We start from the raw sequence: 72089 nt of genomic DNA, 5'->3' as shown, positions 1-72089 counted from the left end.
GGAACATGTTAAGAATAACTTGGGGAAAATTGCATAAAATGAGAAATACATATACTTGATAAATTTTCCACCACTGAAATGCTACTTGACAGTCTGTGCTGCAGCGTTGATGTGCCTGGCTTTACTGGTACACTGCTGAGACCAGTGATTGTCTGCAGCGGTTATGTGGGTCTCTTTACATATTTTATGCAATTTACCCTAAAGTTGGAAGTCCCCTTTAATGTTCGTGGATTTTGGTAGAAAATATTAAGTAAACACCAATAACTATAAAGTTAATGGAAAATTCCATGCAGCTTTCACCAATGTGTTTGCAATCTTCTGCCCTACTCACTTACCTACTGAAGGCTTCTTTTTTGATCTTTTTTTTTGTTTTTTTCATTTTAGCTTTGGTATTAATTCCAATGGAGCTTTAGGCTGGCTTTGGGGATGTCATGCTGTAACCCCCTCACACTCTTGTTAGGCCTGGTTCATAGGGCTGTTGTAATAATTGGTTTCCGTGTGCAGATCTGTGCACTCTCCCGCATTGCAGACAGATGTCAGAGCTGCCGGCAACCATTGCATTATTCTGCTCTGTAGAACCAAGCTTCTTGCTATTACATGTATTGTTCTTTACTGTAAAAAGCATCAGAATAATGCAGGCGGCGATTTTATTTTCTGATGGAAGGTCGTTCATTTACACAAGTACAATTAGTCCATTGTGCACTTCTATATTTGGTTATGTAGTACACATTAGTTTTTATGCATTTTAGCTTTAATAGGACACATGGGAAATAAAACTGTTGTCAGTGCAAGATAAACGCGTAAATATGAAGTAATAAGTTGACATAATTTTTATAGATGTCAATTGCAAAGATAATGTTTTTTTTCTTTTTTTGTAGTACATTTGTCCTCGCCAGCATCTGTTACATCATATCGATGCTCCCCTCAGCGTCCAGAAAGCTTCTTATTCCGGGCCGCTGTTCGAGAAGAAGTCAAGAGAAGTGAGAGCTCATTTTACTTCTATAGCTATCAGTCTCCAGTAGGCATATATACAGCAGAAAATGATGCCCAACAGACCAGCACTGTGACTCTGTCTGCATCATTATAGTCAATGGCCCCATTGGCGCATACTCCCAAATCACCTTGTGGGGGGAGGGGTTGGAGGTCAGACGTAAGGAAGAAATGCACAACAGAGCACACGGTGACCCCGTCTTCATTGTTATTGTCAATGGCCCCATAGGCATATACACCCAAATCCCGCTGTGTGTCTCTGTGTGCAGGGTTTGGAAGAGTCAGAGGTCAGATGTAAGGAAAAAAAATTAATGTGAAAATGCCTTAGTCTTTAAGGTTGCAGTTCTGAATCAGCATTAATGTGCTAAAGCATCTAAAAGCAGATAAAAGAGGAAACAAAAAAAAATTCCTAACATCTATACATTTTAAGGCTGTGTGCCCACGTAGCGTTTTTCAAGCGTTTATGATGCGGAATTTCCGCAGCGGAAACGCTTGTAAAACGCTTGGTAACCCGCACCCCATGGTCCCCAATGGGATTCCGCAAGTTCTATGCACATGCTGCGGATTTTTCTGCAGCGTTTATGCTGCGTTCAAAAATCTGCAGCATGTCAATTAATTTTGCGTTTCCGCAAGCAGAATTGCCTTTGTCCAATGCATAAAAAACGCAAGGCAATTCCGCATGTGGAAAACGCGTGATAAACGCGCGATAAACGCGTGCGGAATTCCGCATGCGTTTTTCCGGGAGAGGACTTGCAGAAATTTTCTGCTTCATTTATGCAACGTGGGCACATAGCCTAAAACACAACATTTAAATTTCATTTTTACATATTTTGTATTTATTTGTGCAGCATCAAACTTTTGCCATTGTGCTGTGGAAAAAGCACATTGAAGTTCTGCCAGATGGCTATTTGTTTTGATGATGGTAATCCGATACATCAGATTGTAGTAGTGAATTGTAGTGACTTCTACTTTGTCTTCTGTTAACAGGTAACACCCCTCCTCCTGCTTCTAGTGATCGTACAAGCTCCAAAATTAGGCTAGAGGAATTGGACGTCTCAGATCAACTCAGAAAGGTTTGGAGATTCAATAAAAGATGCAGAGCAAAGACTGCAATAACAGCCATTCTTTTATGAAGAAGCCCTCCAGTGATCTAGATGCTATCAGTAGCTACAGACCTGCCTTAGGCTATGTGCCCACGATGCAGAAATGCTCCGGATTTTTTACTGAGCGTTTCTGCATCTCCCTGGCAGAAAAAACGCATGCGGATTGTACATGCGTTTTTCCTGCCAGGGACATGTGGAAGTGAAGTGTTCTTCACATGTATTTCTGCATGCGGGTTGTCAAGCGCTTTCCAAGCGATTTTAGCATCACTTGGAAAGTGCTTGACAACTTGGTCACACTGTATAAATCCATGCAAACGACATGGATTTATATAGTGCGACCGTAAAGAATGTTAAAACATAAAAAAAAATAAATCTATACTTACCTTCTGATGGCCCCCGGAGTCTTGATTCGATGCGTCTCGGCTTGCCGGCAGCTCGCGGTGCACTGAAGGACCTGCCGACGTCAGCGTCGCGTGACCCGTCACATGACTAAATGACGTCAGCGCAGGTCCTTCAGTCCACCGCGATCTACCGGAAAGCCAAGACACGCACACCGGGGGCCATCAGAAGGCAAATATAATATTTATTTTTTAGTTTTTTTTTTTTTTTTTACAGGTTCTATGGTACCCGGGTCCAGAGGAGAGTCTCCTGTCCTCCACACCCGGGTACCATCCACACATTGAAACGCTTGGATTCCACATGTACAGATGCAGTGATTCGGAATCCATGCGTTCCAATGCAGGTCAATGGCAGCGAAAACGCAGCGCTTCCGCAAAATAATTGGTAGTGCTGCGTTTTTTTCCGTAATGATAACCCGTAGCGGAAATTTCCACAGCATGTGCACAGCACATGCGGATTATCATTGGGTAACATGGCAGACCTTCTACCAAGCGTTTTTTAGGCGTTTCTGCAGCAGAATTGCCGCTGCGGAAACGCTTAAAACCGCATAGTGGGCACACAGCCTAACTAGGAAAAGTTAAGGAAAGAGCTATTATCAAACTAGATGCCATCAGCTTATTGCATTTATGATCCTCTGCAATGTGGGTTCATAAATAAATCTAAAAAAGCCGAGCACTGTTCTCATCAGCTCCATGGGGAATTAATGGAGTGTCAGTTAAGCATTCCACTCTACTGGGCATAAAAGTTCCCCATTCTGCTGATCGTTGCAGGTCCCTGTAGTTGTACCCCCATCAGTCAATAAATGAAATGTTAACTCCTTTAAAATGCTCTGTGCAATTGATGGCACAGTTCTTCAGCAGTTTAGCTCCTTTCTAACTGGCAGAGCACTTCATTGGCTTATCATCCTACTGCTTACCTGAGCTACTGAAAAAATGTCCGCAGACTAAAACTGTACCTTGACAAAACTGAAGTTCTCTTGGTCGGATGTGAGCATCTAACAGCACAATGTTAACTAACATACTCCACAGACTTATCCCTAGGGAACACAATCCTTCAAAGCTAAGCACATGTGGACACTTTGCGTGTCATTAGTCTCCAGAACCAGATCTCTGCCATTATACACTGCTCATGCACACTCGTGGTAGCATGAGACAGACTCTACAACCCACAGAAGTTGCTCAGGTAGTGCAGCTCATCCAGGATGGCACATCAATGCGAGCTGTGGCAAGAAGGTTTGCTGTGTCTGTCAGCGTAGTGTCCAGAGGCTGGAAGTGCTACCAGGAGACAGACCAGTACACCAGGAGACGTGGAGGAGGCCGTAGGAGGGCAACAACCCAGCAGCAGGACCGCTACCTCCGCCTTTGTGCGAGGAGGAACAGGAGGAGCACTGCCAGAGCCCTGCAAAATGACCTCCAGCATGCCACAAATGTGCATGTGTCTGCACAAACGGTTAGAAACCGACTCCATGAGGTTGGTATGAGGGCCCGACGTCCACAGATGGGGGTTGTGCTCACAACCCAACACCGTGCAGGACGCTTGGCATTTGCCACAGAACACCAGGATTGGCAAAGTCGCTACTGGCGCCCTGTGCTCTTCACAGATGAAAGCAGGTTCACACTGAGCACTTGTGACAGAGTCTGGAGACGCCGTGGAGAGCGATCTGCTGCCTGCAACATCCTTCAGCATGACCGGTTTGGCAGTGGGTCAGTAATAGTGTGGGGTGGCATTTCTTTAGAGGGCCGCACAGCCCTCCATGTGCTCGCCAGAGGTAGCCTGACTGCCATTAGGTACCGAGATGAGATTCTCAGACCCCTTGTGAGACCATATGCTGGTGCGGTTGGCCCTGGGTTCCCCCTAATGCAGGACAATGCCAGACCTCATGTGGCTGGAGTGTGTCAGCAGTTCATGCAAGATGAAGGCATTGAAGCTATGGACTGGCCCGCCCGTTCCCCAGACCTGAATCCGATTGAGCACATCTGGGACATCATGTCTTGCTCCATCCACCAACGTCACGTTGCACCACAGACTGTCCAGGAGTTGGCGGATGCTTTAGTCCAGGTCTGGGAGGAGATCCCACAGGAGACCATCTGCAACCTCATCAGGAGCATGCCCAGGCGTTGTAGGGAGGTCATATAGGCACGTGGAGGCCACACACAATACTGAGCCTCATTTTGACTTGTTTTAAGGACATTACATCAAAGTTGGATCAGCCTGTAGTGTGTTTTTCCATTTTAATTTTGGGGGTGACTCCAAATCCAGGCCTCCATTGGTTAATACATTTGATTTCCATTGATGATTTGTGTGTGATTTTGTTGTCAGCACATTCAACTTTGTTACACAGCAAAGTATTCAATGAGAATATTTCATTCATTCAGATCTAGGATGTGTTATTTGAGTGTTCCCTTTATTTTTGTTGAGCAGTGTAATATCCTGATACTTCCACGTGTCAAACATTGCAAGAATTAAACACTTTATTTCACCAGAAGATCTATAAACACAGCTAATTCCTTCATAACTTTGCTGCTGGACTGCTGTAATACCCTATATGTAGGCCTCCGAGACAGAAATTACCACCTTCACTTAGTTCAAAATGATAGTTTTTTTGCTTAGTAATCTATTGTGCTCCCAGTCTTTCACATCTGACGCTGGCTATCCATAATGGTGCATAACTTTTAAAATGCCATGTAAAGACACAAAGAATTCGTGCTCTAGCACCTTGAAAAATCTCCTAAGCCCTACACACCTCTTGTCCTCTCAGATCATTAGGCAGGAATAGGTGATAAGTATATGATTGCTAGCAGGGGTTTGTACACTGGGTCACTTACCGATTAGGTTGCTTTCACATTGCATTCTGGCAACCGTTCGGTGGCCCTGTCTGGGCTTATGTCTGAACTCCCCCCCACAAACGGAATTCGGACGTATGCGCTGACAGGGCCACAGACTATAATAGTGCTGGCAGAGCGAACGTGCGCTCTGCCATGCATCATTTACGAATGTACATGCCTACTGCAGGCGGACACCCGGGCACAGTCTACTACATCTGAGTGTCCTCCTCCAGTAGGCGTATAGGCCCAAAAATGATGCACAGCAGAGCGCTTTATAGTCTATTGTCCCGTCAGCGCATACCTCCAAATCCCGTTTTGCGGGGGGTTCAGATGTAAGCCTTGATGGGGCCACTGAGCGGGTGCCGGAACGCAGTGTGAAAGAACCCTAAGAAGAATGGATCCCAAAGTCCACCGTGTGACTGAAGCGGTAGTGAGCAAGTCCATCACTGCACTATGTTGCACATGCTCACTATCGCTCCATTCATACAGGGGACTTCAGGCACCCCCCTGCTTAGGAACTATAATTTTGTTACCAGTCAGACCTACTACAGCAATTATACATTTTTTGTCTATGCTTTGGATAGCTGATAAATGTTGTTTTTAAGACTCGCTCTTAGGCCACAGCCCCACTATCAGCATTCGGTCAGTATTTTTTCTCAGGAGTGGCAGCCAAAACCAGGTGAGGAACAATCAGAGAAAAGGTATAATAGAAACAAGTCACCAATTCTGCATTTATCACCCACTCCTGGTTTTGGTTCCCACTCCTGAGGAAAAAATACTGACCGAATACTGACCAAATACTGATAGTGGGGCCGTAGCCTTAAAGAAAGACTGTCAGTTTGACATTTGATTGCAAATAACACACTTTCAAAATGGGATATAGCAAAGTGACTGCAGTTAGTTCCTTATGAGAAAAGCCCATTACAAATGGTGGTGGTTGTTGACAGACACCCAGTGGCCCATAGAGATACTACTAGATGGGGAACATTTTTTTTTTTTTTCTAAAGACTACACCATTTTTTTTTTTCATTGCTTTATTTCAATAAAGAATAATGGAGTGTTCACTTGAACATATTGTGACTGTATTTAATTCCAGTTATAGTTACATCCACTATTCGGGCTTGGAACTATTTTTCTTAATGCAGACAGAAAAATACAGCTAGAATGCAGTCGGGTGAACCCTCCATAAGGAAGACAATATCATTTAGTGGTCTCCAACTTGTCATTCCAACTAATGTGAACTATATAAAAGCTCAGACATAACTGGTTTAATTTTAAAGTTTTCTTCCTTTTTTTTTTACTTAGAATATTGAATCACGGTTAAAGGTATCACTTCCCACTGACATAGGAGCGGCTCTCACAGATGGCGTGGTGTTATGTCATTTAGCCAATCATGTTCGGCCAAGATCCGTGCCGAGTATACATGTTCCCTCACCTGCTGTTGTAAGTATGCTGCTATTTATCTTCCAATTTTTATCATATAGAATAAAACCATGTTGTGCTTTCACCAGTAACAGTCATTGTCTGTCTTCCATAGCCTAAGCTCAAAATGGCAAAATGCAGGAGAAATGTTGAAAACTTCTTGGAAGCCTGCAAAAAAATTGGCGTTCCGCAGGTAAGAAAACGCTGCCATTATTACTGTATGAGAACACAATATTCACTTTTTGTGTTATTTTGAAAGCACACATCATGCTTATTACTATTTTTTTTTGCAGCTATTTTTTTTGTCTGCCTGTTGCAGTCAATCTTGAAATCCATGAATAAATAAGGACAACTTTACTCTTTCTTCTCACATTCTAGCTTGTGTTATAACTTTCTTTTTTCATTGCAACATCTTTCCATTTCTTTTTTTTTCATGTGTTTTAAATCTGCCATAGTGAGTTAACTTTGCCCTTTACTACCCCAATTGTTATACATACATGTTATACATACATGTTCAGGTGTAGATTTAGCCCTAACTGCAAATGTAAGTTGTAATCGAGCTTCATTTCTGTAACAGATAAGTTGCCACCAGAAGTATCTGCAGCAGTTTATGCTTCTTTAACCATTGAATTAAAGATGCCATTCTAATGGTGGAGTTGTAGAGTCAGCTCTAGAACATAATGGGTCATTGCATCTGCGCCACATATGGCTTTAGTGATCTCAAGCTCCCTGTGGCTTTCCAGAAAATATTTCTGCCCATCTACAGCCTGCTCCTTGATTTGTAGTCTCCTGCAGGGTGATTGGTACAAAACTGGAGCAAGACCGGCAGGATAGATTATCTGTCCAGCCTGGATAATGTGGAGAACAAGCTGAAAAGTCAGTTTGGAGCGTTGTAATCCAGTTTATACCTAATTGTGTTTGGAGCATGGCATGGACTTACCTGTGAAATATCTAGATACTTCTGATGTCTGAAAGGACATTTGTTATACTCCTTAGTAAAGGTCTAAGGAATAGTTATCAGGATTATAGGTCTTAAAATATCAAATCTCTTCTCTAACACCAATGTTTCCATATGGGATACATACGGGGAGCGAAGAACATTAACTGCTTCGTTATGTCAGTTTTCTACCCTTCCCCTTGTCTCGTACTCTTGCCAGCAGGCAAATGTCTAACTGCATGATGGTGTTTGCATGACTGACTCTGCTTTCTGTTTTTCCCTTCCTGCTGACCCCACTCTGGACAGGACAAAGTTTGTCTCCCTTCAGACATTCTCCAGCTAAACCTATGCAGCGTTAAGGGGACTCTGGACAGTCTCCTCTCCTTTGGAGAAGGCTCACGGGCACCTGCTCTTTCCTCCCACCCCCTGGGCTTTGGGGTTTTCTACTGCACCCTTATGCTTCTCCTCTTCATGCTCTATCGCTGGTTTCTTACCTTCTGGACCCAGGCGTGAAGAGGCAGGGGTGATCAGTTTTCTCACTCTTGGTGGGGGTGGGTCATTTTCTCCATCCTGCAACTATGAAGTCTTCTACAAACCTCTTTCTGAAGCACAACGGCAATGTTAACCCTTTACTGTGAAGTAGTTCAGAACTCTAATCCAGGGCCAATGCACATGATTACCCACGGATGCACATGCTACAACCTCTATGCTGCACAGTCAGCTTTAACCAATAGTCAATGCTTTGATACCAATAAGAAATAATGACTGACCGATGTTACCTTTGACCAATAGACAGTTTGAGGCACTTGCGATGCTTTACATTTAGGACAAAGAAATGCTCTTCACTTCCTACACAGGAGAGCAGATGGACAGAAGGTATCTGGTTCACCGCTGACTTCTCAGAGCTGACTGCACCCTTCATGTGCCTTCATGTCAATGTTGCTAGAAGTTGTTTTCCAAGTTTGATGAATGCATTCAGAGGACACATAGGAATATCTTATACCAAAGGCTCACTAGTCTGACTGAAATGAAGACTAGCAAAAAAGGGGCTGAATTTTATAAGTACATTTGCTTCAACCTGTTTAAGCAAATAACAACAGGACTCAAGTCATATTAACGGAGCACTACATTTAAAGGACCCTCTCTAAGAGCCAGAAATGTGAGGTGCACTATAGGAGCAGATGATAAGTACTGGCCCATCCATTCATTACTTCGTCTGGCATGTTATGTGCTATTTTCCTCAGAAAGACTACTACAGGGAAAATGTATGGTCACACCCGGCTTACCCCGTCAGTACCAGCTGAGCTTCCATGAGACTGCACTTTTATCTTGTGGAGAGACAATAGATTTAAAGGGATTGTCTGGGCTAATGATATTGATGGCCTATCTACAGAATGGGTCATCAGTATCCGATCGTTTGTTGGGGAAAGGAGTAACATCCAACACAGCCGACAGCTCATATCTCCATCAGTGGTCCAATGTAAACAGTGAATGGAGCGCAACAGCGCAGCTTCCTTCAGTGTGAGAATAAGTGCTATTCAGCTCCATTCACTGATTACATCCAGCCGCCATCAAAGCTGACAGATAACCAATATCAACAGCCGAGACGGCCTACTTACATAAATGGTTAGGAGAACAAGTTTACAGCTCCATTACTCATATAGGAAGGCAATGCTTTGTATCATAAAAAGTACATTAATGTAAAAGGAAGTTATAATCAGAAAATGGCCTATTGATTTCTTGTTGTGTTCATTTTTTTTTTTTTTTAACATAGCACCGTCTGTATTAAAAATAAATCGAAATCTTGCAGATTTCAAACTGGCCACGGAACGTTTTTTTGTTTGTTTTTTTGCCCACATTTCCTTTGTTTCAGGAACACATGTACATAGCCACAAAGATCAGATGCCAACTCTAGTCTTTTATATTGAGGTGTCTATTGAGCGTGGACTAAGGTCATTGATTGTGAAGGGAGGGGACACAGGTTTATTGTGATAGCTGTGTATAGAGGTGTTACCCGTTGTGTAATCCTGCCTCTACTCATATGAAAAGTCCTGTAAACTCACTCTGAAAGGACAGGAATTTAGAGTCTAAAAGAGACCCAGTGACCAGTGTGAAGATTGCAGGATTACTAATTTTAGTTTCTTAATAAAGATTGTAATATGGAAAAAAAGCATTTTTTTAAATACATGTAACAAAAAAAACTGATTTTAAAAATGTAATTTTCTGATGATGGCTTCCCTTTAAGTTTCAAGAGAGCCACTGACTACCAGGACTTTGCTCCTGCATGTCAGTCCCTATAATCCTTTTCAATATTTTAGTTGTGTGGTATTTATAGATATTTGGTGGATCCTGCTATTTTCAGCAACAATGTAATGCATAGGCAAATACCTTTTTTGACGTTTCTTTTCTAGGAATTAAAGGGAATCTGTCACCAGGTTTTTTCTACCTCATTTGCAAGCAGCATGATGTAGTCAGAGACCCTGATTCCAGTGATGTCACTTATTGGGCTGGTTACTGAGGTTTTTATATTACTTTTTTATCAGCTGGAGATTATCACTAGATGACCTGTAAATCTGCTGCCATGTAGTCCTCCATATTCATGAGCGGACTATAACCCAGTCACCACCACTGATTGGCAGCTTTCTGCGTACACTGTGCATAGGCAGCAAGCTGCTGATCTGTGGTGGGGGCGGGGTTATACAGAGCTCATGAATATAGAGGGCCACTTAGCAGCAGATTTACTAGTCCTCTAGTAACAATCTCCCACTGATAAGTGATTTTATGAAAATTGCAGTAAGCAGCCCAGTAAGTGACACACACTGCTTAAATCAGGGTCTCCGTCTCTACATTGATTACACAGATTAGGTAGCAAAAATCTGGTGACAGATTCTCTTTACGTGTGGGACAGATTAGATTTTAGCCTGTCTGATCCTTTGTGTCTCTAAGGGGTAAGCCAGAGGTGACTGCATTTCTCAGCTCATTCTTCCCTGTTTATTGCAGTAGCATGCATGCTCATCTCAGCCGAATGGCCATGATTATTGGAGAATGTTCTAGCCGGCAAATTTCTTTTTTGTTTAGAAGCAGTAAATGCAACTAAAATGCTGAGTGAGAGGACCATTACTAAATAGGCCTGTACTACAGCTTCACTTACAGCTTGAGGTTTAAGCATTCATTCTAACTTTACAGTGTTTTCCAGGACAATTGTATTACTGAGAATATGTTGTGCCTTGTTTCTTCTTAAAGCTCCAGAATTAACATGCTGATCTTAATATGATGTGACAGGCATTCACATGGGTTCTGCAATTACTTTGGAGGATAACATTCTAGCAGAAGATGTTCACAAATAAGATATTGCATCTACCTGAAAGAACAACAGAAAATATACTTTATAGAGTATCAGTTAGATTGTAGGGCTCAACTGAACACTGGTAAGTTTCAATAAATCAGGCTCTAGATGAGGAAGATGGCCTAGAGGTAGACAGGAGCCCTCATCCAGCCCTGTGTACTGCATATAACTGACCTCCCTATTTCTATTTAATTTTTCTGTTCTAACAGATTTCCAAATGCAGGTGTGAATGTAGCCTTATTGTGACATGAACACCTCCACCTGATGCATGTGTGCTTCAACAATTCTGATGATGCTCCATTGTGATGTTCACAATAAAAAGCAATTGTTGGAGGCACTAATAAACCGCGCTGTAGCATACTTATTTACCAGCATGACGAATATCCTCCAGCTTGTGAAGATCTTATATGACCTATTCATTTTATAAGCATAAAGCCAAACCACCATAGTGCAACATGCCCAACTAACGTTAAGAATGACGCATATGACCAGTGGAAAATGCATAGGTCCCTCCATGATAAAATCCAATCAAATTACGGTAACCATTTTCAACCCAATAACAGTGGGGATTACTAAGCTGTTGTTGATATTTTGTTGGTGTGCAAACACGAGTAATCAGAATATCACTTTTTTGTGTATATACAGATGAACTGTACAGCTACATACTATGCTGTACCTACTGGGCTGTGCACATAGATAATATACAGTAAAACCAAAGAAAAGAACTGGAGCCCATGTTGGTAGAAGTGCAATGTGTAGGTGCACATTCACACTGTGGCCATTAACAAGCATAGCCTGGGATAAAAACAAAATGAGCAAATACCCTGCAGTAAGTAAATAGTAATAGTACATGTAAATAATATAGGGTACTTGGTTATCAACTAAGTACTCTATTTACATGTACTATTACTGTTTACTTACTGCAGGATATTTGCTCATTTTGTTCTTATCCTAGGTTGCATACTATGCTGTGTCTACTGCACTATGCAGCTAAGACACTATGCCGTGCCTGCGGGGCCGCGCAGCTACATACTATGCCGTGCCTGCGGGGCCGCGCAGCTACACACTATGCCATGCCTGCGGGGCCGCGCAGCTACACACTATGCCGTGCCTGCGGGGCCGCGCAGCTACATACTATGCCGTGCCTGCGGGGCCGCGCAGCTACATACTATGCCGTGCCTGCGGGGCCGCGCAGCTACATACTATGCCGTGCCTGCGGGGCCGCGCAGCTACATACTATGCCGTGCCTGCGGGGCCGCGCAGCTACATACTATGCCGTGCCTGCGGGGCCGCGCAGCTACATACTATGCCGTGCCTGCGGGGCCGCGCAGCTACATACTATGCCGTGCCTGCGGGGCCGCGCAGCTACACACTATGCCGTGTCTACTGCACTATGCAGCTAAGACACTATGCCGTGCCTGCGAGGCCGCGCAGCTACATACTATGCCGGTGCCTGCGGGGCCGCGCAGCTACATACTATGCCGTGCCTGCGGGGCCGCGCAGCTACATACTATGCCGTGCCTGCGGGGCCGCGCAGCTACATACTATGCCGTGTCTACTGCACTATGCAGCTAAGACACTATGCCGTGCCTGCGAGGCCGCGCAGCTACATACTATGCCGGTGCCTGCGGGGCCGCGCAGCTACATACTATGCCGTGCCTGCGGGGCCGCGCAGCTACATACTATGCCGGTGCCTGCGGGGCCGCGCAGCTACATACTATGCCGTGCCTGCGGGGCCGCGCAGCTACATACTATGCCGTGCCTGCGGGGCCGCGCAGCTACACACTATGCCGTGTCTACTGCACTATGCAGCTAAGACACTATGCCGTGCCTGCGAGGCCGCGCAGCTACATACTATGCCGGTGCCTGCGGGGCCGCGCAGCTACATACTATGCCGTGCCTGCGGGGCCGCGCAGCTACATACTATGCCGTGCCTGCGGGGCCGCGCAGCTACATACTATGCCGTGCCTGCGGGGCCGCGCAGCTACATACTATGCCGTGCCTGCGGGGCCGCGCAGCTACATACTATGCCGTGCCTGCGGGGCCGCGCAGCTACACACTATGCCGTGCCTGCGGGGCCGCGCAGCTACATACTATGCCGTGCCTGCGGGGCCGCGCAGCTACATACTATGCCGTGCCTGCGGGGCCGCGCAGCTACATACTATGCCGTGCCTTTGGGGCCGCGCAGCTACATACTATGCCGTGCCTGCGGGGCCGCGCAGCTACATACTAGGGTGGTGCCTGCGGGGCCGCGCAGCTACATACTAGGGTGGTGCCTGCGGGGCCGCGCAGCTACATACTATGCCGTGCCTGCGGGGCCGCGCAGCTACATACTATGCCGTGCCTGCGGGGCCGCGCAGCTACATACTATGCCGTGCCTGCGGGGCCGCGCAGCTACACACTATGCCGTGCCTGCGGGGCCGCGCAGCTACACACTATGCCGTGCCTGCGGGGCCGCGCAGCTACACACTATGCCGTGCCTGCGGGGCCGCGCAGCTACACACTATGCCGTGCCTGCGGGGCCGCGCAGCTACACACTATGCCGTGCCTGCGGGGCCGCGCAGCTACACACTATGCCGTGCCTGCGGGGCCGCGCAGCTACACACTATGCCGTGCCTGCGGGGCCGCGCAGCTACACACTATGCCGTGCCTGCGGGGCCGCGCAGCTACACACTATGCCGTGCCTGCGGGGCCGCGCAGCTACACACTATGCCGTGCCTGCGGGGCCGCGCAGCTACACACTATGCCGTGCCTGCGGGGCCGCGCAGCTACACACTATGCCGTGCCTGCGGGGCCGCGCAGCTACATACTATGCCGTGCCTGCGGGGCCGCGCAGCTACACACTATGCCGTGTCTACTGCACTATGCAGCTAAGACACTATGCCGTGCCTGCGAGGCCGCGCAGCTACATACTATGCCGGTGCCTGCGAGGCCGCGCAGCTACATACTATGCCGGTGCCTGCGGGGCCGCGCAGCTACATACTATGCCGTGCCTGCGGGGCCGCGCAGCTACATACTATGCCGTGCCTGCGGGGCCGCGCAGCTACATACTATGCCGTGCCTGCGGGGCCGCGCAGCTACATACTATGCCGTGCCTGCGGGGCCGCGCAGCTACATACTATGCCGTGCCTGCGGGGCCGCGCAGCTACATACTATGCCGTGCCTGCGGGGCCGCGCAGCTACATACTATGCCGTGCCTGCGGGGCCGCGCAGCTACATACTATGCCGTGCCTGCGGGGCCGCGCAGCTACATACTATGCCGTGCCTGCGGGGCCGCGCAGCTACACACTATGCCGTGTCTACTGCACTATGCAGCTAAGACACTATGCCGTGCCTGCGAGGCCGCGCAGCTACATACTATGCCGGTGCCTGCGGGGCCGCGCAGCTACATACTATGCCGTGCCTGCGGGGCCGCGCAGCTACATACTATGCCGTGCCTGCGGGGCCGCGCAGCTACATACTATGCCGTGCCTGCGGGGCCGCGCAGCTACATACTATGCCGTGCCTGCGGGGCCGCGCAGCTACACACTATGCCGTGCCTGCGGGGCCGCGCAGCTACACACTATGCCGTGCCTGCGGGGCCGCGCAGCTACATACTATGCCGTGCCTGCGGGGCCGCGCAGCTACATACTATGCCGTGCCTGCGGGGCCGCGCAGCTACATACTATGCCGTGCCTTTGGGGCCGCGCAGCTACATACTATGCCGTGCCTGCGGGGCTGCGCAGCTACATACTAGGGTGGTGCCTGCGGGGCCGCGCAGCTACATACTAGGGTGGTGCCTGCGGGGCCGCGCAGCTACATACTATGCCGTGCCTGCGGGGCCGCGCAGCTACACACTATGCCGTGCCTGCGGGGCCGCGCAGCTACATACTATGCCGTGCCTGCGGGGCCGCGCAGCTACACACTATGCCGTGTCTACTGCACTATGCAGCTAAGACACTATGCCGTGCCTGCGAGGCCGCGCAGCTACATACTATGCCGGTGCCTGCGGGGCCGCGCAGCTACATACTATGCCGTGCCTGCGGGGCCGCGCAGCTACATACTATGCCGTGCCTGCGGGGCCGCGCAGCTACATACTATGCCGTGCCTGCGGGGCCGCGCAGCTACATACTATGCCGTGCCTGCGGGGCCGCGCAGCTACATACTATGCCGTGCCTGCGGGGCCGCGCCGCTACATACTATGCCGTGTCTACTGCACTATGCAGCTAAGACACTATGCCGTGCCTGCGGGGCCGCGCAGCTACATACTATGCCGTGCCTGCGGGGCCGCGCCACTACATACTATGCCGTGTCTACTGCACTATGCAGCTAAGACACTATGCCGTGCCTGCGAGGCCGCGCAGCTACATACTATGCCGGTGCCTGCGGGGCCGCGCAGCTACATACTATGCCGTGCCTGCGGGGCCGCGCAGCTACATACTGTGCCGTGCCGCTACATACTATGCCGTGCCTGCGGGGCCGCGCAGCTACATACTATGCCGTGCCTGCGGGGCCGCGCAGCTACATACTATGCCGTGCCTGCGGGGCCGCGCAGCTACATACTATGCCGTGCCTGCGGGGCCGCGCAGCTACATACTAGGCCGTGCCTGCGGGGCCGCGCAGCTATATACTAGGCCGTGCCTGCGGGGCCGCGCAGCTACACACTATGCCGTGCCTGCGGGGCCGCGCAGCTACACACTATGCCGGTGCCTGCGGGGCCGCGCAGCTAGATACTATGCCGTGCCTGCGGGGCCGCGCTGCTACATACTATGCCGTGCCTGCGGGGCCGCGCAGCTACATACTATGCCGTGCCTGCTGGGCCGCGCAGCTACACACTATGCCGTGCCTGCTGGGCCGCGCAGCTACACACTATGCCGTGCCTGCGGGGCCGCGCAACTACATACTATGCCGGGCCTGCGGGGCCACGCAGCTACATACTAGGCTGGTGCCTGCGGGGCCGTGCAGCTACATACTATGCCGTGCCTGCGGGGCCGCGCAGCTACATACTATGCCGTGCCTGCGGGGCCGCGCAGCTACATACTATGCCGTGCCTGCGGGGCCGCGCAGCTACATACTATGCCGTGCCTGCGGGGCCGCGCAGCTACATACTATGCCGTGCCTGCGGGGCCGCGCAGCTACATACTATGCCGTGCCTGCGGGGCCGCGCAGCTACACACTATGCCGTGTCTACTGCACTATGCAGCTAAGACACTATGCCGTGCCTGCGAGGCCGCGCAGCTACATACTATGCCGGTGCCTGCGGGGCCGCGCAGCTACATACTATGCCGTGCCTGCGGGGCCGCGCAGCTACATACTATGCCGTGCCTGCGGGGCCGCGCAGCTACATACTATGCCGTGCCTGCGGGGCCGCGCAGCTACATACTATGCCGTGCCTGCGGGGCCGCGCAGCTACACACTATGCCGTGCCTGCGGGGCCGCGCAGCTACACACTATGCCGTGCCTGCGGGGCCGCGCAGCTACATACTATGCCGTGCCTGCGGGGCCGCGCAGCTACATACTATGCCGTGCCTGCGGGGCCGCGCAGCTACATACTATGCCGTGCCTTTGGGGCCGCGCAGCTACATACTATGCTGTGCCTTTGGGGCCGCGCAGCTACATACTATGCCGTGCCTGCGGGGCTGCGCAGCTACATACTAGGGTGGTGCCTGCGGGGCCGCGCAGCTACATACTAGGGTGGTGCCTGCGGGGCCGCGCAGCTACATACTATGCCGTGCCTGCGGGGCCGCGCAGCTACATACTATGCCGTGCCTGCGGGGCCGCGCAGCTACACACTATGCCGTGCCTGCGGGGCCGCGCAGCTACACACTATGCCGTGCCTGCGGGGCCGCGCAGCTACACACTATGCCGTGCCTGCGGGGCCGCGCAGCTACACACTATGCCGTGCCTGCGGGGCCGCGCAGCTACACACTATGCCGTGCCTGCGGGGCCGCGCAGCTACACACTATGCCGTGCCTGCGGGGCCGCGCAGCTACACACTATGCCGTGCCTGCGGGGCCGCGCAGCTACAGACTATGCCGTGCCTGCGGGGCCGCGCAGCTACACACTATGCCGTGCCTGCGGGGCCGCGCAGCTACACACTATGCCGTGCCTGCGGGGCCGCGCAGCTACACACTATGCCGTGCCTGCGGGGCCGCGCAGCTACATACTATGCCGTGCCTGCGGGGCCGCGCAGCTACATACTATGCCGTGCCTGCGGGGCCGCGCAGCTACATACTATGCCGTGCCTGCGGGGCCGCGCAGCTACATACTATGCTGTAAAAATAGGAACTACCAGTTCTCTCCTGTTATATGACTCAGATCCTCGGCACGAGGGAAGCCACTCCTGCTAGACTCAGCGCTGTATAGTTCCAATAGAAAAAACTTCAGCCCAAAATCCAGGTATAAAATAAAACTTTATTCCAGTGCGATTAAAAAATGAATGACATCTTCAATTTCATCCAGCAATGTAATATAAATCTCCTATGCATTTCTGACTGAAAACCAGTCCTTAATCATGGTTACACCAACAGCATTTTTCTGGTGCAAAAATGCATCAGATACTGTTTTTTTTTTTTTTTATGTTAGTGTTACAATAAACAAAATTCTAGAAGAAAAAAGGGTAGTAGATCGGCACGTCCATCCAGAGAATAAATGTAACTAATAAAACATCAATTTTTCATGATTAAAAACTTTAAAACCGAAGCCTCAGTCCTGATGCGTTTCTGGTGCAGAACGCACCCTTATTAATAGGATAATATGAGCAAAAAGGAAGTCTCATATTTATACACACATCATTCAACAGTTAACGTAATCAATTGCATTAGAAAAAATACTTGTCTTATTAGTGGTCCTTTTGTCTACCTCTTCGCTATCTTCTAGCGTTATAGAGTCTGATGTAGGTAGAGTTTCCAAGGTTGAGTTGAGGCCCAGAGTTTTAGTTGGTAATAAATTGTGTATTTTTAAGTGTTATTTTGGCAGATCCAGGCCCTGAATTGACATGGACTAAACATTTATAGTACAAGTGTCCGTGTGCATAATCCATATTTTAGCAAACAGCAGTCTTGTGTAGCCTGATGCCTCTAATGCTCTGGCCTAATCTCCATGCAGATTATCCAGTTTAGTTTTTGAGGACACTGTGCAGTGAGCTCCACCTAATATCATGTTTTGACAGCAAGGGTTTATGATAAGAGTATTTTCCTCACTGGTGTTACTTCAAATATTGTATTACCTTGACCTAAATAGACCTCATTGACACTGAAGCCAAAGTAGCACCTTTCCTGATTTCACACTAGTCTCCTGTACGTGTGATCTTATTAACCAATGCTTGTTCCTCTGATACACTGGACTTTTTATGTATATATTAAAGCAATAGAAACTTCCCATGAAATGCGTTATGCAGAAAACCACAGCCTGCAGTGTAGGCCATATATTACCAGGCTTTATGCATCACACTCTACCTCAACTGAGGATTGATGTCAAGCACAGCGTGGCTATATTGTTCTATGCAGCTAGCCAAACCTACAGCCTTGCAAATAGATAACTATACAGAAGCAGGAATGTTTTGCTAAAGACAAGGCAAACATAATGAAGACTAGATTTACATGCTATAAATGACTCCTTGTAATAGACTTGTACTCATGATCATTGCCATCATGATTAAAATGAAAGTGACCAGTTAAAAAATGGCAGGTCAGATTTTACAAAATTTATAGCATGTAAACCTATGTTATTTGCTTGCAGTTAGTCATTTGATTTGTGTCTATGATATGAACAGATGGACCCAGAAATGTGGTTTTCTGACCAATTGCAGCAACACAAAGACCACATTGAGAGGCTTATGTGCCTTAGTCCAACCACATAAATGTGCAAGGGGCCCTGTCTTGGTAGCATGAAAACTGAAGTTTTTGGCTGAGGCTACACTGCAAGTATCACAAGCTTTACTGAACTCGCTGGAAAGTTTTGCGATAATAGCAAGGTGGCTTGCGACTTTTTTTTCCATAGGGAATTCCTGTGCGACTTTTAGTTGCTGTGCAGCCCCAGCCGACTTCACAAGCATAATGCATGGTATAATAGACTGTTAGAAACGAGAAGAAATGCAAAGTCCTGATGTATATTGGTTTCTTCTGCAGCTCCTGATCAATTGCACTTTGTTTTTTGCTGAATTTTGTTAATAAATTTTGCTACTGAGATAATTGTCTACATTCCTGTTTTTCCTGCTTTCTTCTCTTTTGGCTGTAAAAATGACATTTTCTTTAATTTTTCCATACACAACACATACATGTCCCTCATAAATATTCTTCATAGTCTATTATTTTAGAAGGTAAATCTTTTTCCACTGGCCTAGACCTCTGCTAAATGATACGTTCACTGACGCCCTTCATTATTCTGAGCATACTGTTATTTTTATAAATTTTTGTTTTGCTTCCCCCCCCTTCTGTTTTTCTTCCTCTCCCTCAAATACCCCCTTCCTCTTACTTTAATGTCCAGGATCGTCTATGTCTGCCTCCGCACATCCTCGAAGAGACTGGATTAGTGGAAATAGCAGGAACCGTGCAGGCCTTGCTGGATCTTGCACCACCCAAACCACTTTCCCCCACCAGTGTGTGATGCCATGGGATCCAAAGGCTCCTCACTTTGTGTGCCACTTCAGCATCCTGCCTTCACTACGCGGCCGGCAGAAAACAATCACGGACTTCTAACAAGTGGGGATTTTTACACACACATGCTCCGGTTTTGTTCACAAAGGGTTTTAATTGAATTTAAAAAAAAAAACAAAAAATTTTTTTTAGCACTCACTCTACGTTCTTCATTTGTTATCAATGGTATAAGCACTTTCTAAAAAATGACATTATCAAAATCATGCCCATCCAATAAAGGGGCTATAAAAACAGAGAGAAGTGCAATATTCAACTATTATGTGCGTGACTGACACCAAGAGAAGGGAAAGCGGTTCCAAAGCCCTGCAAAGGAACAAGTTATTTATTTTATTTTCCTTGTTCCCACCTATGGCAAGGTCCTTTTTATTTTTTATCCCAATGAAAGGAAGTCTGCAGTGTGCCGGAGGAATTCCCTGACCAGTCTACAAGAACTATCTAATGCATATATTGTGTACCAAGTGTTTGTAGGTAATGTGCTGGGAATATCAAGGTAATAAAGCAAAGCACTATTCCGCACTTCTCTGGAGCCTGGCACATGAAGACTACCGACTATTGGAAATGAATGATAGCCACCACGCACACAACTTATCCTTGGTTTCATTTGCAGAAGTTGAACATGAAATACAACATTTTAACTGACTTCTAAAGTGACTTTTCTTGTATGGACACTTTAACCTTATGTTCTTGGAATTTGAATTCCTTGACTTGCGACTTGGTGGAGCAATTTTTGTGTTTTTTTTTTTTATTTATGCTTTTATTTATTTTAATCTTTTTAAGCTTTGGGAATTCCAGTCTTTGGTCATAGTGAACACATTTGCAGAAAAGAGTTTGATGTCGCCAACAGTTGGTATTCGGAGCCTCATAATATTGTAAATATTACATTGCACACCGGTCGTCGCTTAAAAAAAAGCTTTTATAGGAGACTAGGGCAAACCTAATAGACTGAATGTCTGTATTGCAACTGACTTGACCATACATCCCATAAAAGAAAATTTGAGTCTTCTTGTCCCTTGGAGCGTTGAGATCTAACCATTCACTAGAATTATCCAAAGATTGGCTGGATTCAATGTCTAACCCTGACTGACTACATTTGGTAATGAAAACCATAATTATTTTTTTTTTACAAAAATGGACCTCTGTTTTCAACCCCCAAAGACCTGAGCCATAGACAGTCATCTAATTACTAGATTTTATGATATACTATATGTGACCATGATCTAGAAGGCATTTTAAGCTCCTGTAATTTCCGCTCGTAGACTTTTACATAAACGGTTTAGAAAAATAATGCACATTTCCAAGGGGACTTGAAGTTTCAATTTTGTATAATGCCCAACCTCTTTTACCATTTAATGGAATATTATTTTTTTTATATTCTATATATAATTCCACCATCACTGCTTGAGATCTCTTAAGCTCCAAATGGTAAAAGATGTTTTGGCTGTATACAATTGTAAAACCTAATAAAAGGGAATGTAAACCTAATGTGTCTCCCATAGGAAGAGAAAAATGCATTTATTTTGTGTTAGAAGCATCTACTTCAAGCCCTGCATGTGCCTTTATGGCCTTGTCCATACCAATAATTAAGGTCAATCACTTGTTCCATTATTGTTAACCTAAAATGAGAAAGGATCCCACGAGAGGGAGGAAAGCATTGCATAAAGAAAGATTTGAGAATGGAGTTCCTGTTTGTTCCGCTGGAATCCATTTCTTGTCTTTTCTTCATCGAATGTTTCTTTATACTATAATGTTTAGAAGTTCAAGTGATGTAAATATTAAGACTCGGGATACTTTTCTGTATTGTCAGTGAATAGGATCTGGATGTCGCTATTAGATTCTTTTTGCTTGTTTAGCTCTTATTTAGTCTCTGACAAATGATATCTGCGTGCTGATTTTGTACGCCATGCCACATATACCCTTAATGGTTATTACAGAATACACACACTGTTGGTACATAATTTGGACCTCTGTACTCCTGAGTAGTATTTTTACTGTTTTTATTGTTATTTTACCATAAATCTCTTTATTTGCCATTACTTTTATGCACAAGAAAAAAAGTGTACCCACCTGCATGTATTTCTCTACACATATTACCAGGCCTTGTAAATGATTTCAAATCCAGATGCTTTACCTGCAGATTTAACTATATTAGTATGCTAAATATGTCTATAGAATATAACTGTAAGAGATTATGTTTATTGGAAATTTGTTGATGTAATATATTTTTGTGGAATTTTTTGTCAAATTTGATTTTCATTGTAATTTTTTTAAAAGTACAAAATAATCCACAATTCTAATTGTATAACAGCGGCTGTTGTAGATTTTTCACTGATGGCAATCTTGTCTTTTCCTACCTGCTGCAGCGATTTGTGCCCACTCAAATTTTGGAAGGCCATTCTTCAAGGTTGGGCCCCATAGGTTTTCATTGTTAATGTATAGATGCGGGTACTCATTGAAAAAGGCCGTCACCAATCAAAATATGTGGCACCATATCCCTACAGTGTGCAATAACAGGATTTGTATAAAACTAGAATTTTTTTTTCTCAAGAACAGGACCACTCTTGTAGATGGGCTATGTCTGATATTGCCAGTCAGCCCCACTGAATGAAATAAATGAGCTTGCCATGCAATGGCCAGATATTCTGGGTCCTCCATAGCTCTTCATATTGCCAGCACATAGATGGCAGTCCTGAGTGACAGCCCTGTCTACTAAAACAGAATGCCCCCAAAAAGTATTTGAAAGCGAGTTTTGTAAACCAAATAACCACTTCAAGTAATTGATCAAAATAAGTACACTTTTATGCATTTAGTTAGCATTAAAAATGATATAACCGGGACCAAAGAAAATCTTCTGAATCCCTGTAGTGTGTCCATAAAATTGCTTTTGGAAATGCAGTCTGTAATGAACGGTATAAAACTTGACAGTCTCATGTTTATCAAGTCAAATGCTGCAGAAAAGTCATGAAATGTATTGCAAAAAATGATACCACATTTATAAAAGATGTGCATAGTTTTTAATTCTGCATTATAAAATGTTTGACGGTCTTTATGCTATGTTTATATCAAATTTTATGCCTATGTTTCATGTATACGCCTTCAGTGCTCCTAGTATGCTTTAAAAGGAACCTGTCATGTCAAAAATCACCTTATGGGGTTAATCTGCAGGTTAATAGTGTTTTGAAGCCGTGTGGCCGTCACACTGAAAGCCCCGCTGCCGGGAGGAAATTGACTTTATTCCTCCCAGCAGCCTGTGGCTTTCAGTAATAGAGGCAAGACCATCACAACTTCAGTAACTGCGGCTGTAACCACGTCCCAGCTTTGACTGACAGCTCTGCGGTGCATCAGTACTGATGACTGAACAATCCAATGCTGCCGGGAGGAATAAGGTTAATTTCCTCTTGGAAGCCAGGCTTCCAGTGTGGCGGCCACACGGCTTCAGATTGCTATTAACTTGCAGATTAACCCCATATCTACAAGTTAATATCGTTTTTTTTACGTGACCGGTTCCCTTTAACTCCCAAAATATGCCAAAAAATGTCCATTTGGTATTCAGGTGGTATGTGTCTGCATACTTTTTTAAAGTGTATTGAAAATTGTAATAATCCCTTTTTCTTTTTAATACTGATGCATCTTAACCCCTTAAATTGGCCTGGTAATTTAAGAGTTAAAACACTTAACACACTCTGGCCGAAGTATATCACTGATTGATATACAGGGGCTTAATGCTATGCCCATTTGTTATTTTTCTAGCATTTGAGCCATACTATAAACCAGAACCTGATCTGAACAAAGGCATATTAAATTTTACCCCTTTTTAATCTTCTTATACCCAGATCACACTTTTATAATTTCAGGCATTTTTTTGTAGCTGAAGGAAAGTTTCAATAAAGGACTTGTGGTTCTTTCAATTAAACTCCACTCATGCTTTTTGTTCATTTAGAAAAAAAAACTGCTGTCTAAGGCTATGTTCACATGCAGTGTGTTTTTTAATTCAAATTAAAAGCTGCTTTTCATAGTACCAGCAAAAGTAGATATTTCAGAAATCTCATGCGCACACTTTTTTTCCTGACTGAATTTGAGAACTGCTGCATTTTTTAATTTTGCTGCATGTCACTTCTTTCAGCATTTTTTGCTATGTTTTTGCACCCATAGAAAGCAATGAGAGTGCAAAAATGCTGCAAAAACCGCAACACGTTTTTGGCGAATAAAACTAACTCTATGAAACGTACTGTAGACAAAGCGCACACAATCCACACCCAAACAACGCTGTTAAAAAAGCCACAAAACAGGCGTTTTGAACGCAGCGTTTTTACTGCCAAGAAAGCAGGTCTTGGCTGGAGGAAAAAATGCATGTGAACATAGCCTAAATCTTGGGAGCCTGTTGGACAGAGCCCATAAAAACCTTTGTACAAATTATTCCCATTAGAAAGCTGTTTGTATTAGTGTGCCACGTGATGACTGGCTGTTAATGGAATGTACAAATTTTCTTTAGAGACTTCTACTAAGACGAGCACTTTTTTATTTGCCCTCCTTACTTATGAGGGTTTCCTAAATAACTTGGCACTGTAATTTAAAATGATGTAAGTGGTTTCTTTTCTGCAGGACCAGTGCCAAACGTCTGTGGATTGTGCCTATTATTGCAGCCCAGTCCTATCCACTTGTATTGGGATAAGCTGCAGTGTAGGACATGGACCATTGGCTAGTATGGCTCTGTATGTGCAGCCCTCTATTCTAATCCTGGGCAACCCATTTGCTGTAAATGCTATTGTTGACTGACAACTGACCATTATCCTGTCCAGTAAAACCGCAGTTATGCAGACACATACACATCTTGGGCGGTTTTCCATGTGGTGGGGAACTGATCCCCGAAAGCTACGACCCACTCACCAGGCTTTCAGTTACTGTTTGCATTAGAGTGCGGTATATAAAATGTACAGATGGACAAGGTAGAATGAGGAATGTAAACTTTATAAACTTTACACGGTTCACAAGGTTTCATACTTGTTCATTTTTGTAAATACATTCCATATTTTTAAGATAGTTAAAATGATATATTTGTCTGTACATCTAGTGGATTTCCCCAATTGTCTACTGTTGCTGTTCTTTACCTGACAAAGTGTGATACAAGTGGTAAGCTGAATAAAATGTAGCTTTTCAAACACGTTATCTGCTGTTTTCTGCCTTTTATCTCTTGTAGTTATAAACCAATTATTCTGTTTGCCGGGCATAGGGATCTCTTTATACTAGTTTCACACAAGTATATTTAGGGCATATTTCTGTGTCCACAACATGGCTGAAGATCCTGGCCTTACTGCAGAATGATTGTTAAAGCCAAGTACAGGCGCTCGGTGCACCTTTGGCGTGGCCAAACATTTAAAGGGGTTGTCCGGTCTGTGACTGCAGACTCATGAGTGCAAGTGTATGGAAGCAAGGCTGTGCCCACTGGCCAAGAGTATGTACAACTTGTATATACCACTTCAGTCCTGGGTCAGAAACTGGCGAATCCCGACATAAGATTGACTGCGGACTTATCGATTTGGACCGGACAACCCCTTCAAGAGCATCTTCCCACCTGCTTATTTTCCCTTGATCTGCACTGCCCCCTCCTATTTGATTGACAGCTCTGGCTTTATAGAGCCATAGAAGTGTGGAGATAAAAAACAAGAAGGTGGGAAGGTGCACTGAACTGTTTAACCATGCCAGCCAAGGGTCCATGAGAGCTTGTACTTGGTTTGAACAGTCATTCTCTGCTGACACTCCCTTTTAATGATTTGAAGAGACCTATATAATCACCTAAAACTGGCCGTATGTAGGTCTCAGTAAATTGAAAAAAACTCCAATGAGATATCTTGTCTAAGGAACTGTGAGGCCTAGAAATGGTAACGACATAGTAATAACATTCTGCATACATATGGTCTCATCAGAACTGTCTTTATTGCCCATAGTAACCAATGGATGTACATTGTTCATCGGTTGAACTGTGAAAAAGTGAAAACTACATTACAATTGGGTTGTTATATCTAACAAGGCCAGATCTTGTTAGTGTTTGGATTCCTGTTTACCCATTTTTCTAATGATTTAATAGTGTCATTCTTTTATTAGATTTATCGATGGTCTTTCCACCCTCAAAGCTTGTGAAAACCTCACTTCTTTTTACCTCCTTTTTTTGCTTTACCCTTTTTGCCTTTCTCTTTCCCTTTCTTGCTTTTTGTTTTTACATAAGGTCCCAGACCTTTCCGCACCATTATGCCTCTCCACCAGGCTTGTATCTGAAAAGACAATTGTGCAAAATGTTAACATATTAAGTATGTTTGTGCGCATCAGCCCGTATTCTGCATAGTCAGCAGCGGGCACATGAATAATAATCTTTTTATTTATAAAGTGCCAACATATTCCGCAGCGCTTTACAATTCAGACAATTTACAGACATCGGCACTGTCCCCATTGGGGCTCACAATCTGTCATAACTATCTTTGTCTGCAAAGAAGCCGCATTCCAATCCAAAATCACCCAATGGATTGAAGTAGACCTACAAGAAGTAACAGAGCGTTTTCTTCCATGCTTGACTCTCAGGACATAATGTTAGACTGAGGGCCTGAGGCTGCATGGCCTTGGTTGATCTCATGACTGCATTTTGTGTTCTGAAGTGCACTGGTATAGACATATTGAGCTCATGAATAATGACTGTTCTTGCAATCAACCAAATTTCAGCTTTCATTTTTCCATAACAAAGTGATCAGATACGTTTGTGGATAATACTGCTTTTTTTTTTCTTGCAGCCATTTATGTGTATAAAGACATAGTGGATTCAACTATCTCAGATCACAAGCCTTTGACATGCTTTCACGCTTAAATACTGTAATAAAAGTTATACATGTATAAACATTTACATCCACAAAATATGGTAAAGTATCAAAGGTGTTGTCCACGACTTGCGCAACCTTTTAATTACTCATGATTGGCCCCGTTAAAATAAAAACACCTATACTCACCTCCCGTGCCTATGTCTTTCCAGCAATGTCGGCACTCACGTTCTCAGGGCTCTCATGCGGTTGTCGAGTCATGTGATCCCTGCGCCCAATCAGCGCTGGCATCACTATCCCTGCCTTTGGACAAATCGAACATCAAGAGGAAGTCAGAGAGCAGCCGCAGTCCTGGCTTCCTGTTGATACTGAATACGCCTGAAGGCGGGGATATTGAAGCCGGCGCTGATTGGGCGCAGGGATCACATGACTCGACAATTGCACGAGACCCCCGGGAACGTGAGTGCGGACACCGCTGGAAAAGCGGCGGTACGGGAGGTGAGTATAGGTGTTTTTATTTTAACAAAGCCCAACATAAGAAATGAGAAGAAGATGTCCTAGTAGTGAACAACCCTTTTAATGGTGGAGTAACATTGGAAATAAGACAGTGACCGGTAAGTATATATACACAGGTCCACACCATAAACTATAGTAATCCATAACATGGGATGTGCTGAGACCCCGTATACATCACTTACGAAACACGGAGACTATGTCACATATACATCACATAGGAGGCACAGACTCTGCTTACAAAATATATATATCTCAATATGAAATTGTTCCAGAAGATGAAGTATTTCTCACAAAAAATGCTTGCAATTACACATGTTTCGTTATACACGTATATTTCCTTTGTATGTATTGGAACAACACAAAAAATAGAGAAAACAGACAAATTGGACATTTCACATACAACCCCAAAAATAGGCCGGACAAAATTGTTGGCACCCTCGACTTAATATTTGGTTGCACACCCTTTGGAATAAATAACTGCAATCATTTCCTATAACCATCAACAAGCTTCTTACACCTCTCAACTTGAATTTTGGACCACTCTTCTTTTGCAAACTGCTCCAGGTCTCTCATAGGTGTCTTCTCCCAAGTGCAATTTTAAGATCTCTCCATAGGTGTTAATAGGATTTAATCCAGACTCATTGCTGCCACTTCAGAACTCTCCCGCACTTTGTTTCCATCTATTTCTGGGTGCTTCTTGAAGTATGTTTGGGGTCATTGTCCTGCTGGAAGACCCATGACTTAGGATGCAAACCCAGCTTACTGGCACTGGTCACTATGTTTAGACCCAAAATCCTTGGTAATCTTCAGATTTCATGATGCCTTGCACACAAAGTACCCAGAGGCAGCAAAACAACTCCAAAACACTCTATCTTGGTCTCATTTATCCACAAGACTCTTCAGTGCCATGGGTTGTATACTTCTTGATTTATGTTGTGCACCCTAGACAAAGGAACATCAAGATCTCAATTTTGGGTTCTCAAGTCCTCAAGACAGTTCTCTTCTCCGCTTTCTGTTTTTCATGCTTCGTGTGGCACACAGAGACATACAATGCAAAGAGTGAACGTCTCACCTTTTTTATCTAGTTTCAGGTGTGATTTTCATATTGCCTACAACTGTTACTTGCCAGAGGTGAGCTTGAACGAGTATCACAAGCTTGTAAGAAAGTTGTTTACCCACAATTTTGGAAAAGTGCCAACAATTAAGTCTGGCCCATTTGTGGAGTTTTGTGTGAAATTATGTCCTATTTGCCTTTTTTCAGTTTTTTTTTGTGTTGTTCCAATACACACACAGAAAATAAACATGTATAACAAAACGTGTAATTGCAATCATTTTCTGGGAGAAATACTTAATTTTCTGGAACAATTGTAAGGGTGCAAACACTTTCGGCCATGACTCTAACTTACACATCTGCAGGTGCCTCTCAGTGCTGCAACTTTCATCAGCTTCAAGAACCAAAACAAGCAAGCACATATAAAATAGACTTAAAAAAAAGAGCAAATAAAATGAATGAATTGGATGCAATGGAAAAAAAAAACTGAACAAAAACCAGGCGCAGAGACAATGATGAATAGAGGCTTAAATCTTTTTGAGCTTTATGCACAGAAGCTATGTGGAAACTCTATAATTTTTTTAGGAGGATTTGGAGAGTTTCTGCTCAGCTTCTCAGAGTGTGCAATCTAAGGCTTTTAAAGTATGTTTTTCTCCGGAACACCGCGGCGTTTCAGAGTCAAACTGGCCGTATGATCTGAGCCAGAAATATGTATCAGCTGTCAGGTTCTCTTTTACACCTAAACAGGGGCGTATTCTGATGAGGAGTGAAGAAAATCGACATGCAAGTTCACAGCAGTTACCTAAAGAAATAGAAAGCCAAACCGGGGTGAGTGTTTCCCAGGACTCAGTACAGTGTATACTGCAAAGGAACGGCGTGTATGGGTGTCATCCATTAAGGAAGACTATCCTAAAGCCCATGCAGAAAAAAAAAAGGCCACCTAAAACTTGCCAGGGCCCATGCTGAAAAATATGAAGACTACTGGGACTCCATAATCTGGAATGATGAGACCAAGGTAAACGTTCTTGGAACTGATGGCTTTAACCCCTTAAGGACCGAGCCACTTTGTAGGTTAATGACCGGGCCAATTTTTACAATTCTGACCACTGTCACTTTATGAGGTAATTACTCTGGAACGCTTCAAAAGATCCCACTGATTCTGAGATTTGTTTTTTCGTGACATATTGTACTTCATGATGATGGTAACATTTCTTCGATAACTCTTGCATTTATTTGTGAAAAAAACGGAAATTGTTGAAAATATTACAATTTTCAAAATTTTAATAGTTATGCCCTGAAATCCGAGAGATATGTCACACAAAATAGTTCCCAAATAACATTTCCCACATGTCTACTTTACATCAGCACAATTTTGGAACCAAAATTCTTTTTAGTTAGGGAGCTATAAGGGTTAAAAGTTGACCAGCGATTTCTCATTTTTCCAACAAAATATACAAAACCATTTTTTTTAGGGACCACATCACATTTGAAGTGACTTTGAGGGGTCTATGACAGAAAATACCTAAAAGTGACACCAGTCTAAAAACTGTACCCCTTAAGGAACTCAAAACCACATTCAAGACGTTTATTAACCCTTCAGGTGCTTCACAGGAACTGAAGCAACGAGGAAGAAAAAAATGAACATTTAACTTTTTTTCACAAAATATTAAATTTAGACCAATTTTTTTTTTATTTTCACAAGGGTAACAGATAAAAATGGACCACAAAATGTATTGTGCAATTTCTCCTGAGCATGCTGATACCAAATATGTGGCGGAAAAACCACTGTTTGGCCGCACGGCAGGGTTCAGAAGGGAAGGAGCGCCATTTGACATTTTGAATTCAAAATTTGCTTGAATAATTAGCGGACGCCATGTTGCGTTCGGAGAGCCCCTGATGTGCCTAAACAGCGGAAACCCCCACAAGTGACCACATTTTGGAAACTAGACCACTCAGGGAACTTATCTAGATGTGTGATGAGCACTTTGAACCCCCAGGTGCTTCACAGAAGTTTATAATATTGAGACGTGAAAAAAAAAAATCACAAATTTCTTTTTAGCCCCAAATTATTATTTTTTTTTATTTTCACAAGGGTAACGGGAGAAAATGGACCCCAAAAGTTGTGAAATTTTTCCTGAGCACGCCGATACCCTACATGTAATTGGCAACTACTTTTGAGGCACAGTGCAAAGGTCAGAAAGGATAGAGCACCATATTATAGTACAGATTTTACTGTTATGGTTTGAGGGTGCCATGACCCACTAGAAGATCCCCTGAGGTGCCAGAACAGTAGATTCCCCAATAAATGACCCCATTTTACAAACTACACCTCTCAATGAACTCATCTAGGGGTGCAGTGATCATACTGACTCCAAGGGTGTGTCACAGAATTTTATTCCATTGGGCAGTGAGGAAAAAATTACATTTTTACCACAAAAATTTTGTTTTAGCCCCAGATTTTACATTTTCAAATGGGGATAACGGATAAAGCTGGCACCAAAATTTGTCCCATAATTTCTGCTGAATGTGGCAAAACCTCATATGTGGCTGTACAGTACTGTTTAGCCACACCGCGACACTCGGGAGGGCTATTTGCCTCCTGGAGCGCAGATTTTCCTAGAATAGTTTGCGGACTCCATATACAGCGCCCCTAAATGCTAGAAGAGCAGAATTCCCCCTCAAGTGACCTCATTTTGGAAATAATACCCCTGCCAAACATGTGGACACTAAATGTGGTTTAGACACACTGGGATGATCAGAAGGGATTTGGGAGCACAGAATTTGCTGAAAAAAGCTTTTATTGGGAACATTTTACATAACATTTTAGATCACATTTATCCTGTGCTTTACGCTGAACACTTATACTTTGGGGTTTCCATCTAAATCTCCGAATGACGTGATTCAGATGAAACCCCTGAAGGATCCATTCACTATAATGAGATGAGGCAGCAGAGTTACTCTGGACTCCGTCTGGCCTCTGTTCAGCGTTATCCTTCTTTTCAGAGGTGCAGAAAACTGTGGCTGACCGCGCTTTTATTTACGCCTAAAAAGATGGACACCGCAAAATCATAGGTCAGACGGCTTCCACAGTGCCTCCATCTGCCTCATTACAAGAAATCTTCTGCCGGGGGTTTCCGTCTGAATCACTTATTTCAGAGATTTACACGGAAATCCCGGTGTAAGCCCTCAGTGCAGAGCGCAGGATAAATATGCGGCAAGCAATTCACATGAGTAGCTAGGAAAAATGGGCCCAAAATTTAAGAATTTTTTTCTGATTGCAGCAATATCCCATATTTTAGTCAGAAATTAGTGTTTGGGCACATGGCAGACCTCGGAATTGTTGGAGCATAGTTTTGTCTGCAATAGTTTGCGGATGTCATGTTGCAATTGCAGAGCCCCAGAGGTGACAAAACAGCAGAAACACAGAAGTGACTCCATTTTCGGAAATTACTGCCCTCAAGGAATTCATTTAAAGGTTTCATGAACAAGGTGCTTCATAAAATTTTATAGAAGCATTGGACTGTGAAAATGAAAAATTACATTTTAGTAACTAAAATGTTTTTGTTATATATGTTTCATTTTCACAAAGAATAGAAAAAGAAAATAGACCATAAAATTTGTTACCCAGTTTTCCTGAATTAAACAATACCCCATATGTGGTGGGAAACTACTGCACATGGCAAGACTAGGAATGGAAGGAGCACTATTTGACCCTTGGAGCATAATTTTGGCTGGAATACACTGTGGACACCAAGTCTCATTTTTAAGAGCCAGTACGGTTGTAGAACAGCAGACACCCCCACAAGTGACCACATTTTGGAAACTGCATTCTCTAAGGAATTCATCCAGGCGTGTAGTGACCAATTTGCACCCACAGATGATTCACAAAATTTTTCGGTTTCCCATCCCAACATAATTAAATACATTTTTTTTCCCACTACAATGGTGTTTTGGTTTGAGTTCTTATTTTAACAAGGGTTAGTAGGTGAAAATGGCCTCAGAATTTGATGGCCAATTTCTCCCATACATGGCAATACACCTTATGTTGGTGTTGCAAAATTACAATTATGCCATTTTAGTGCCCATACATTGTGTCCAGTTTGCGATTCTAAAGATAAGCACCCATAAATTGCTGAGTGGGCTCTTCTTGTTAAAGTAATGCCAAACGCGGATGCTAACTTCAGTTTAGGACATTGTAGGGCTCAGAAGGGAGGGGGACAATCGGATTTTGGAGTGCAGGTTTTAGTGGCTTTTTTTTTTTAAATTTTTTAGAGCCATGTTGCTTTTTCAGAACCTTTGTGCCACCAGCAACCTTTAAACTCCCTATATTTCTGTTGACAGATGAAAACCTGAGAGGGGGCATGTTTTTTATGGGTTCAGTTAGTTTTTATTGGTACCATTTTGGGGTCCATTTCATTTTGGATCTCTGAAGGCTCAGTTCACATTTATCCTGTGCTCTATTCTGAGCAATTATGTTGGAGTTTTACATCTAAATCTGCAAAATACATGATTCAGAAAGAACCATTCACTGTAATGAAGCAGTTGGACTTCGCCTGGCCTCTGTTCCAGCAATGTTTGTCTTTCTAGTGCACATTCACGTGGTCGACTGCATTTTTGTTCATGCCTAAAGTAAAGGCCGAGTTATGAAAGAGGCCAGATAGAATCCAAATTGACTCCATTTGCCTTTATTGTAGTGAATGTTCCATTGGGGCTTTTTATTTGAATCCCGCCTTTCAGAGATTTAGACTGAAAGCCCAAGTAAGTGCTCAGCGTAGAACATAGGGTAAATGTGAACCGGTGATTTTTTTCAGAGGCAGAATGAGCAAATCAACAGCGGGTCAAGAATTGCTTTTATATTTATTTTAGGGTGTATAAATGAGGAGGTATAAATAAGGAGACTGTTTTGGTTCAGTACAATTACAGCGATACCAGATTACATAGAATGCTATGTTTTGCTACTTTTACGCACTAAAATTGTTTTTATTCAGCTCTGTTAGATTTATATTTCACTCCTAGCCCACTTACTCCAGTTTTTAATAAAACAGCATTTATTACGGTCACACATATTGGATCCATCTGAATTACGTAGAGGTTCTTCAAGTTAGACATTTCATGCAGGGAGGTGAAACTTCTCACTGCTTTCCTGGATGGAGTGACCGGTGAGGCTTGGATTCTACTCCTTCAACTCTATAACCTTTTCTCTAAACTATCCCAATGGTCTTCTCTCTTGAGGGACCAAACCTCATTAGCAACTACATATACACAACTACCTCTTTCTTCCAATTTAGTGCTGCTTCTTTACAGGCTAAGAGAGTGGGGGACCTTATCATCCGTTCCATTTACAATAACTCCAGGAAACTGCACTGCCACAGACACTTTTCCCTGATGATTGGAGTAAAGCTTTCGCCCTCTATCACAAATCCTCCATATCTTGCAAATGACAAAAGAAAAACTCTAAAATTCTCTCCAGGTGGTACAGAACCATGGCCCTGCTTCACTCCTTTTATCCCCTGTGCTCTGACCTCTGTTGGAGATGAGGTAAAGAGAGTGATATATGTATATAGTATTGTGGAGTTGTGAAAGAATTGCTCCCTTTTGGTCAGCTATCCGTGATCTTTATAATAAAGATTGCTCGGTGTTATGCACACGCCCGGACTGACTGGCGTGTGCGGGTGTTGTGGTTCCACTGGACCATGGACCGGAGAGTGCCTGGAGGGGCGTGAATAAGTATCTGGCCGATCCGACCAAGGTGGCACGACGGCATACGACGCCAGTGCACCAGGGAGAAACCGGGCAGAGGGACCAGGTGCTACTCCAGGTCAAACTCCGGATACGGGGGTTGACCCACGCTGGGATTACTGGAACAGGCAGGTTAGGCTGGCACAGACTGGTGGATGTAAGCAAACACGGCAGGTATGCAGATGGGTGGATACAGGCGAGTATGCAGGCAGGGAGGTACTGGCCGAAAGGACGGGCTGGAGCACAGAGAGGTTAAGACCCAGTACAGACTGGGTCACAGAACCGCAGATGCGGTAGACAACCACAGCAGAGAGGGAACGCCCGAAGCGGTGGGCAAGAACAGAGCAGGACGGGGCTGCAGGAGCAGCGAGCACAAGCAGGGCAGGACAGGACTGCCGGAGCAGCGGGCAGAAGCAGGGCAGGGCGGAAACCGCAGAAGCAGTAAGCAAGATAAGAGCAGAGCAGAAACCGCAAGAGCGGCAAGCTAAGCAGGAGCAGAGTGGACACCGCAGAGCGGTAAACAAGGCAGGAGCAGAGCAGAAACCGCAAGAGCGGCAAGCTAAGCAGGAGCAGAGCGGACACCGCAGAGCGGTAAACAAGGCAGGAGCAGAGCAGAAACCGCAAGAGCGGCAAGCTAAGCAGGAGCAGAGCGGACACCGCAGAGCGGTAAACAAGGCAGGAGCAGAGCAGAAACCGCAAGAGCGGCAAGCTAAGCAGGAGCAGAGCAGACACCGCAGAGCGGTAAACAAGGCAGGAGCAGAGCAGACACCGCAAGAGCGGCAAGCTAAGCAGGAGCAGAGCAGAAACCGCAGAGCGGTAAACAAGGCAAGGGGATAGGACTCTGTTCACAAAGAACAGACGGAGAAGGAAAGGCAGAACCAGAAGCACGCACAGTACTTACATAGAAGTAGCGAGCGTACACTAAATTCACAACAGAGGTACAGAGACGACGAGAAGGAATTTAGGAGCGAGTTCAGACTCTGCAGAAAGACGCAGAAAACAGACATAGAGGGAAAAGGGAGACAAGGTTAAAGTAGAAACGAGGCACAGACAACAGGGAACAGAGGAACGGGAACAGAGACAGCAAGGCAGGAACACAAACAGGACTCTGTTCAGACGGGAACAGATACCGCAAGGCAGGAACACAAACAGGACTCTGTTCAGACGGGAACAGATACCGCAAGGCAGGGACACAAACAGGACTCTGTTCAGACGGGAACAGATACCGCAAGGCAGGGACACAAACAGGACTCTGTTCAGACGGGAACAGATACCGCAAGGCAGAGACACAAACAGGACTCTGTTCAGACGGGAACAGATACCGAAAGGCAGAGACACAAACAGGACTCTGTTCAGACGGGAACAGATACCGAAAGGCAGAGACACAAACAGGACTCTGTTCAGACGGGAACAGATACCGCAAGGCACAGACAGGCAGATCTAGGAATACGGCCCCTAGAAGGCGAAAGAACAGGCAAGAAGCGTGTTCACAAGAACAGACCACAGTTCAGACACAGAACTGGAAAACAGGCAGGAAAACAGGATAGGACCTGGCATGTCAGAGACAAAAAGCCAACTGACAAGAAACAATGCTCAGGCGCCATCTTGAGGAAGAAGGTGGTATAAATACCCAAAGATGGACAGCAATAGGCTGAAGGTGCAACAGGGGCGTGTCCGCAGCAGGTACAAGAAACAGGAAGTTCAGCGGGCGTCGCCCTATGCAGCCAAAACAGACAAACAGACAGCAAGGAGGGAAGCCAGAGAGACATTCTGGACTGGAGATCAAGTGCGCGCTCTTGCACAGTGGGAGATGGACCACCATGCAAGGACGCCGCCAGGTATGTTACACTCGAGCATCATCCGCTGGGCCTTGGTAATTTTTCTGCTATCTATTTTTCCAGGCTCCCTCCTCATTGAAGACAGGTGTAATGCTTTTCTTCTTACAACTAGCTCACTTGGTTATTCCGCGCCATTGGAAAAACACTCGTGTCCCCTCGCACGATGAGTGGCTGGACACCTTTTGTGACACATCCAGGATGGAGGAGCTTTCTTCAGAACATGGATCCCCTTGGTTTCTGTTTAAGAAATCTAATGAATTCCTCTCTTGGATATATACCTAATTCAAGTTTCTAAGTATGGACCAACACCTCTTTTCACTCCCCCCTCTCTTCTCCCCAGCAACCCATCTCCCTTTTTTTTCTCCCCTTCTAATCCTTTCTTCATTTTTCTTTTATATATGCTTAAACATTTTCTCTTTGTGGAATAATGTTGGTCATTTAATGGTCATGATTATGCAGTTTAATGAAATTAATTCAACCATAAAAATGCTTTTAATTAAAAAAATAAAAAAAACTTGCATCACCATATTTTGAGAGCTATGACTTTTCTATTTTTTGGCCGACGGAGCTATGTGAGAGCTTTGATTCTTGAGGGGTGCGTTGAAGATTTTATTGGTAACATTTTGGAATACATAGCATTTTTTTTATTGCGCTCTAATTTTTGGGAGGCAGAATAAAATAAATGGTTATTCACTATTTTATTTATTTTTACACCTAACACTGTGGTGATAATACAGCTTTATTCTTCAGGCCAGTACAATCATGATGTTACCACATTTATAGTTTTTTTTTATGTTTTGCTACTTTTGGAAACGAAGGAACAATTCCGAGAGCTATAACTATTTTACTTTTCTGCTGACCAATCAGAGTGAGGACAAGATGTTGTTTTCAGCGATACCATTGTTCTTTACATACGACTTTTTGATCTTATTTTGAACCTTCTTTTTGTGCAGCATTGTGAAGAAGCAAAAATACTTTTTTTTTCGTTAGTGTTCACTTTAGAGGTTAAATAGTGTCATGCTTTCAAAGATCGGAACGTTCCAGAAGCAGTGTTACCAAAGCTGTAATTTTTTATTTTAGTTTTTATATAATGATTTTATTAGCAAATTGATTTCTTTAACAGTTCTAATACCCTGCAATACTTTTGTAATGCAGGGTATTAGTCCTGACATAATACTGACAGTTGGCCTGTTAGGCCCTGACAAAAGCAGGGTCTAAAAAAAGACCTTGAGTTCATTCCTTAGCCTTCCGTTGCCATGACCACCAATGGCACCCCATAATCGTGTGGCTGTGAGGCTGATTGGGTGGGAGAAAGAGTCCCCTCCCACTCAAACATCTAAATGCCGCAATCACTACTGATTGTGGCATTTAGAAGCTTTAACAGCCAGAGGCAGTGCTAGCACCGACTCTGGCTGTTGCTGCAGCAACAGCCAATCAATTAAAGGTAATCTGTGAGTAGGATCAACCCTCCTAAACTGGTTATATGGGCATGTAGGTCCTAGAAAGCTGAATAAAATTATACCTTGATATCTGCGATCCAATGTCTTATTCCAGAGAAATGCTATATTTTTCGGACTATAAGAAGCACTTTTTTCCGCCAAAATTTTGGAGGAAAGAGGGGGGGTGGTGTGTCTTATAGTCCAAATGTATATGGTGGCTGTGGGGGAGTGGCAGGCGTCGCCTGCTGCAGCCTACACTGTGCCTGCTACTAAAGAAAATGAATATTCACTGCTCCCCATGGGCGTGGAGAGCAGTGAATATTCATTTTCCTTAATAGCGCTCACACTGTACATGCAGTGCGGCTCCTGCAACAGCTGACAGTCAGTGTGCCCGCTATTAAAGTCCATGAATATTCACTACAACCCACTCCCATGGGTTGTAGTGAATATTCATGCACTTTAATAGCGGGCACACAGACCGCCGGCGGCTGCAGGAGACGGGTACAGTGTGAGCGCTATTAGGGAGAATGAATAGTCACTGCTCCCCACGCACACAGTCCCGGCGTGGGGAGCAGTGACTCTTCTGGCACAGCATCTTACAGTGTGAGGGCGCATGGCAGTGACGCCATGCACTGCTCACACTGTAAGATGCTGTGCTGGCAGCAGAGCAGGACGCAGCGCTGGCACACAGGGAAGAAAGGTGAGTAGACGTGTTTATTTTTTTGTGTGCATCATGGGATGAGGGGTGCTAAGTATACCAGGGAAAGGGATGGGGATGAGGGGGCCATGCATACCAGGATGGGGATCAGGGGTGCCATGCATACCAGGATGGGGATCAAGGGTGCCATGCATACAGGATGGGGATCAGGGGTGCCATGCATACCAGAATGGGGGATTGGGGTGCCATGCATACAGGATGGGGATCAGGGGTGCCATGCATACCAGAATGGGGGATTGGGGTGCCATGCATACCAGGATGGAGATGGGGGCCATATATACCAGGATGGAGGATATTAACAGAATTGGCGGATATTACTCCTATACCAGTGTCAACAGCAGACCCCCTCCCCCATAACAGTGCATCATGACCACATTTTTTGCTTACATTTTTTTTTTCTATTTTCCTCCTCTCCTTCCTCCTCTTGTGGTCCGGTGCGTCTTATAGTCCGAAAAATACGGTACATGTTTTTCTTATATGTAAATGAGCTATTCAAATCTATAGGCCAACACTGATTTCCCTGAGAATCTGCCTCCAGAGATTATTTTAAATGAAAGGAGGCGTTACCAGTGTGAGACATGTAGATCAGGAGAGGAAACTGTCAGTCATTACATGTCACACTGGTGTCTGGCCCATAGAGCGTAACAGCTTGTTTACAAATTAAGAAAAATGTGGCTACTCTGAAATAAGACATAGGATCGCAGATATCAAGGCATCATTTTATTAAACTTTCTATGAAATGCATGCCCTTATAGATGGCTTGGGAAGGTTGATCCTACTGACATATGCCCTTTAAAGGGAATCTGTCACCCCCTGGAACTTTTCAGACCTCTAATATGGGCATACAGGTGCTAGAAATGTAAATCTATTCATACCTGTATGGCCCATATTAGAGGTCTGCTTGTTTCATATATCTTTTTATAAAATCCATTTTCCTAGGTTTGGCTACCAGGGGACGCCAAGAAATGCCTGCATACCTACTTAATTTAAATATACCCCCCCCTGCACGTCACAGAGCCCTGTGACGTGCACTCTAGATCTGCACATCCAGCGCATGCGCAATGCGGCCATAACTTAAGGAGCGTTTTTTTTTTCTTCCTGCCCTATTCTACTGCTGTGATCTAGTGCGCAGGCCCCAGGGAGTCACTGTGACTCCCGCTCCAGTGACCTCCGGCATGCGCAACAATAAGGTCTGGTCCCCACTTCCTCCCAGATAGTTGCTAACTATCAGGATGCTGAGAGGAAGTGGTTGACCGAACCTCATTGTTGCGCACGCAGGAGGTCACTGGAGTGGAAGTCACAGTGACTCCCTGGCGCCTGCGCACTAGAGCGCAGCAGTAAAATAGGGCAGGGAGAAAAAAAAACGCTCCTTAAGTTATAGGTGCATGCGCGGGATGTGCGGATCTAGAGTGCACGTCACAGAGCCCTGTGATGTGCGGGGAAGGGCAATAATATCTAAATTAGGTAGCCGGGCATTCCTTGGCGTCCCCCGGTCGCCAAGTCTAGGAATATGGGCCATACAGGTAAGTATAGATTTACATTTCTATCACCTGTATGCCCATATTAGAAGTCTGAAAAGTCCCAGGGGTGACATATTCCCTTTAAGTCTAGCTCCCACCGTGATAGTCAGTCATAGCTTCTGTGCCTTCGTGATCACAAAGTTGTACCTGTACGTCAATTTGCGGTAACTACTTGGAAAGTAGGATATAGCGTTATGTTCAATATTGTGAAGGGGTTAACATACTCCAAATAGTTTACCTTAATTGCACTTGCAACTTCCATCTTTTCTTGTTTCTTTTTTTGCTGGGCTTTCTCTTTCTCTAAGCGATCTTCAGTAATCACAGTTTCATACTCTTCATACTGCATGAAAAAAAATTCTTGAATAGGCCACAAAAGCTCAAGAACACACCGAATATGATCCCGCAAGCAGATTACAGCAAACCATAAGGGTTGTTCTGTTGCATATTAAAGGAGCAGTATGGTGGATGAGAATGTTGTTGATTTATGCGGCGTATAACCTCTGTACCTCCCTAGGGCTATGACTTTGTATTGTAAGATTCTAAAGAAGTCTACTGCTACACTGTGACTTTGGCCACAACAGAAGTTTGCTCCGTGCCACTGCTAAATTGCGGCACTATAAAGGTTAGTGGGGTCGCATTGTATTGTCGCATTACAACACCTAGGGGCTTTGATAAAGCGGTAATTAAACACAAGAAACACGCGTCAGGTCTGCTTCCATCTACCTCATCTGATAGCCTGTACTTACATCTCCACCCTGGTAAGCTCAACCTCTCCTAGCGGTTTCCTATTGTTAATTTTTACTATGGTTTGAACCATCTACAAGGTTGGGTACAGTTTATTCGGCTTTTGGGGAGGGGGGGTGTTGTCTTGCCTACACTGCACTTGCCATATAAAAATTATATTATAAATTGTGTGGCTTTGTATGTACTATGGCTGACATTTCATTTATCTGTTTTTGATACAATCTGCTTTTTGATATTTATGGAATAAGTTTTAATGTTTAATAAATATAATGAAGTTTTATACCAACAAACTCTGTTTCCTCCTACTCTTTAAATGTTTTGCTTCGAGTTGGTTTCCTTAGGTGATCCAAGGCGCCTATACCAGTGCAGTGCCTCACCACCATTCTACTATACAATTGGCTATTTATTTACACCTACGGCTACTACAGCCAAAGTCGCAGTGTAGCCCTAGCCTAAATGTGTGCACTGAAAAGCGAGTCAAAAGGGAGGGAAGTGCTATAACAAGAGTACAATGGCAATCTAACAAACATTAGTGAAATGGCATTGAATACATTTTAGGTAATTTTATTGTTCTTGTGTTCCTTTTTGAGGAAACCATATTAAGGAGCATTTTCAATGTCTCTCGTGTGGAGGATGGTAAGTAGTTGCTAACCTTAGAGTAAATAAAAATCAATGAGGTGTGTACATCGCAAAATGTCTCAAAGTGAGAAAACTTCTTAAAAACCAAATTTATTAGCTATACATTAAAAAAAGGACCTGAGTTGGTGATCTCATGAAAGAGTGTGTATATAGTGTAATTAGGATGGTTTATAAGTAGTGAAAAGGCAAAAAAGTCTACAAAGAGGGAAAAATTCCTTCTATTGACAACTGATGACACTATCAGGGGTTAACAAGTCAGGGAGAAAGTAAGGGACCCTAATATGCCCTATGCCTGTCGCCTGCCGGACCACAAGGGTTGGCACCTTAAAGATAACATGGCAATGGCATTCCCCCTCAACGTCCACTGGCCCTAGTAATCCCTAGGTCAGCTCTGAGTATTCACATGATTTGCATGAAACCCACATATGATGAAACCCTAAGTAACCAATTGTTTGTATACTAATGGCCTTAAAATGGTCCCATAACCAGTGGTATACATAAACCTGTATGGCAAAATGTCAGTGCTATAGATAACAAATAAGTATACTCATCAAAATTTTGACACGTTTCCCTTCTCATTAAGAGAGGTTCCTCAAGAGAAAAGAGGGTCCACAGAAGAACACCCCGTTAGAGTGCTGCAATCCGCTTCCTGACATGTGCCCATGGTTGCCTAGATGGTGACCCGATTTCTCCCACTAACACACGTCAGAGAAAGTCCCAGAGTGCTATCCTTGCCTGCTTAGTTAGCTCATTGAGCAGTGAAAGGTCATTAGCTCTAGAGGTTTTCAGGGAGTTCAGTTCAGCCTGCTTCTCTTCTGTGTCTTTGTCATACTTCTCCATCCAGTACTCCAACTTCTCTTCCAGTTCCTAATGATAAATTACCACAACATTTGGACGGTCAGAAATAAACCCTCATATAACAACATACAGACTGTAATGTAAGGTACCAATTGGTCTATACCAGTGTTTCCCAAACTCCGATCTTCACAGCCCCCAACAGATCACGTTTTCAGGATTTTATTAGTATTACACAGGTGATGGAATTATCAAGGCATCACAAAGTTCTCTCACCTGTGCAATACTAAGGAAATCCTGAAAACATGATCAATTGGAAGCCGTGAGGACTGGAGTTTGGGAAACATTGGTCTATACTGTGCATATCCTTTGGAGAGACCAGCCATATCTGATCAGTGGAGTGTCACCACAACAATCAGCTCTGAGAAGGAAGTTGGGAAGCTGTCTCCTTCATTGTTATTCAGACTTGACTCCCTACATACTGCAACTCCATCCAGTTCAATGAAGGGGACAACCCCCAAATGAAATATTAAATTAAAGGTGTCTGCAAGTTTGATCCTTCCAAACTGCTGACAACGCTAAATACACAAAAACATGGAAAGATGTTTAAACATCCCTTTGTGTAGGGTTTTAGTAGCAGTATGACGGACAGTGAAGTTTTAATCTGGCGTAGGCCATTCTGGCAAGTGCACAAGGGGCATTCCAGATGCTGAAGTGGCCTCGGCTCTTCAGTAAGCCCTCCACAACGCTCGTGTGGCGACTGTAGTGCGCTCCCGGAGCTCTAGCAGAGGGAAGGGGTTGTGGAGCGCTTACTGCAGAAAGCTGAGGACACTCCAATCAGAGAGTATGCCCAGAAAGCAGATTAAAACTAAACTTTCTCAGTTATATTGCTACTAAAATCTTACCCTTTAAAGGTATTTGACAGAGCTCCTATTCTCTTATTTAGTGGTATCAGCAGTTTTTCAGCATTCAAACTGCTGACTGACTTCCTTTAATGGCCTATAATTCACACAACCATATTTTCGGTCTGAGTGGTGTCCACGGAAAAAAAACTGACCTCACAGGGCCAGAACCAGGACCTTGCCAGGAGCTGTCAGTATGAGGACTCTGATTCCATAGAGATACCACAGTCAATAGTGACTACAGCATGTAAGTGGTTGACAGCAAAACGGAGCTCCCTCTGTCGCCTCATTGCTGCAACCACGCTACCTTCTTTCGCCCGAGAATGAGGTATAGCACTGATGACAAAATAAACGGCCAAAAGTATATTTTCGAAGATGGAATCCAGTAAATATTTTCAAAAGGTAATACTGTATATGGCAGAAAATGCCATTGCTGGAAACAATTTATGACCTCTCCTAGAATCTGTATAGAATGGGCCTGATCCATTTAGAGTGGACTTTTGTACGCCAGTCTTCATGAAGGCAACAATGGAATGAGATGCACCTAATTCATCAGCCACTTAATGAATTAGGTGCATCTTCCAACAGCCCTGCGCCTCCGCCAGAAATGTTATTTCACTCAGGTAGTATATAGTTTGTGTAAATTTTGATGCATTTGCTGTGTAGGCTTCACCATATTCCATCCTGCCCCATCTTTGCCCACTTTGTCTGAGCTGGCAGGGACTTTTTCAATGTCTTCTACTTCAGAAAACATGTAAGAACACCTTGGGAAATCAGGCCCCAAATCTTTTCATTTTAGTTGTATCACCAATGGAAGTAATGTTATGCTCACCTGCTGATGATGCCGAAGAAAATTTTCTATCTCAACATGGACTCTTATCTCCTCATCCATCTTTTCTTTAATTTTCTGTTGAAAAAAAAAAAGTAACTTTGATATGGTTGCATATCAAGGCCCAGAAATTTGTTTATCATATTACTTACCTTGTGTGGCTCATAAATACTTTTTTAAAGGGGTTGTAGACTATTAGGACAACCCCTTCTCAACCTGAATGTTTGCCTCCAATAAAGTTCCTCCTATACTCCCCTCCTGTGCTGTCGCCATTCCAGTGGTGCCGACACTTGCGTTTCCGGGGCTCACATGAGGTTGTTACGTCACATGAGCCCTGCGCCCAATCAGCACTGGCATCCCTGGCCCCGCCTTCGGAAAAATTGTACAAAAGCAGAAAATCAGGGCTGCGGCTGCTCTCACTTCCTCGTTTCGTCTGAAGGCGGGGACAGTGAAGCCGGCACTGATTGGTCGCAGGGCTGCCAATCAGTGGTGCGGGGGTGAGGTTATGCAAAGCTAATGAATATGCAGGACTACATCGCAGGTTTACTAGTCACGTCTTTTAGGACAGGGTTTGTGATGATATTGCCTGTCTTCAAGGAAGTTACCATAAGCTAAAAATTGTGCGCAAAAGGAATGAATAGCATGACTTGACTCTACTATCTTCACCCATTTGACTGGGTAATATGAGCCAATAGCCAATCTTCATTTTGTGTCTTTTTTCCTCCATATGAGGGCTTGTTTCTTTGGGGACGAATTGTAGTTTTGAATAACGTGCTTCACTCTACCAGCTAAGGTACTGAAAAGTGGGGCAGAAATTGTATGTGAGGGGGTGGGGGATTGCTATTCTGTCATTGTTGGGGTTGGGTTTCATTTTTAATTTGTTCACTGTGCAAGAAATATGACCAGTTAGTGTAATTCTGCAGGTTACAGAATAATAAATGTGTGTATATATAGCTTATTTTTATATGTATCTTACTGCTTTTACAGTACAACCTTTTTTAAACTTGTTTAATGTTATTTTTCCCATAACTTTATTTTTAATTACATAGAGCTTTGTTCATACTTGTTTTTTTTATGTATCGAGCTGTAGTTATTATTAACCTGGCTTTGACCATGTGATCAGTTGATTGCTTGAATAATAGACTGCAATAAATTAGCATAGTAATCTATTGTACATTTCACCTGGCTTCACAGGAGTACCAACTTGGCAAGCATGGGGCATGATCGGATCATGGAAGGTGAGTAATGGTTTACGGAAGGGACTACGCCCGTATCTAACCATTTAAATGTCACTGTCATGATTGACAACATCCATTAAGAGATGAACAACAACTATCAGAATCCGCACATTCAGTTCCTGAGACCGTTCTATAAACCTGCACTCGACATGTGATGTACATATAGGTCACATGTTGGGAAGCGGTTAAAATGTATTTTTAGCAGAGTTAATTCTTAATGGGCTGTGCCTACTAAGGACTTCTTTGGAGATTGTAGGTGTGAGTTGTGGAGCTCTGGGTAACCAAAACCCTCTAAAGGTATGTGTAGACAACATTGTGTTCAGGCAGACGATCCCGGATAGTTTTTAAAGAGGAAGACGCTTCAGGAAAAGCTCTTTTTCTTACCCTGAAGTCTCTGTAGCATTTTTTGGTAATTTCCTGAGTGCTTTTTTCTACATTTTTGACAATTAATATTTTTTCCAAATATTTTTTCATTTTTTGGGGGGCGTCTTTTACACTGGCAGTTTTCAAATTTTTCTTTAACTCCATTCAAGAATTTAGAAACCGGTAGCAATTATTGTAACTAAAAACTGCAGGCACAATGCCCAAAAGAAAGCACAAGCATTTTCAGGCATCTTTTGAGCCTTCCGTTAACTTTTTTTTTTATTTTATAGTACTTGTTTAAATACACTAGTGAACGGAAGCAGCCTGAAGATTGGTCACTTCACTTCTTTTAACTGCTTGGCGTCTTTGAAAACCTGAAGCGATTAAAAGATGATCAAAAGACTGAAGTTGTTTTTAGTAGGAAATGCATATGTTCAGTCTTTTGAGTGTTTTCTGGGCGCTTTTTCAGGTGGTTTCAGAGCAGAATCCACCTGTGAAAATCGTCATGTGCACATACCCTACCATGTTCTCTTTAAGATGAATGGGATAAGTGCAGAAGTTTCTTCCATAAACCCTGCATATACTAAAAATCAGCAATCTTTTAAAAATAAAAAAAAAACAGGACTGCTGTGTGACCAACTTTATCTACAGTACATGTGTACAAAGACGTTAAGACGGACTGAAGCTTTTTTCAAAGTGATGAAAAGAGGTTTTTCAATCCAGCAAAGAGAATAATTATGATCACTTCATTAAAATATTAGCATGGGCATAAAAAATATCTGATGCGTTTCGAGTCTGGCTGACTCTTAATTGTAGTTTTTTTCCACTGGGTAAAAACTGGGGTGAACAATTAAAAATTAGGCCCAAAAGTTCTAAATAGTTGTCATTCTAACACACTCACATGATAGGGCTCAATGGACTTTTTCGTAGCCATGTGGAAATAGAAAAAAAATTGAATGGCATAAGCATCTCAATGTTTTATGTCCAAAAGTGTGGAGTTATTTATTCCTGGATCCTGAGTTAATTTGCATGGTAATGTATTTTTTTTTTAACTCATTTTGCTTAGTGATTGTTTTGGTTGGTATTTACTGTTTTTACTGAATATTTGCTGTATAACGACTGAAGACTCAATTAGATGAACAGATTTTGGCCTATTAATCAGGCATGATTAACTATAGGCAAGTGAATCGGTGCTTGATGACATAAATTGTATGAGGAAGAATGATCATTCAGTCCCCATACAGTACAGTTGTTGGCAGAACATTCTCTGTCAAAAATGATGAATTTTATGCCGACATAAATGATCCGATCACCAGATGAATGAGTGTTTTCCTTGTACCTCAGGTGATCGGCAGCATGTTCACAAAGGCTGGTAGTCAGGACAAGCATTCGATTACTGGCCCGTCTAAATGGGACTTTAGTAACTTGAAAAGCATTTTGTCAAGTTATTTCCTGCACCTGGAGCTCCATCAGCAGGTCGGACTCTGATGTGTTGCATTTCTTCTGTGTCTGGGACACTTGGAGTTCGTTGTCCTTCTTCACATATTTGCTTTCCATGGTGGTTTTAGCTTTCATTTCCTGTAGTTGATCCTTTAAGTGTGCGATTAGTTCAGTGCGGCTCTGGGAGGACAGAAAACAATAATTATGTTTGCAAAAAACATGTTTTTCCTTTATTCTGTTTAGAACACCCATCATACAACTATACCAAACCAAGGCTGAAATCAGATGTCCATGAAACACGGTCCTTTATGGACTGGCTGGCTGTGGATGTCCCAATCCAAACTCAAAAGTCTTATAGGTATATATAGTATGTAGACTGTTGAATTCGGGTCGGAGAACCGTTGGCTAATCCATACACCCTGGTCTCTACACGGATTTGTGAATTTGGCCTTAGATCACCAGTTGTTACATTCAGAAAACAGACAGATAAATACAACATGTTTAAATCCCACCAAGGACAATATCTGCAAGAAGTCTGTATGTTCTCCCCGCGTTTGCGTGTGTTTCATTCCACTATCCAAAGCCATACTGATGGGGAATTTATATTATGAGCTGCAACAGAGACAGTGATGATATCTGATGCTGTCTGTGGAATATAACAGAGCTATATAAGTAGGAAAACGAAGTAACATCTAGCTCCCACGATCCAAATAAAATAATGGATGGCTTTGATTTTTTTTTTCAAAAAGTCTGAACAAGACACAGATTCTAGACATGCAACGCGTTTCAGATCAACTATAATCCTACATTTCTTTTGCCATGAAAAAGGATCATAGAATCCTATATAAAAGCTTTTATAAATAAAGTGTTTTATTTTTTTTTTACCTGTAACTCCACCTTCTTCTCTTGTTTTACATCATGTAACAGCTTCTGTAGCAATTTGATCTTTTTTCTGCCTTCCTGTTCTCTGTGGAAGAATTGTGCTGTTATACATACTGTCACTAATGCTGGCATATTAGGAAATTTACAGGTTTGGATAATGTATGAAATAAGTCAATGACCTAATGTGATGCGCTTATATTTCATTCAGATGCCCACTGCCATCAGTATTTAGCACGGCATCCATGCCCACTGTCATAGGTGTATCCGTGTGAGCTATACCCTTTCCATGCCATGTAGCACAACATTGCTCTAGGTGGTCTACCTCTAGTGCCACATCACAAAGCTTACACCAATTATCACCTTTCTATTATATTGTACAGGTCTTCTTTTTTCTCTTTCTCAATTGCTACAGCACGCTCAAGACTCCGAAAAGATCCAGAGGTCTCCAATTCCATTAACATATTTGCAATGATGTCTGCTGCAAACTGTCTGTAAGACAAAGAACTTAAGTTGTAACACGACACATCTGCATTAATCTAGCAGGTGGTAAGATTAATAATGATAATAACGGAGCTTATAGTAAGATGGCGACGGTAGAGCATGGAGAGCTGTGAATCAGGTCCTTACCTGTCCGCCTGGACTTTCTTTAGGTTGTCAGAAGTTAGAGGGCTTTGTCTCACAGCCTTTGTGAACTGCATGTTGCTCATTTTCAGCTTTTCACTGGTTTCATGCACCTCCACCTGTAGATCCTGCAACTTACTTAACAGGGGAGGTGGTGATAACTGGACGTCTGCACGTGTCCCCATCAGGTCTTCAAAATGTCCCTCTATTTGTCTCTGAGTCTTTAAAATGTTACCAAGTTCACTTCTGACAATCTAAGAGGAGAAATAGAAGTGATCCTGCAGTCATTGCTACATTACTAGTAAGCCACAGTCACATGATCAGTATTTGGTCAGTATTTAATCAGTATTTGTAAGCCAAAACCAGGAGTGGGTGATAAATACAGAATTGGTGACGTGTTTCTATTACACTTTTCCTCTGATTGTTCCACTCCTGGTTTTGGCTTACACATACTGACGAAAAATACTGAACAAATACTTAACGTGTGAACGTGGTCTAAGGCTATGTGCCCACGTTGCATTTATGAAGCAGAAAATTTCTGCTGCATAAATGCAAGTCCTTTCCCGGAAAAACGCATGCGGAATTCCGCACGCGTTTATCGGGCATTTTTCGCGCGTTTATCACGCGTTTTCCACATGCGGAATTGCCTTGCGGTTTTTATGCATTGGACAAAGGCAATTCCGCTTGCGGAAACGCAAAATTAAATGACATGCTGCGGATTTTTGAACGCGGCATAAACGCTGCGGAAAAATCCGCAGCATGTGCATAGAACTTGCGGAATCCCATTGGGGACCATGGGGTGCGGATATACATGCGTTTTTCAAGCGTTTACGCTGCGGAAATTCCGCAGCATATACGCTTGAAAAATGCTACGTGGGCACACAGCCTTAGGCTAAGTTTCCATTTTGAGTATTTTTGAGGCTGCAGATTTTCTCAGCTAATTAAGGTTACTTACTGCCTTTATTACAGTTTTTTTAGAACTTTTAAGGCTAAGCTCCCATGATGAGCTTTTGTTGAGCTTTTGACGTTACAGAATTTCTGAATTTAAATTGGTTAACTTTTGCTTTTTCATTGAGTTTTTGAGTGCGTTTTTTTTACATAGGTTTTTATCGGGTTTTTCTTGTTGCATGTTTTGTCTTTTTCATGTGTTGTTTTTAATAAGTCTTGGTATTTGGCTTTAACAAAATGTTATTGACATACTTAGGTGCAGATTACATGCATTTTTGATGCGTTTCCCCCACGGAAATGCACTAAAGACGCATGTGCATTTTTTACCTGCAGATTTTCCTCATTTACTGTAAGTCCATGGGGTAAATCCGAACAGAAAGCTCAGCGACAATTGCCATTCACTGAGCCGGAAGTTCTGTCTATGGGGAGAGCAGAGAAGCTGTTGTAATTGGATGAAGGGCACTGCTATGTAACATACTTTCATAGGAAATCTATTACATGGCTTGTACCTTTTTATTCACTTGATGAATAAAGTTTGCATAGAAAATGGCAGCATTTCTAGGCGGACGTTTTGCTGTGATGTAATATTTTAACAGCCATTTTTGTTCTTCTATACTTCTCCTCAAGTTCCTACTTACGTTATTTCGACCTTGGTAGGAGACTGGCATGATATATCCTAGGACGGAAAGTTGATCCAAGCTGTCCTCCAGCACTGTGCACACCCGCAGGACTTCTAGCTCTGGCAATGATGCCATCTCTTCCGTGTCACTGCGTCTGTCTTGTATTTTTATGGGATTTTTATATGAAAACCGCAACAGACTGGAACATGAATAAAGGACGAGAAATCTTGTATGTTCTGCCGATAGTTCCTAATACGCCATCTACCTAGTGATAAAAATAGAAACATGTCAAATCAATATGTTCCGATACAAGTGAATAAAAGTACATTCATTGAGGGCACAATGCGACAGCGTTCTCAGTGCAGCTACATCAGATGTCTGCTCTAAAGGCATTGAAAAATCTAAGGTTCATGTCTAGGGATGAGCGGACCAGGGGAAGTTTGGGTTCTGGTACCATAACTGTACCCAAACTTGAGCCAGAACCCGAAAACAATGGAGACCCGAACTTTTGAGCTGGAAAAAAAATCTCTCTCATTTGCTCTCTCTCTTATTCTCTTTTTCATTCTCTCTCATTTCAATTGACTTCCGGGAGAAGGGCTTTTTGCACCGGACCCTAACTGTCCGGTACGAACCCCGAACATTTAATTTCAGGTTAGCTCATATCTATTCATGTTTCTAGCCAGCATAGATTACATTGTCTGAGTGTTAGGCAGTCCAGAAGGGGCCACATTTATCGAAAACTGGGCTCTTTATAAATGCAACATAATACATGTGATCATTTTAATACCGCCATCCCCTGCTATGTGCTAAAATCTCCCGTTTTCTGTGTACATGAAACACATGTATTTTGGGTGGGTACAAATCCAAAACTCATTAGGGTATGTTCACATGAAGTTTTTATCAGGTGTTCAAAACCAGTGAACTTTTTAGTGGAAACGAGTCTTCCTTGAGTTTCTGGAAGCTTTTTCTGTATTCTGAAGAAGTTTTGAAAAGTTTTTCAAGTGTTTTTTTTTTTTTTAAGTTTTTTCCTAAAGTATTTCTTGCAGCCTTGTCTGGTCAGTGCATTATTTGAAGCATTTTTTTTTTACCATGAGACGCTTCAAAGGAGCCACATGCACTTTCTTTTCTCCCACTAAGTGTTTTTCAAAACTGGAAGAGGAAAATTACACTCAAAACTCTGAACGTGTTACAGCACAGGGGGTTTTACAACAGAAACAAAAAGGAAGACTCTATTGAGCAGGTTTGAATTTTTCAGTCATTTCTTTTTTATGGACATGTACCAAAAACTCCTTGAAAAACAACTAACACTCGGTGCGCACATAACCTAAGAGTGTGTTCACACTGTCGTCTTCCGGTGGTTTTATTAGCGGATCTGCTTCTAAAACTGCTTGAGAAAAAGTGCTCATAAGATGCTGAAAATACTCCTCCTGTTCATTTCTGTTGTTAACCCCTGTGCTGCTGGTCAGTGTTTTGAGCGTTATTTTCCTCTTTTGGTTTTGATAAACACTTGGTGGGAGAGAAGAAAGTGACTGTGACTTATCTGATCATCTAGTGCTGAAAAATGCCCCAAACCAGGCGCCGACCGGTCAGACAGCTGAGAAAAAACACTTCAGGAAAATGTAAACTCCAAAAACGCAAGGAAGAAAGACGTGTTTCCTGAAGAGGTTTCCACTGGAAAACATTCTGCACGCAGCGAATAATCCACCCAATGTCCGCACCGTGGCGGTTGGTGGTGCGGCCCTCGGCTCTCATGGTGGACGGCGTGTTGGGCACATGAGTTGATGGAAAAGTGCAGGAATTGTCAAACATCTTTGTGTGGTCAGTTATTATCCGTCCACTACATGACAAGACTCGCTGTAAGACCACGTTCACACATTCAGTATTTGGTCAGTACTTTACCTCAGTATCTTTAAGCCAAATCCAGAAGTGGTGACGTGTTTCTATTATACTGTTCCTCTCCTGAGTCTAAGGTTCGGACTTTGTGTAGCGTTATAAAGAGGTAACTGATACACCGCGGTCGGTATCCCGTCTGCCTCACAAGCTTTAGACTCGGGTAGTTACCTGCACAGAGCACAGATGGAGTGAAGAAGACGCTTTGGGTTTCCATGGACACCTAAGCTCCGCCCCCGGGGCCTTTATTAGTTCTTCTCGCTAAGCGCCGGTTTTGTTTTACACCTTTATGTACTGTCGGTTCCCCAGTGTACAGACAATCACTACACGACATTCGTGAATATAATCGCTGGATACGCCGACCTTCGTGTATATTCCGCACAGGCAATATTAAAGACACCTCAGTAGAGGACGCTTCTCATTTCCCAGCGTGCAGCGCGTCTCCACTTCCTTTCCCTCCATCTTGGATTCCGGTGCGGGTGAGGAGACCTGAGTGTCTGCTGCTGGTCGCGGGGTTCGGGCTGTGGCGTCCTCCTGTGTTCGGCATATGGGTCCAGACGTGTTGTGCGGACGCTGCTCCATGAGACGGGGGGTGGAGCGGGGCTGTGCGCGCCGGGATGGCAGCGATATCGGCCGGATTGTGCGCGCCGGGGACTTGTCAGTGTCTGCAGCGCTGTGTGCAGGACGTGGCCGGTCACTGCGGTGTGGGGTCGGGATTCCCTGCGTGTCCTGCCCGCAGAGCCGCCCCTGGTGTCCGCACTGACCGGCCATACGCCGCTGCTGTCATGTTATGTCCATATGGGCTCCAGTGCAGCTTCTAGAGCTCCAGAGGCTAAAGGGTTACTGCAGCTCTACACGGGAATGCCCTCTCCAGAGCATAACGTGCTGATCGGTGGGAGTCTGTCAGCTGGGACCCCCAGTAATGGGTGTGCTGATTCTCTATGGGGCTGGTGGAGATGGCCCTGTACTGCGCCATGTCTTGCATCACCTGTGATCTGTGGGATTAGAGGCAGCAGCAGATCGTAGTGTTTGGCCCACTGATGTCCACATGTGGACGTGGCCGAATACTTGGGTCTCCTGTGGTCTAGATTAGTAGGGATGAGCAGACCCATGGAAGTTCTGGTACATGACCCAAACTTTAGTCCAAAGTTTGGTTCAAGTAGAAGAACTGAACCTGGACTTGAACCCCATTGAAAACAATGGGCACAAAACTTTGGATCTGGAAAATTTCCCACGGTCTCATAATGGACCTCCCGGAGAAGTCCATGTTTGGAGTATAGCACCAAGCACACTAACCTTCAAGTTCAGGGTTGCTCATCCCTATAGATTAGTAAAAACAAGTATTCACCATGAACTAGTGTATTAAGTTGGACAGACATCTGTTGAGATGGTTTAGTGAATCCTGCATTGAGCAGGGGGTCTGACACGAAGACCTTGGAGGTCCCCTCCAACTCTAACGTTCTATGAACTACTGTATTGTGCCGCTTCTGTTGTTCCTCCTGGAAACTTGTGACTAAATTGAAACCACTCCCTCAGCTACTAACACCCCAATCTCTGTTTATTCAGAAATTTCTAGGAGGAAGCACAGACATGTACTAAATTATTTAGTGGAGAATACCACTTCCTAAAGCTATACATTACATAACTGTTGGCCAAATGAATGGCATTTCTCCTGACTCCCGCACACATGGATGAGGAGGGTGGAGTGTCGGTCTCTATGGTGAGAGCAGAGTAAACCACTGTCAGAATTATCTCACAGCGGCTTATCTGCCTGCCGAACAAAAGGATCTGGCGATTCAATACCATTTGGAAATCTCATGCACATGTTTTGTTTTTTTCCCTCCCTGACTGAATTTGGAAACTGCAACAGATTTAAAATCTGCAGCAATGCAAGTTCTTTCAGCTTTTTTTCATCCATAGAAAGCCAAGAGTGTGAAAACACTTTAAAAAAAAAAAACGCAGCAAAAATTTTTTACTACCTTTTTGCAGTGTTTCTTGTTAATAAAATTATCTTTTATTAAACAGGTACTTTAGACAAATCACACATGTAATCCACAGCAAAATCCTTGTTTTGGAAAAAAAACTCTTGTGTGTGAACATGACCTAACGCTGCGAGGCTAATATACAATATGTATGAAACCTGTGAATGTGATACTTTCTATCTCTGTAATTCCAGACATCTTGTAACTTGCTGGTTATCAGTCATTTGAAGGTCAATATCGTTAATATCTTAGGCTAATTTTTGGGTCAAATTTAAAACTTTTGTAAAGTTTCTGGAACTCCTAATCTACATATAAGTGGACAGAATCCCTGTGCCTGTATGAGTAATAGAGTTGATTTTCTCACTTCTGATCTACTCCTTGTGTTTCCTTGCAGTTCTCCCTGCATCTGGATACTAACTCAAAATGCCTGGCAGGTAAGCTAGTAAAGTCTTCTGTGCCATCAGAATGGTCTGATCTCTGCAGATTCCTAATCTGTGTTATAATTTTCTCCTTTATCAGATTGTGGTGCAAAGCAATCTTTGCTGGCTACAAGAGAGGCCTCCGAAATCAGAGGGAGCACACGGCACTTCTGAAGATTGAAGGGGTCTACGCCAGAGATGAGACAGATTTCTACTTGGGCAAGAAATGCGCCTATGTGTACAAAGCAAAAAAGTAAGTGTTTCAGCTCCCCAAGTGTGAATTATGCCATCGCTGGCAGGGATCTTGCTCCTGTGTAACATAAAAGCGACACTCCAGGCTCTACCCTCCCAAGGTTTTTGTGCGGTATTTACCCGATACTCGTGTTCTCAGTAGATGTTTAGTCGTTTGCACTAACAACATTTTCTGCACTGGCGATCGCCTCTCGGTGAGCTCCACATACATGTTAGGCTGTGTGCCCACGATGCGTTTAAGCGTTTTCCGCTGCAGAAACTCTTAAACACTTGGTAGAAGGTCTGCCATGTTCCCCAATGATAATCCGTATGTGCTGTGCACATGCTGCAGAAATTTCCGCTGCGTATTATCATTGCGGAAAAATACGCAGCACTACCAATTATTTTGCGGAAGCGCTGCTTTTTCGCTGCCATTGACTTGTACATGCAGATTCCATGTGTTTCAACGTGCAGATGTTACTCGGGTTTGGAGAAGAGGAGACTCTCCTCTGGACCTGGGTACCATAGTACCTGTAAAAAAAAAAAAAAAAAAATATTATATTTACCTTCTGATGGCCCCCGGTGTCTTTGTCTTGGCTTGCCGGCAGATCGCGGTGGACTCAAGGACCTGCCATGACGTTATTTAGTCATGTGATGGGTCACGCGACTACTGACGTCGGCAGGTCCTTTAAGCTACAGCGAGCTGCCGGCAAATCAAGACGCATCGAATAAAGACACGGGGGGCCATCAGAAGGTAGGTATAATATTTATTTTTTTACCATTCTTTTACGGTCACACTATATAAATCCATGCTGTTTGCATGGATTTATATAGTGTGACCAAGTTGACAAGCACTTTCCAAGTGATGCTAAAATCGCTTGGAAAGCGCTTGACAACCCGCATGCGGAAATGCAAGTGAAGAACACTTCACATCCGCGTGTCCCTGGCAGGAAAACGCATGTACAATCCGCATGCTTTTTTTTTCTGCCAGGGAGATGCAGAAACGCTCAGGAAAAAATCCGGAGCATTTCCGCATCATGGGCACATAGCCTTAGACTAATGACCGCCAATATTGACAGGTTTGACCGTCAATCTGTGCGTGTGGTGGTCCCAGACAACTAAATGTGGGGGAAGATGTCAATCGGCATGGCTACTTTCATGTCTCTGAATTGTCTGGTGACTGCTATTTCCATAGAGAACATGGGAGCTCTTATCCGAACAAGGACACTTTTGTGTTGGCTTATTTTGCTCCAAAATAATAGTGCTTGCCATTAATAAATCTGGAATGTCTCTTAAGCACATCCCCTTTCCTTGGACTTCTGAAAACCAACCAGCGTGGTGTAAATTCTGCTAGACCTCTGGTGCATGTTTCTTAATTTTCCCTAACTTTTTAACAAGCATGAAGATTTGTTACCATGACTAACGATAGTTCTACGGTCGTAACCCCACCCCCGTTTTTTGGTTTGATGCAACATTTTTAATGTACCTGGAACCTTTTAGCTGTGCTAATACATTTTGAAGTTTTATATCCAAACAGCTGGATACTTTAGTTTACTTTTGCATGAAGCTTTGTTACCCTCGTGGTGTAACAGGCAGCAAATGTAATGTTCTATTGTTGCCACTACTTTCTTATTCCAGGTGAAGTTCCAATTGCAGGGAACACAATTCATCAGTGACAATAAAGTCTATTTACTGTGATTTCAATTTTTTTTAGAGGAATTGTTGTTTGGAAACAAAATTACTGTTAGAGACTCTGCCATTGTTTTTCATTTCTACAATGCCCTTTAATTCATGTATCTTGTGATTTTTCTTTTAGCAAAACAGTGACACCAGGCGGCAAACCAAATAAAACTCGTGTGATCTGGGGTAAGGTGACCAGAGCTCATGGCAACAGTGGCATGGTTCGTGCCAAGTTCCGCTCAAACCTGCCTGCCAAGGCCATGGGACACAGAATCCGCGTGGTGAGTACAAGCCATGAATTTAAAAGGTTGAGGCTTTTTCTTTTGCCTCTTAATAGGTTTTTTAGTTTATAGTGCCATGCTGATGTTGCTTCATGTCACGTATAAACCTTTTTGTTTCTTTACTTTAAAATGCACAAAATGGCAAATTTACATGGTAAGACTTAAAGCGCATCTGTCAGCAGGATTGTGCTTAGTAAACTACATACACTGACGATGGACGCCTTTACACTGAGTAAAATGATACCTTTCATAATGAAATCCGTCCAGTGATTCTTCTGTAATCTTTAGTTTCAGTTCTGCCATAATGATATGCATGTGCTCTGCTTCTGTATTCATGTGTTCCTATCTCTGGCCTCTTACAGGTCATTGTGCTTTCAGTGACCTGCCTACTATTTTACATACTGGCTGTGTAATTTCTCTGCCCATGTGAAATTTACATATTCCAGAATGGCCGCATGCGCAGTAGCATCTTGGCAATCGAGAAATGCTACTGCGCGGGTGGCGGGGGCCATTTGCAGCAGTAAAATTTATTTTTCCTCTAAGCAAAATGGCACGGGCGCCATTTTGCTACAGGAGAATGAAACTTGCCTGAAGCAATAGGGCGCCCACGCTTGCCCTGTAGTATTTATCGATTGCCGAGATGCTACCGCGCATGCCTGGTGCCATATTGCTGCACCCACTTTCTTTTTCCAAAAGCAAAATGGCGCCCGCGTGTGCGCAGTAGCATCTCTCGGCAACCGAAAGATGCTACTGCGCGGGCGTTGGGCGGCCATTTTGGGATATGTAAATTTCACATCGGCAAAGAAATTAAACCTGCATTGTTTAAAATAGTAGGCAGGTCACTGAAAGCACAATGATAGGAAAACATGAATACAGAAGCAGAGCACATGCATATCATTATGGCAGAACTGAAACTAAAGATTATTAAACAACCACTGGACAGATTTCATAATCAAAGGTATTATTTTACCCAGTGTAATGTCGCCCACCTGACAGTGTATGTGGTTTACGAAGTACAATCCTGCTGACAGGTGCTCTTTAAATGGAATCTTGTCACCACATTTGCTCTGGGTAAATTGGGCATACAGGTTATCGACTGCTGAGGACAGTGATCCCTGTATGTCTCATGTCAGATGTCCTGTTGTGCATAAAACGTCTAAACACTTCATAGAAAAGGCCTCTTCCAGGCTGTGGGGAGGACACTGCCTGGAAGATAACTCTGCCTCCAGAGCTTATTGTACATGAAGGAGGAGTTACCAGTGTGATGTGTAATGGCCGCTCTCAGCTCACCTGATCTCACTGCAGAGCTGTGTGTGATTATACCTGACACATCTGCAAGTTCCTCTCAGCTTCCATCTCACAGGTAGACAGGGCTGCAATATTGTTACAATACAGCAGAGCTCAGAGAGCTTCAAAAATGTGTTTGCAAGAAGAGAGTTCTCTTGTGCTGTGTTAGGCACTTAACACAGTTAGTTACACACTGATAGCTCTACCTCCAGAGATTATTTTACATGAAGGAGGAGTTATGTTCCAGGCAGCGTCCTCCCCATACCCTGGAAGAGGTCATTTATATAAAAGATGATTTATCAACAACAAGACTTCTGATATGAGACACACAGGGATTACGCTCCTCATCAGTCTATAACCTGTATGCCCATAGTAATAGTTTACATAGCTCAAATTTGGTGACCGATTCCCTTTAAATATTTGTGGGTTTATAACCTTTTAGGATTTCCCTTTTTTTACTCCTGTAATATGTCAAAATTTGTGTTTGGATTTAAAACAATTAGTGTGGTGGCTGTGCCATTTTATCCATATTAATGCAATATAAGCTGTGTCCACCTGGTCAAAGAGTGGCAAATCCCTCTTGTTAAAGGCCATAAAAATTAGCATATTGGCAAACTAACTCGAAAGGAGTAAGTCTCTGGAATCCTTTGGCAGACTTAAAATAAACCACTCCCAAAACAATACTGGAGAGCAGTGGGAATAAAAAAAAGAGGAAAACTGAACAATTTTGATTTGGTCACATGTCCTCTTTAAAGGGTTTGTCCAGAACTATTTTTTTCCTATGGGCCATAAAATGAATAGGCTGGAAGTATCTAACAGGGGCCACTACCCGCCTCTTCTACCCGACTCGGAACTGTAACCGACCACTTCTGCTGATAATTCAGCTGCTCCACATCAACAGAGCAGCTCTACTGCCTCCAGTCCGCTCTGTTGACTGTATGGTACTGCGGACTTCCTGTTGATTGACTGTTGGCTCCCTGCAGTTAGCCACTGCTCAGATTGTGTGACGTCAGCGGAAGCCGCTGAATCGTAAGCATGAGCGATCTGTGCCAGCAGAGATCAGCACCGGGCACAACAGGCATATAGTTAGCAACTTGGCCTGTTAGTACTTCAGCCCGTAGTGTTAAATAACAAAAGTCCTGGATAATCCCTTTTAATTAGTTGCTTTGACCATTTTTATTTTTTACAGTGGTGGGTTTATCATCCATTAATGCAAGGTTTACCAATCAGAATTCAATGTGACTTGTCCAACTAGTGCAGAGCAGCTTGTTCCCCAGTGAATTTTAAAGTATGTTTTTCTCTGAATCCGCAATGCACAGACTGGCTGCGGCGCTCCCATCCAAATCGTGACAGCTTCATATATTTCTATGCAACTGTGACATTCAGGTCGAGAGAGCCGCGGCCAATCCGAGAATTGCAGTCCAATCTCTATGATTTATACAGCGGTCTGACTGCATCCTAAAAGGGTTGTCCTTGTTTTTACTATAGTGGTGCTACATAAGTAACTTTTTGTGGAAAGCAATGGGTGAATGTATTGCATTTATCTTGACTCTTGCAGAATAAGGACACTAATTGTACACACTTGCAAATACTTGTGGGTCCTCAATAAGGGAATTCCCTTTATTAACCCTGAATTGTATAAGAGTATTATATTTTGTCTGTAAATTACACCCTTATCCCCCTTAGCGATGAGCTCACTGACTGATTCATTGTTATCTCATTAACTGGATACTGCGATACGGAAGTTGTAGAAGCGAAACGGTTAATCTTTACAACATGGTTTCATTGAATATGTTTATTTGTAGCCAAAAATACATGGTTTAATTAAAAAAAAAAATCTCTGGTTCCCATTCTTGCTGATAATCTACACCTCATCTTAAAGCATCACTTCCGTTTATTTATTTATTTTTTATTGCACTGCTGGAGTGGTGCTTTAAATGCACTTCCCCTGTCTCATACTTACCTGCCGCTGCCTTCATCATTTGCCAGTCTTGCTCCCATCAGTGTCCGGCGAAAAGTGACCTGCCAGCAGCTCTAGTGTTTCATGGATCTCATTGGAGGTCACTTTTCAATACAATGAGAGCCTCGTTCTGGTTCTCATAGACTTGCATGGAGAGCTTGTGACGTAGCTTCTCACTTCCGGCCAGTCCGAAGCTGTGCTCACAAGTTGGCGCCGCATGATCAGAGCGGTTCCAAAATACAGTGCGGATACCGGAGGGTGAGTTTATGGCTGGGGGCAGAGTACTTACATTAATTAATTAATTCCAGTGCTGAAAAAAAACTGCTGGAGTGGTGCTTTGCATTTTACTAAATTTCTACTTTATCCTAAATTGACACATTTCATGAGCCTGAAAAGTAAAAAATAAATCTTCTTCCAATTTTGTTAGCTTTATTGATGACTATCTAAATCAAAGTTTAAAAAATATTCTTTGAAGTTCTAATCTAATGTTTGTGTTCTCTCTTTGCAGATGTTGTACCCTTCAAGGATCTAAACATTCTGTATAAATAAATGATCGTTCTGGACCTTTTTTATGTTGGGCGTTTTTGTCAATATCTCAGCTGATGAATGGTTCTGACTGTAATAAGTGATGCGAATACGTGCGATGAAGAGTGGGATTTGTATTCCTACCCGTGTCTATAGAAGTGTTTAAACCCTATGTAACAATCCTCAAATATGGTGGTTTTCATTTCATCCTTGGAAAATTAACTATTGTAGCTCTCAACTATATATTGTGGTTATAGGCCATCAAGTTAATAGTACGTGAACATCAGTATAATATATAAATTAACTTTTTTTTCTTTTTACTGCCAGTTCAAGATTTACATTTTTTTTATCAGCACTAGCTTTTTGTTATTATTTTAGAATTCATTATATCCCAATATTTTTATTTTTTTTATATACCAGTCACAAAGCAAAAATGCCCCCAGTACTTTGCTTTTATGCTGTTTTGTATCAAATGCATTTAAAAAATGTTGTTCATACGACTGCAGTACGTGTTTTGCTGCAATCCTGGTAGAACTGCAGCGGTTTTCAGTAAGACGATTGAATATTATGGAAAAGCACTGTAATGCTGCTGTTAGTATTTAAAAAAACAAAAAAACAGCACCAGTAATTCCACAGCGTTTCATAGATAATATCGGCACTGTCCCCATTGGGGCTCACAATCTAGATTCCCTATCAGTATGTCTTTGGAGTGTGGGAGGAAACCGGACTAAACACACAGACACGGGGAGAACAAAAAAAACTCCTTGCAGATTATGGCTGTAATGCAGCCCTCGATTGACCCATATAAATGCACAACATCTGCTAAAATTTAATGTCTGAATAGACCAAAAATCTAATTGCCAGTAATATTAATTTAATAGACAAATGGTTTAGCATGGTCTGTGACCTGCGGAAAGGGCAGGAGATGCTCTTTCTGGATTCTTTGGTATGTGCCTAAAGCTTTGTTAGAAGTAATCACATTCTTTGTAACTTTGCCTGTGATAAGTCCTGAAATGTAATGACAATGAAACCTAAATTGTCAACCTATAGTGAGGTTTGCAAGATTTTAGGATTATTTTAAATGATAGAAACATGTAGTCTTTTAGCGTTTTACTAGCGATTTTGCTGTAGGAAGCTCTAGGTGTTTGTTCTCATTGTTGAATGGAATTTTAAAAAAAAATCAGGAAAACACCAGTAAAATAGATGCCCCAAAAATTATGTAAAAATATTAGTGATCTAAAATGTTGAAAAACGACCCAGAAAAATGGTGACTTCTCTGGAAAAAAAAAAAGCTGGCATTACCGGTCTTCCAAGAAGTCACTCATCAGTAGGCTGTTTGTGTCCATACATTTATCACCCATGCAGCAGATAAGTTATGTTTATGGGACAACCTCTTTTTTTACGGGTATGAACACACTTGACATGGTGAGAACCTTTTTTTTTTTTTTTTTAAATGCAAGTGTGGTCAGTGTGTTTTTTTTTTTTTTTTTTTTAAAAAAATCACAAAAAGAAGTCTTGGGCTGCAGTCTTCATTCATTTTCTATCCCCCTGATGTGTGTTGTGTTTGTGACTTTGTAACATGTTCCTGGTTATAGTTTTCTGCACTTCTCAGTAATACATTCTGGATGTTAAGTGTGCCTCAAATGGTTCTGCCGCTTTAGATCTTTTCTGATGATAGAAGATATTTCTCTCCACTGATTTTGGAGTCTGTGTGTGATATTGTTCAAATTTCGATTAAGTTCCTACAATGATTTTTTTTTTTTTTTTTACTCTCCTATATTTGCTGCACAAAAATGCAGCATCTTGTATTTCCACCACAGTGGATGGTATTTATAGTATGTTTCTTTTTTTTGTTCTTTTTAACCATGTGTAACCTGATCGGCGGTGAGTTCTTGAAATTTGCAAAAATTGCTAATTCTCTTGCAGCTATGCAGAGCTTGGTGTGGCTTTTTCCCATAGAATTGCATTAGTTCAGAGAAAATGCTGGTTAAAGATGAGCCTTTTTTTTTTTTTTTTTTTTTTTTTTATATAATTATTATGCTTACGCTATGGAACTCACTATAAATGCATGTGACCCACACAGGTGCCATTTTGTCAAGTATCAGGGAGGATCATAAGCAAAGCAGCTTTATTTAAAACATGACATACACAAAATGCAGTGTCAAAAAGGCAATAAAAAAAACGTAAAAAAATGCAATGAAAATAATGCAGGTACCCTAATTTACCTAATGAGTAAAGAAAATCTGCAACATCAAATATGCATCATGGGAACATAGCCTTACACTCTTTATACAACGGTAATTGTCACTGGGTGATTCTTTTTGATCTGCCCCTACAACCTTTTCTTCCTGCTGCTATCTAAGGGCTCTTTCACACGTCCGTGTTTCCAGTATGTGTGGTGACCGTTTCCACGTGTACTGGAGACACTGACACACGCAGACCCATTCAAATCTATGGGTCTGTGCACGTCAGTGTTTCCACAGACTGTGTGTCTGTGTGCTCCAAACAGTGACATGTCAGTTTTTTTTTACAGATGCACGGTCTGCAAAACGTCCCACACGGATTACATCCGTGTGTCATCAGTGCGACACTTAACGGCGCCTGGGAATCTGCACTACAGTTAGCGCTGTTCCCAAGCGCTGGGTGCTGAACACTGCCCTCATCATGGTTCCCCGCTGGAGCTACGATCAGCACCAGCAGGGACAATGGTGAGGGTAGTAGTAGTCTACTCCCTCCAGTGTCCTTGTGTAAGAATAAAAGCCTTATACTCACCTGTCCGGAGATGTCCCCCGCTCTAAGCCTCTGACCGCTGACGCTGTGGAGGATGAAATGCTCCGGAGCTGCACTCAGTGAGTGACAGGACACCGCTCCTGAGCCCGCTAGCTGGAGCAGCTCATTCTCCCCATCTCCTCGGCGTCAGCAGTCAGATGGGTACGTGTGATCCTGATGCGGCACACTGCTGACACACGGGCATCTCCTGTACCAGTGAGAGGAAAATTGAAGTGAAAGTCCAGCTCACCGATCCTGCTATCTACTATTTGTCCTGGCGCATGGTCACATGAGCCTGATGGTAATGAACAAAAAAGAGGCTATCCAGCACTCCGTGAATGGCCTTGACAAACAACTTTTGTTTCAGGAACATACACATGAACAAAAAAAAGGCAGTGTCTGTTCAGCAAAAGTTTTTCAAGTCCATTCACACAGTGAGATAAGGTAGAGAAGACAGACGTATGCTTTAGAATCTCTTGGGGTGCTTTCACATTGCGTTCTGGCACCCATTCATAGGTCCCGTCGGGGCTTACTTTTGAACCCCACAGTAAGGTTGGGGCCCCACTAGCATATGGCATCCGATGCAATATGCTAATGACATCTGGATCCCGCTCTGCTGCAAGCAGGAGCCAAATGTCAGTGCTCCGATTCTCTCGCACAGAGAGGATCGCAGCACAGCTGCAGAGGAGGCAGACTAATTTCTCCTCTGCTCTGTTGCTGGCATCGTCAGGTATCGCACTGCACTCGTGTGCTATCCGATGATTCACACGCACCCATAGACTTATATGGGTGCGTGCGATATGAAAGCAGCATGCTGCGATTTTTTTTTTTCCAGATTGATCGGCGCTGGAAAAAAAGAGCACACCATCATAGGATTAAAGTGGTCCGAATGCAATCCGATATTTTTTATTATCGGATTGCATTCGTCCGATTTAATCGCAAGTGAAAGCAAGCCCTAAAACGGGATTCTGACGTGCGCCGACGTGGCCGTAGACTATAATGGTGCTGATAGAGCTACAGGTGCACATGCTTGAATCCCATTTTGTAGGAGGTGTGGACATAAGCCCCAATGGGGTCACCTAGTGTTATGACAAAACGCAATGTGAAAGCACCCTTAGCAGCAGGACAGCTATGTAAATGAGTAAAACTCAGCAGCAAAAAAAATAAGACCCTAATGAAGCCTATTAAGAAAAATTCTTAATTAATATTTGGGAAAAAAATTGCAAAGCTCTACACTAGGGATGTCAAATTCAAATACACAGAGGGTCAAAATTAAAAATTTGGACAAAGTCACAGCCCAACCTTGATATTTATTAAAAACATGACTACAATTGAAGTTTTTCCTTACCCAGAATAATGGGCCCCACGTAGTCCTCCATGCAGAATAATGGGCCCCACATTATTACTTATTATATTATCTTCCCTCTCCAGATGCACAAGCCCCACTCCACAAACTTGCACACCCTCGCAGAAATCTAAAACACCTTTAAGTACACACACTCTTCTCTCTGAATCCCTTCTCCCTCTCACTGGCATAAGTTCATTACACAATGCAGATTCTGCTGCCACTTTATATAAACCCACAACAGCTGCAGCTCTCAATTCGGTCGCCCCCCTCAGACATACCACAGCTCGCCCACTCAACAATCCTGGCACACCAACCTGACTAAAGCACTGCGAAGGGCCTCCAGGGTTGCTGAGCGGAAATGGAAAAAGTCCCACTCCAATGAGCATTTCATCGTATTCAAACAGCCTCTCACTTCTTTCAAGTCCACACTTACTGCTGCGAAACAAACCTACTTCTTATCCCTCATATCCTCCCTGTCTCACAACCCTAAACTGCTATTCAACACTTTCAATTCTCGCGTCCTCGCTCTCATCTCAATGGAAGACTTTGCCTCATTCTTCAAGCAGAAGATTGACACCATCAGAAAAAGCTTTTGACTGACCCCACAGCCCCTCCTCATAACTAGTCAACAGTCCTCCAAAACCAGCTTTTCTACCATTACGGACGTTCAACAATCTTTACTTTCCAGATCACACCTCACCACCTGTGAACTTGACCCAATCTGTCCTACCTCATCCATAACCTCACCACAGTCTTAAACCCAACCCTAACCCAGCTTTTCAACCTGTCACTAACAACTGTTGTCTTCCCCTCATGCTTCAAAAATGCTTTGATCACATCCATCCTCAAAAAGCCATCCCTTGACCCATCCTCTCTCTTACTATCGCCCTATATCATTTCTCCCTTACGCCTCAAAACTACTGGAACAACGCGTCCATTTTGAACTGTCCTCCCACCTCTCCTCCTGCTCCCTCTTTGACCGCTTACAATCTGGCTTCTGACCGCACCACTCCACTGAAACTGCCCTGACTAAAGTCACCAACGACCTACTAACCGCCAAATCCAAGCAACACTACTCTGTCCTCCTCCTGGACCTGTCATCTGCCTTTGACACAGTGGACCATTCCCTCTTACTACAGACTCTCATCTCTTGGCATTAAAGACTGGGCCCTATCTTGGATCTCCTCATCTTTAACAGGACATTCAGTGTCTCCCACTCACACACCACTACCTCATCTTGCCCCCTATCTGTCGGTGTCCCCCAAGGTTCAGTCCTAGGACCCCTGCTCTTCTCCATCTACACCTTCGGCCTGGGACAGCTCATAGAGTGCCATTGCTTTCAGTACCACCTCTATGCTGATGACACACAGATCTACCTCTCTGGACCCGATATCTCCTCCCTACTAACCAGAATCCTACAATGTCTGCTATTCCATCCTTCTCTGACAGATTTCTAAAACTTAACATGGATAAAACTGAATTCATCCTCTTTCCACTGTCTCACTCAACCCTCCCCAACTGACCTATCCATCAAAGTGAATGGCTGCCCACTCTCCCCAGTCCCGCAAGCTCGCCTCGGGGTAACCCTGGACTCTAAACTTTCCTTCAAATCACATATTTCCACTTCCTACCGACTCCAACTCAAAAATATCTCCCGGATCCGCACATTCATCAGCAAAAACTCTGCAGAAACACTAGTGCATGCCCTCATCATCTCCCACCTCGACTACTGCAACCTCCTGCTCTGTGGCCTCCCTTCTACCACTCTCGCACCCCTCTAATCTATCCTAAACTCTGCTGCCTGACTAATCCACCTGTCGCCCTGCTATTCCCTGGCCTCTCCTCTCTGTCAATCCCTTCACTGGCTCCCATTACTAGAGACTCCAGTTCAAAACCCTAACCATGGCATACAAAGCCATCCACAACCTGTCTCCTCCATATATCAGTGACCTAGTCTCCTGATACTTACCTACACACAACCTCCGATCCTCACAAGATCTTCTCTACTCCCTTATCTCCTCTTCCCACAATTGTATACGAGATTTCTCCCGTGCATCCCCTTAGTCTGGAAGTCTACACCAATACATCAGACTTTTGCCTACCGTAGAAAATTTCAAAGGAAACCTAAAGACCCACCTCTTCCGACAAGCCTACAATCTGCAGTAACCCTCGCTCCACCATACCGCTGCACGACCAGCTCTATCCTCATCTACTGTATCCTCACCCATCCCCTGTAGACTGTGAGCCCTCGCGGGCAGGGACCTCGTTCCTCCTGTACCAGTCGCCGACTTGTATTGTAATTATTTGTGCTATGTATATCCCTTTCATATGTAAAGCACCATGGAATAAATGGCGCTATAATAAATAATTATAGAGAAGGGGGCACTGAGCAGATCGATCTATAGTTTTATGAGAAAAGATAAAGGAGAACCTGTGATTTATTCATTTAATCCTCTTTCTGGGATTTTGTGTCCAGTGGGCGGTCGTATCAGTGACTGACAGCTAGCCCTGTGTGCATTCCTATACAAAGACAGCGATCAGTCACCAATAGGACTGTAATCCCAGAAAGAGGACAGGATTAAATGGTGAAATCACAGATTATTCTGAATATTTTCTCGCAAACAATATATCAATCTGCTCAGCGCCCCCTACTCTATAACATGGTGAATGCAGATTTTTCTTTAAACCTGGCTGGCTGATAAAAGGGTACATGACCTTGGATAATTCAAAATTTACAATATATTTCTTTGCAATATGGCTCTTTGTCCACCAGACGGCACTTAGGTGGCGCAATCTTCACATGACCTGTTATTTCTTACCAAATATTTAGCCTCTGTCTATCTAATGTTTGCACATCACTTATTTAACTATAGGAGAGCTCAGCAGGTTGTGCTGTTACATACACAGTGACACTGTATACTGTGTTGTATGTATGTGTGTGTGTGTGTGTGTATATGTGTATATATATATGTGTATATCTATATGTGTATATATATACATATATGTGTGTATATATACAGGGTGGTCCAAAAGTAGGTGGACAGAAAGTGTAATAAGGTTATGCTTAACGAAATTGAAGAAAATCCAGTAATTTTAGATAACATTATGTGGAGTGATGAATAGTGTTGAGCCACCCCCGTAGTGTTCGAGTTCGGTTCGGTTCGTCGAACACCGTTAAAACCAATGGCAGGCAAACAAAAACACATAGAAAACACCTTCAATGGTGTCCAAAAGCTGACAAACTGCTCAGAAGACACAACTAACACATGGAAAAGTGACAAGTACATATAGTCATGCGAAAAGAAAAGAGGTGGAGGAGTAAAAGGAGGGGGGAGACACAGATAAAGGCATGTCATGCCCTTCTAAAACCAAAAAAGTGCAAAGCTGACACGGCCAGTCCGTTCTGCCCGTGCGACCTCCGTGTCGCCGGGTTTGTGCCAGAGCCGCGGTGGACCCTGACGGCCTGCCCCCCTCTCCCAATACTAGTGCCTGTCCGCTGGTGGGTTGAGCGAGCCCCCCCGCGGTGGAGGCAGGTCTAATCTTTTCAATTTAAATTGTCTCTCTAATTTGAATGAATACACTTTAAATCCTTTTACATGGATCTATTGAAAAAAATTAAGTGTCCAAACTACAGGTGGTGTAGCTTGCTTAACAGCTGGGATAATCCGCTGACTAGCAGACACTGCTACTAGGCACAAAGTATTTCCTGGCCTAGATGCAGTTAAAAATTTGTAATTAGATACTCTCGTTGGATGCTGAGAAAGCATTCCATAGAGTCTCCTGGCACGCCATATATTATTCTCTTAAAAAGCTTGGGGTAGGGGTCTAGGGGACCCTTTTATAGCCAAAATCACGGCCCTGTATCGAAATACGTCACCTAGGCTGAAGATAAATGGAACATTTTCATCACCTTTCATAATCACCAATGGGACAAGGCAGGGATGTCCTCTGTCCCCTCTCTTACACATCCTAGTGACGGAGCACCTGCTCTCATCAATTCGCAATAACCCCAATATTGGGTGGATTGAGGTGGGAGGCACCGAGTACAAGTGCTCTGCATTTGCTGATGATGTCCTAGTGTATATATCGCTCAATCACATATATCCATCCCTGCTGTTATGGCTGAAATAGATCACTTTGTTACATGGTCAAATTTTAAAATCAATGCAGCGAAGTCTGAGGCCCTCGATGTCTCCCTCCCCAAATCCATACAGGATTCCATCCAGTCCAACTTTCCCTTTGCCTGGCCCTCACAGGGTATCAAATACTTAGGAATTCCTATTCATAGAGACCTCTCCTGTCTATGTTATCTTAATTTTGGGCCCTTTATTGAACAACTCCATACAGACCACGGTTGGCAAGTTAGAACTGTAAGATTCACTACGTGAACCACTGATGTTTTGTGGAAAAGCACATGTACACTGTGTTCCAAATTATTATGCAAAAAGTGTTTAGGAGTGATAAGGTAAAAATTTTTTTGCTTGTCAGTTAAACTCAGTGATGGTGATGTGTGTCAGGGCTCTTTATATCACTGTAAGCAATTGCAGACACCTGTGCTAATTAGTTTGGCAGGTGTGTCCAATGAAAGGCAAGACTACTTAAGAAGGCTGTCCCACATTATTAAGCAGCCTACATTTTCTGCCAAAATGGGAAAGAAAAAGGATGTGTCGGCTGCTGAGAAGCAACAAATTGTGGAGTGTTTAGGTCAAGGCATGACTACAATCAACATTGTGCGATGATCAGGATGAAGTGTCTTGGCAATCAAGAAGTATGTAGCTGATTCACAGTACACACGTGTGCGTGCTGATGAGGGAAAATTGAGGACTCTTTCCTACAGGCAATTACGTCAGGTTAAAAGAGCAGCGGCAAAAAAGCCTTGTCATAGCAGCAGACAAGTTTTTGAAGCTGCTGGTGCCTCCAACGTCCCCCGAACAACAAGATGCACGGTCCTTCAGAGGTTTGCAGCTGTGCGCAAGCCATCCTCTCGACCTCCTCTATCCACTGTACACAAGCAGAAACGGCTCCAGTGGGCCAAACAATACATGAAGACTGACTTCAAAACTGTTTTGTTTACCGATGAGAGCCGTGCACCGCTCGATGGTCCAGATGGATGGAGTGGAGGATGGCTGGTTGATGGACACCCCATGCAAACACAGCTACGGCGCCAACAAGGAGGAGGTGGAGTAATGTTTTGGGCTGGAATCATGGGGAGAGAGATTGTCGGCCCCTTTAGGATCCCTGAAGGGGTAAAAATGAACTCCATAATGTATGTGGAGTTTCTCAAACAGCACTTCCTGCCATGGTTCAAGAAGAAGAACCGTGTATTCCGCAGCAAGATCATTTTCATGTATGATAATGCACCGTCTCATGCTGCACATAACACATCTGCATCTCTGGCTGATATGGGCATAAAAGGGGACAAACTTATGGTGTGACCACCATGCTCCCCTGACCTCAACCCCATTGAGAACCTCTGGAGCATCATCAAAAGGAGTGTCTATGATGGCAGGAGGCAGTTCACATCTAAGCAACAGCTCTGGGAGGGTATTCTGTCCTCATGCAAAACAATTGAAGCAGAAACCATCCAAAACCTGACAAATTCAATGGAAGAGAGAGTTCAGAAGCTCCTTTCGAACAAGGGGTCCTATGTGCAAATGTAACATCACCTAGAATAAAGTTTTGAGTTGAAAACTGTTTGATTTCAGTTTCTAATAACCTGCTAATGCTTATAATTTAAAAAATGACCATTTTTTTGTTCTTTATTAAAATGAAAAGGTTGATCGAAGAGTGTGGGGGATCTAAGAGTGTGGCAACCCAATAGTCAGGCTTATTTCGAATTCAGACAATCTGAGGGTCATGTTGCAGGTAGTGCAGCAAGAAGGCACTCATGTGTCTTGCGCATCTAGGAGCCCCAAAATTATTTTCCGGGCTAGATGCAGCTAAAAATTATTATTAATTTTAAATCTGGTGGAGCTTAGTATAGATGGCCTAATAGAATCAGTACTGCAAACTGCTACAAGGCCCAAATTATTTTCCAGCCAAGATACAGATAAACATGATTAGTAATTTTAAATCTGGTGGAGTTTAGTATAGATGGCCTAATAGAATCAGTACTGCACACTGCTACAAAGCCCAAATTATTTTCCAGCCAAGATACAGATAAACATGATTAGTAATTTGAAAGCTTAAAACGGTTGGTGAGGTGATTTTAACCAATCATCAAGCTTTTACTCTCCCCAGGGTGACACAGGGGTAGAAAAGTCGTTTCGGATCCATGATTTGTTCATCTTTATGAACGTGAGTCTGTCTACATTATCAGTGGAGAGCCGTGTGCGCTTATCTGTCAGCACACCACCAGCAGTGCTGAACACACGTTCAGACAGAACGCTGGCTGCGGGGCATGACAAGGTTTCCAAGGCATAAGTGGCGAGCTCCGGCCATTTCTCTATATTGGAAGCCCAAAAAGAGCAAGGGTCCAGTGACACAGTCAAGGCTTCAATGTTTACTTGGAGATACTCCTGTACCATCGTCTCTAGGCGTTGACTATGTGTCAGACTTCTTGTCTCCTGTGGCCTTGCAAAGGATGGGCTAAAAAAGTGGTGAAATGATTCCGCAAAATTGATGTTACCAGCAGATACTGTGTTTCTGTTATTGTGTGAGTGCTGAACACTTGACGGTCCCACGGTTGGCAAGTTGGAACTGTGAGATTCACTATGTGCACCACTAGTGTTTTGTGGAAAAGCACATGTAAGATTCTGCAACAGTCTCTGCTGATACTCCTGCATGCGTGCATCTCTTTCTATGGCAGGAATAATTTCTACAAATTTACTTTTGTACCGGGGATCTAACAGTGTGGCAACCCAGTAGTCAAGATTATTTCTAATTCTCACAATTCGAGGGTCATGTTGCAGGTAGTGCAGCAAGAAGGCACTCATGTGTCTTGCGCATCCAGGAGCACCAAGTCCCTGTTGTGTTGGTGGCGAGGTAACAATCATGCTTCCTTCCTCTGTCCTCTCCCCCCCAACCTCGCACAACAGAAATGTGATCAAGGTCTCCCTCATCTGATGAGTCTTCCATCAGTTCGTCCTCCATTTCTTCCTGGGCTCCTGCACCTTCCTCACTAGTTTGGCTGCTACCATGCGCCGTGGTAAAACCATCTCCCCCACCCTCACATGCCTGCCGCCTTGGTGCTGCCGACCGTCTGGACCTTGCAGATGTTAGCCCTTCCGCATACAACTCCTCCTCCTCTACTTCCTCCACCTCCTCTTGTGCCACCACCTGACTCCGAATTCTGTTTAACATGTGCTCCAGCATGTAAATCACCGGAATAGTCATGCTGATAATGGCATCGTCAACACTAAACATCTTCGTCACCATTTCAAAACTGTGCAGAAGGGTGCATAGGTCCCTGATCTGAGACCACTCCTCCAGCGTGATTTGCTCCACCTCTGGATCTCGTTGGCCCAGGCTATACATCAGAACGTATTGCACCAGGGCTTGTTGGTGCTGCCACAGTCGCTGCAACATGTAGGCACATCGCATTTTAGCCGGTGAAGTGGCAGGCCCAACGACTTCTGTAGAGATGTAAGTCGCTGAGCTGCGGGATGCGAACGGCGGAAGTGAGCACACAGCGACTGTGCCCTCTGCAGAAGGCCATCTAGTCCGGGATAGTGGGCTAAAAATTGCTGGACAACCAGGTTCAACACATGAGCCATACAAGGCACATGTGTGACCTTGCCCCGGCAAAGGGCCGCACCCAGGTTTGCAGCATTGTCGCACACGGCCTTCCCTGGTTTCCGGTCCAGTGGAGACAACCATTCATGAAACTGGTTCTCCAGAGCTGACCACAACTCCTCAGCTGTGTGACTCACATTTCCCAGACATTTCAAAGTAAAAACTGCCTGATGACGTTGAGCCCTGCTGCCAGCATAGTAAGGAGGTGTGCAGGATCCCTTCTGCGCAGTTAGAAAGCTTGTGGCATGACCAGACAGGCTTTGGGTGCAGGTGGAGGGCGGAGAGGAGGTTGAGGAGGCAGAAGCAGTGGAGGAACTTTGAGATAAAGAGGATTGACGCACAACTCATGGGGACGGCAAGACCTGGACAGCAGCCCCTTTTCCTGCTGTCACCATAGTTACTCAGTGCCCAGTCAGCGACATGTAACGCCCCTGTCCATGCCTACTTGTCCAAGTGTCTGTGGTGAAATGCACCCTGTCACACACAGAGTTTCTCAAAGAAGCTGTGATGTTGTGTGCGACATGCTAGTGGAGCGCCGGCACACCTTTCTTTGAGAAGTAGTGCCGACTGGGCATCTGGTACTGGGGCACTGCGACGGACATAAGGTCTCGAAAATCCTGTGTGTCCACCAGGCGGAAAGGCAGCATTTCTGTAGCCAAGAGCTTGCAGATGGTTAAATTCAA

At 43.9% G+C, this 72089-nt stretch overlaps 3 protein-coding genes across 9 annotated transcripts in view; 2 read left to right on the top strand and 1 right to left on the bottom strand.

Moving 5' to 3' along the window:
• LRCH3 (leucine rich repeats and calponin homology domain containing 3) overlaps positions 1–21089 on the top strand; it is a 113982-nt gene extending 92893 nt beyond the window's left edge. Inside the window, exons 18-22 of one of the 5 annotated variants that reach the window (XM_073675285.1) lie at positions 879–980; positions 1978–2063; positions 6623–6760; positions 6855–6932; positions 19489–21089. In XM_073675285.1, coding sequence (XP_073531386.1) covers positions 879–980; positions 1978–2063; positions 6623–6760; positions 6855–6932; positions 19489–19608 — 524 coding nt within the window. In that variant the 3' untranslated portion in view covers positions 19609–21089. Of the gene's footprint in view, positions 1–878; positions 981–1977; positions 2064–6622; positions 6761–6854; positions 6933–7982; positions 8442–19488 lie in introns of those variants that run through there. The other 4 variants (XM_073675287.1, XM_073675283.1, XM_073675284.1 and 1 more) reach the window with 4 other exon arrangements.
• Positions 21090–24712: 3623 nt separating this feature from the next.
• DRC9 (dynein regulatory complex subunit 9) lies at positions 24713–51441 on the bottom strand. 3 transcript variants are annotated; one of them, XM_073675291.1, is made up of 10 exons: positions 51362–51441; positions 49319–49565; positions 47739–47986; positions 47472–47600; positions 47115–47196; positions 46248–46409; positions 43192–43266; positions 41398–41529; positions 39518–39619; positions 24713–25924 (listed from the first exon to the last, which is right to left on the bottom strand). In XM_073675291.1, the coding sequence occupies exons 2-10, from the start codon at positions 49433–49435 to the stop codon at positions 25799–25801; spliced, it is 1173 nt and encodes a 390-aa protein (XP_073531392.1). In that variant the 5' UTR covers positions 49436–49565; positions 51362–51441; the 3' UTR covers positions 24713–25798. The 3 variants fall into 3 exon arrangements, with proteins under 3 accessions (XP_073531392.1, XP_073531389.1, XP_073531390.1); XM_073675288.1 differs by having other exon boundaries at positions 51200–51422; XM_073675289.1 differs by having other exon boundaries at positions 49319–49561; positions 51200–51422.
• Positions 51442–51553: 112 nt separating this feature from the next.
• Positions 51554–59593, top strand: RPL35A (ribosomal protein L35a). Its single transcript, XM_073675292.1, has 5 exons — positions 51554–51669; positions 53567–53606; positions 53692–53844; positions 55639–55783; positions 59539–59593. The coding sequence occupies exons 2-5, from the start codon at positions 53596–53598 to the stop codon at positions 59560–59562; spliced, it is 333 nt and encodes a 110-aa protein (XP_073531393.1). The 5' UTR covers positions 51554–51669; positions 53567–53595; the 3' UTR covers positions 59563–59593.
• Positions 59594–72089: the final 12496 nt, after the last annotated feature.

Source organism: Phyllobates terribilis, unplaced genomic scaffold (assembly GCF_046119375.1).
Source record: "Phyllobates terribilis strain yellow unplaced genomic scaffold, ASM4611937v1 Scaffold_3__8_contigs__length_932513732, whole genome shotgun sequence".
In the NCBI taxonomy this organism is placed as follows: domain Eukaryota; kingdom Metazoa; phylum Chordata; class Amphibia; order Anura; family Dendrobatidae; genus Phyllobates; species Phyllobates terribilis.
The sequence above is the reverse complement of the archived record's forward strand: the minus strand, read 5'-3'. Positions and strand labels throughout refer to the sequence as shown.

Bases quoted from the DNA above. Each gene is read 5' to 3' on its own strand.
- DRC9 (XM_073675291.1), bottom strand. From the start codon at position 49,435: ATGGCATCATTGCCAGAGCTAGAAGTCCTGCGGGTGTGCACAGTGCTG. The intron at 47,987-49,318 runs GTAAGTAGGAAC...TTCTCCTCTTAG, and splicing joins CCTACCAAGGTCGAAATAAC to ATTGTCAGAAGTGAACTTGG. The intron at 39,620-41,397 runs GCAAGGATAGCA...TTTTTCATGCAG, and splicing joins TCAATGAGCTAACTAAGCAG to TATGAAGAGTATGAAACTGT.
- RPL35A (XM_073675292.1), top strand. The intron at 53,845-55,638 runs GTAAGTGTTTCA...TTTTTCTTTTAG, and splicing joins TATGTGTACAAAGCAAAAAA to CAAAACAGTGACACCAGGCG. The intron at 55,784-59,538 runs GTGAGTACAAGC...CTCTCTTTGCAG, and splicing joins TGGGACACAGAATCCGCGTG to ATGTTGTACCCTTCAAGGAT.